Genomic DNA, 72,089 nt, shown 5'->3' on the forward strand with positions numbered 1-72,089 from the left:
AGAACTTAGAAAATGGATTCCCTGCCCGACGAGGACAAGATGGCAGGTGCCACATGCAGAAAACCCCCTCTTGCCCTCCCCCCGTTTTTTCATCCCAAAAACCCCTTCTCTCAAGTCCCAACCCCTTTCGTCATGACCCCTCCCAGTACCCTAACTCCTCCCACACCCCAAGCTGGGTCCACCCCTGTTGCCCCCCACACTTGTCATCAGTGCACGCCCCCGTGCTCCGCCCCTAGAAGTTGTTGTAGGTCCGTGTCTGGTGCCACCCGCTTCCTGCTTCCGGTTCCCTTGGCCTTCCGGTTCCCACGGTGAGTGGCCGGAAGGGGAGGGCCTGAGGACCGGAACCCGGAACTGGACCCCATTCCTTCAGCCTCCGGTTTTTTATCAAGGTCCAGGAGAATGACCCACACCAACTGGGAACCCCTCTCCCATCAAACAATAAAGGAGCTTTGCAAGGCGCAGAAGAGTTCGGGAGAGAAAGCGAATATTTTGCGGTCTTTTAAGGGCAAATCTCTCCGGAGCAGTAATGACGCCTTTTGATTTGCGTCAGCTTTTCTCGTGCTTGCTTTCCTCAGTAGAGTTTCTGCTCTGGAAATCAGCATGGGAAAAGGAGCTCCGTCGACTCCTTCCGGTGCTTCTGCAAAGTTCGGATATGGCCGTTGATGCCGACAATCAGGAAATAATGATGGACCATCTGAGGGGCGAGGGAGAATGGGTGTTGGCGCCGAAGCAGGCCCAAGGTCTGCCTTTAGAGCTGCTGCAACAGGTCAAGGAAGCGGCCGGAAAGGCATTCCTTGGCCTGAGGCCGACGCACCTGTGCTAACGTACTCGCAGGTCCGTCAGCAACCCACTGAATCGTTCCTAAGGTTTGTGGAGCGATTAACCCGAGCCGTAGAGTTGCAGGTTAAGCAGCTAGTGGCCAGAGAGGAGGTCATCACAGAGATGGCAATGGTCAACGCCAACCCGCAGTGCAAGGCGGCCATCCTGAGCCTCCCCCTGGACCCTCCACCGACGATACAGGCGATGTTAGAGGTTTGCGCTGTGAAGGCGCCACACCTACAACCTGCCGGCTCGGATAAGCAGCGATCCCGGGGAACGATTTCGGTGGGAACAGCAACACACCATACTGCTGCGGACCAGAAGAGGACCGCGGCCGAAGCAACAGACCACCTCCGGCAAAGAACAGCCAGAAGCGGCCTCAACAGCAGACCAAGAACACCTGCTTCCTCTGCGACCAGCCCGGGCATTGGACCAAAGATTGTCCACTCAAGAGACAGTTTTATCAATTTAAAAGAGAACAAGGGTCGGGGGGCTTGAGGGCCGGGAACAAAAAAAACTGAATGAGGAGCGTGCGCCCGCCCCGCGTGAAGACAAAAAAGGGACGGGACGCGAGGGGGAGGAGGGACAGGGGAGGGCAGATAGCGATGACACAAAATCACCGGATATGATTCAGCCTGACTTCACTTCTCCGACGGTTCTTTCAGGTTGCAGCTGTTGACACCGCTCTCCTGAAAAAGTGGCACGCCGCACCGGTGAGCGGTGGTGAGCTGGGGACGTGGGACCCAGAGCCCTGCAGGTATGTCATTGTCGGAGATGTTAACTGCACACCACCAGAGATCGAAGTCGCTCCGGGACTAATGACATCTAGTCCCGAAGGACCCGTTCTCTGGCTGCGCTGTGTCCGTCCACCTCTGTTTCTGCCCAGAGGGCAGATGGTCGCCCAGGCTATCCCTGCAGGAGGGCCACACCCAATGGTGTGTGCCACCATGTAATAGGAAGAGGGAAGCCGAGGGTAGACTGTAAAATCAACAGAGGGGAAGAAGTCCTTCACCTCAAGGGACTTCCGGACACAGGGGCAGATGTGACGATCATTCCCACACAGGAATGGCCGGCACATTGGGAACTGCAAAACGTGGCAGGGCACGTACAAGGTGTTGGGGGCATCCAATTGGCAAAACAGTCTAAAAGTCGTACAAATTAAGGGGCCGAGCGGACAATTGGCCAATATACGTCCGTTCGTATTGGATTACAAGGAACCCCTCTTGGGGAGAGACCTCATGCAGCAGTGGGGAGTCACCATTGACATTCCTGTCCCCCCGCAGAATTTTGGCGCAGCAGTCACTGAGGAGCGCCCTACCCAGAAATTGACATGGAAAACGGACTGGCCAGTGTGGGTAGAACAGTGGCCGCTCTACGGTGAGAAATTAGAGGCGCTCGAGAAGCTCGTGGAGGAGCAGCTTAAGAAGGGGAATATCGTGGAGACCAACAGCCCTGGAATTCCCCGTCTTTGTATTAAAAAACCTAACAAAGACAAATGGCGGCTCCTCCAGGACCTTCGCCAAATTAATGATGAATTGAGGACATGGGCTCTCTCCAACCAGGGATGCCGTCCCCACGATGCTTCCCCAAAATTGGAATTTGGCCGTGATTGATTAAAGATTGTTTTTTCCAAATTCCTCTACACCCTGACGATGCCCACGTTTCGCCTTCTCGGTTCCGGTCATCAACCGAGGCCCCAAGAAAGAGATACCATTGGAAGGTGCTGCCACAGGGCATGAAGAACAGCCCGACCATCTGCCAATGGTATGTCTCTTCCTTGCTTGCCCCAGTACGCGCAGCGCAAGAGGCCATCATATTCTCACATGGATGATGTCCTCGTGTGTGCCCCGACAATGACATGCTTGCGAGTGTGCTTGACCTGACAATCGGAGCATTGGTTGCTGCAGGGTTCGAGCTCCAAAGTAAAATTCAAAGGATGCCACCTTGGAAATACCTGGGCCTTGAAATTACAAAGCGGACCATTGTGCGCAAAAATTGGCAATCAAACAAATATTAAGACATTGGCGGATGTCCACAAACTGTGTGGGTCCTTAAACTGGGTAAGGCCGTGGCTGGGTCTGTCTAATGAAGACCTAGCCCCCTTTTCGATTTGTTGAAAGGGGGAGAGGAGCTTAGTTCTCCCCGGACGCTTACCCCAGAGGCCACGGACAGCCTTGGAGAAGGTGCAACACCTGATGTCCACCAGGCAGGCAAGCAGGTACAGGCCTGACTTGCCATTCAGGTTTATCATCCTGGGTAATCTGCCGCACCTACATGGGGTTGTCTTCCAATGGGAAGACAAAAGGAAGAGCAAGGAGGACCAGGACTGGAGGGACCCTCTCTTGATCATAGAGTGGGTCTTTCTCAGTCATAATAGGTCCAAAAGGATGACACGGCCACAGGAGCTGATGGCTGAACTGATCCGGAAAGCTAGAGCCCGGATCAGGGAACTATCGGGACGTGACTTTGACTGCATCCACGTACCAATTAGGATGCGAACGGGCCAAATCAACAAAGCAATGTTGGAGAGCCTGCTTCAGGATTGTGAAGCTTTGCAATTTGCTCTGGAAGGCTACACAGGCCAAATTTCTCTACATAGGCCGGCCCACAAAATTTTTAATTCGGAAGTTCAATTCGAATTAAGCACAAAGAGTGTTCGGAGCAAGGAACCTTTAAAGGTCTTGACCGTTTTTACTGACGCGTCTGGGGCGTCTCACAAGTCAGTCATGACTTGGAAAAACCCCCAAACTCAGCGGTGGGAGGCTGATATTAAAGAGGTGGAAGGATCACCTCAAGTCGCTGAGTTAGACGCAGTCGTCAGGGCTTTTGAAAGGTTTCCTGAACCTCTAAGTTTAGTAACCGACTCTGCATATGTTGCAGGAGTCTCCAGAGCAGAACATGCCATCTTACAAGAGGTCTCCAACACGGCTTTATATGAGTTGCTCTCGAAATTGGTTAACCTAGTCTCCCACCGAGAGCAACCATATTACGTGATGCACGTCAGGTCACACACGGACCTGCTCGGGTTCATCGCAGAAGGCAACAGGAAGGCAGATGCCCTTGCTGCGCCAGCCGCGATGGCCCCGATCCCAGATGTATTTGGGCAGGCCAAAATTAGCCATCAGCTATTCCATCAAAACGCGCCTGCCCCGGTCCGGCAGTTCAATCTGAAGCATGACCAGGCCAGAACGATCGTGGCCGCATGTCCCGAATATCATCAATTAGCTCTTCCCGCCATTGGCACCAGCATTAACCCCCGTGGACTCAGTAGTTGCGAGGTGTGGCAGATGGACATGACACATGTCGCTTCATTCGGCAGAATGAAGTATGTACATGTCTCAGTGGACACCTTCTCCGGAGCCGTCTTTGCTTCTGCCCACACAGGGGAAAGGGCTAGCGATGTCGGAAGGCACTTAGTGCAGGCATTCGCTACCCTGGGCATCCCCAAAGTTATTAAAACCGATAACAGCCTAGCCTACACCTCCAAGGAGTTCCGGAGCTTCCTACAGCAATGGGGAATAGAGCACAAGACAGGCATCCCCTATTCCCCGACAGGTCAAGCGATAGTCGAGAGGGTTCACCAAAGTATCAAGAGGATGCTACAAAGGCAAAGGTCCTCAAAGAAATTAGAATCCCCAGCTGTCAGGCTCTCAAGGGCACTGTTCACACTAAACTTGCTCAACTGTGCCTTTGAGAACCTGAATCCACCGATCGTGCGGCACTTCGGGCGGTCTCAGCAGCTGCAAATGAAAGAAAGGCCTCCGGTGTTGGTTAAAGACCCGGAGACTCGGGAAATACAGAGCCCTCCTGAACTAGTTACGTGGGGGAAGGGATATGCATGCATATCCACCCCTGAGGGCCCCAGGTGGATCCCATCAAAATGGGTGAAACCGTCTATTTCCCAGCCCACCGGAGGAAGGAGTCAAGCACCCCCTAAAACCGGGGTGGGTTAATCCTACGCCCCTTTGGACCCTAAGTTCACCCCCAGGTATTCTTCCCAATTTTAATATTCTTCCTTTTGAGTTTCTTTCTAGTTTAGAGACTACAGAAATGGATCCTGCACCGTCCATCCGAGCTGTCGCCAGAAGCCTGCAGCTTGTTGTTATCCTGCAGCTGCTCCCATGGCCTGCATCGCCGTGGATAGTTCCCCAACAGGCAGCAAATGTGTGGTCAGTCCTGGCACAAACCATGGGCCAAGACCACATATGTTTACATCAAGGGCGGAGAACATCCACAGACAAGATGCAGGCCATGGTGATGCAAATTCAGAAAGAAACTGGTGACTGGCTCGGCGACATCTTCAGCAAATGGGGACTATCCAGATGGGCAAGATCTATTTTCCAACCTGGACTGATTTTTCTTTTTGTTTTGTTGGTTGCCCTAATTTTGTTTAGACTCCTCAAGAGAATGTTAGTAAAGTTGATTACAAGCTCCCCCTCCCCTACAGATATTGACCGAGCCGAGGTACTCCCGGATGCAGAGACCCTGCAGGAACCGGAGCTCGAACCTACGGCTCCTGAGTTGCAAGAGTTCGAGGTCTTATATCCGGACTCTGAATATTACCCCCAGCCGAACTTTAAACCATCTTAAAAAACAAAAAAGGGGGAGATGTGGGAGTGTGTCTTGTTTGGTTCAGTCTGGGTCTCCCCTTTGGGTTTCGTGTTATTGTACCATCCCAGTTTATACCCTCCTGGTTTCGTGTTCATAACCCTGCTTTCTCTATTTGTCTCCTCCCAGACCCCTGCCAATCGCCCTGGCACCCCTCCCAAGCTTCTAGAAAGTTCTGGCAGGGGCGTCGAGTGATTGGTCTTGGGGGGAGGATCCCTCCCTTCCTTTCCCGAGATAGGTTCCCTTGTGTGTCCCTCATCCCGCAGACCCGTCCTCCTCCTTCCCTGATTCAATGCTGTTGTCATCCCTCCCCTGTCACCACTCCCCCATAAAACCCCTGGCAGGGGCGTTCAGAGTTGCTCATTGCTGGACACCCCCGGGGGGCGAGGTCCCCTGTTCAGAGACACAATAAACCTTCCAGATTTCATCCACAATTGAGCCTGCCTCCTTCTTTCACCACCTGCCTCTATTGCTGCGGTCCTGTGGAAGGACCCACGAGCCAGACCTCTGGTCTCCCCGATTCCAGAGGCTGGCCCCCACAGCCTGCTGCGTCCAGAGCTGACCGGGCAAAGTGGGAACTGCTCCAAAAAGGACGCAGAGGCACCCCAGGAAGAGTTTCAATGACTCAGAAAATTCCACTAAGAGCTATTAAGTTCTTATCAGCTATCCTGCCAAACCTTAACAGCAGTATTCACACTTTGTACTAAACTATTGATTCCTCTGCATTGAAAGGCTGGTAATGGCTGCTATAATTATGACTAATAGTCATATTATATTATATTATATTATATTATTTTATATTAGACTATCCTAGTATTTTTGTCCAAAGAAAATATGAAAATAGGCTTTCAGAGAACAACCTGACTTCTGAAAAAATCACCATTATATTTGCATGTATTTAGAATATTTAATTTCTGAGAGTATAAAGAATGATGCTTAGATTGAAAGAATGGGTCAACTTTGAGCATCACAAATTGTATGTATAATTTTTATTATCTTCCTCATTTGAAGATAATGGTGCTCTGACAACACTCAAGAACTGAAAGTATCTTAGATTTGTTCAGTTGGTATGACTGGAGGATTCTTGTTGGGGATTTCAAATTTTTTTGGGATAGCAGGATACAGTGTACTATGCCATGGGTAGAAAAACAAAGGAATCTCAACAGCTCAATTTGATGACTCTTCTGTTCTAGATACTGTTGATAGAGAACATAGATACTGTTGCCTTGAACAACTATCGTGAAGACCCAGTTCCAAGTGATAATCAGTGGAAAAAAAAATAGATGTTGATTTTGGTCAAGAACCAACCATAGTAGATGTGTTTCTGGAACAGGAAGTTTTAACACTTTGGGGAAAGAAAAAAAAAAAGAGACCTGGAAATTAATATTAATTTAGTTTCCTTTTAATCTGTAGGATTCCTACCCTAGTAGGGAATTAGGTGAAACATGTTTTAAATTCCAGCACAGCATACAGATCATTCCTGGGGAAAAGAAAAAACAAAACAAACAATCTCGCAACAAAACTCAACTTCACCAAAAGCATCTCTTGTCACTCAACTTGAAAGAGGGCTGAGCAGGTGGGTGCTTCGCTCTCATGCAGTCATAGGGCGGGGTTTCCTCTGGCCAGTGGCAGTGTGATTAAAAAAGGGCTCTAGGGAGCGTAGCGACCCAGAGCAGGCAAACAGGGGCGTGGCATGTCTCTGAGGGCGTGGCACTGCAGTTTGTGTGGCAGTTTGCACAGGCAGGGCAAGCAGGTAGGGTTGCAGCATCCTCCTGCTAGTGGGGTTTTTAGTTTGTTTTTGTGTTGAGATTTGGTTGGTTGGGTTTTTTTCAGCAATGGTCTTTACACGATCAAAAGCTACAGCTAGTAAAAGTGCACCTAGCCAAACAGAACCCTCCAAGAAGGACACGTCTGTCCAGACCCCATCCTGTGAGGAGTGTTTGAGACTGTCAGTAGTACCACGGGATGTTGTAAAAGATGCCTGCCTGAGGTGTGAACAGGTGAACGATCTCCTTTCTCTAGTGGCCGAGCTTAAGGAGGAAGTAGGAAGACTAAGGAACATTAGAGAAAGTGAAAGGGAAATAGACTGGTGGAGTTTCAGCCTTCCATGAGTTTCACCCTTGAGAGAAGCCCACCAGGAGTCAGAGGACTCCCATGCCTCCTACCGTCAGGCAATAGGAGGACACCTTGTGGATGAAGGGGAGTGGAAATGGGTTCCTACTTGGGGAGGTAATAAAAATTCCTCCTGACCCCCATCACCTACCCAGGTGCCACTTCAGAATAGGTATGAGGCCCTGGATCCAGAGGGCCAGCCAGATGACATAGAAGAAAATAATCTGCCCAGTGAGCCTCCCAATTATACTTCGTCTGTCAGACGGATCACTACCTCCAGCAATATAAAGAAAAGAAGAGTATTTCTGGTAGGTGACTCTCTTCTGAGGGGAATAGAGGACCCTGTGGGTCGACCAGACCCATCCCACAGGAAGGTCTGTTGCCTCCCTGGGGCCCGGGTACAGGATATTACCAAGAAACTCCCTGGGCTGATTCAGCCCTCTGATTATTACCCATTGTTGATAGACCAGGGTGGCAGTGACGAGATTGAAAAGAAGAGCACCAGGGCAGTTAAAAGGGACTTAGAGGCACTGGGTTGAGTGGCTGATAGGGCAAGAGCACAGATGGTGTTTTGCTCAGTCCCTTCAGTGGCAGGGACAAATGATGAAAGGAACAGGCGAGCCCACATTATCAACAAGTGGCTCAAGGGTTGGTGTCATTGGTAGAATTTTGGGTTCTTTGATCATGGGGCAATTTTCACGGCACCTGGCCTGCTGGAGCCAGACAGGCTCCATCTATCTGTTAAGGGCAAAAAGATTTTAGCACATCAACTGGTGGAACTCATTGAGAGGACTTTTAAACCAGGTTTGAAGGGGGAAGAGGATGCAACTGGGCCCTCCAGAAACAAGCCCAAGGGTGGTAAGCCAGAGTCAGGGGTGAAATCAGCAGCCCAGCTGAAGTGCATGTACACTAATGCACGCAGCATGGGTAACAAACCAGAAGAGCTGGAAGCCGTGCTACAGCAGCAAAGCTACGATGTAGTCACCGCCACGGAAATGTGGTGGGATGACTCACATAACTGGAGCGCTGCAGTGGATGGCTACAAGCTCTTCAGAAGAGACAGCAGAGGGGGAAGAGTGGAGGTGTGGCCCTTTATATTAGGGAGGCTTTTAATGCCATGGAAATTGAAACTAATGACAATGAAGTTGAATGCCTATGGGTAAGAATCAGGGGGAAGACCAACAAGGCTGACATCCTGCTGGGAGTCTGTTATCGACCATCCAACCAGGAAGAAGAGGTGGATAACTTATTCTACAAACAGCTGGAGGATGTTTCAGGATCACTAGCTCTTGCTCTTGTAGGTAACCTGCCAGATATCTTCTGGGAACTTAGCACAGCAGAGAAGAGGCAGTCCAGGAGGTTCTTAGAGTGTGTGGAGGACAACTTCTTGTCACTGGTGAGTGAACCCACCAGGGGAGGGACTACGCTAGACCTGCTGTTTGCAAATAGAGATGGGCTGGTGGGAGATGTGGTGATTGAAGGCCATCTGGGGCATAGTGATCATGAAATTACAGAGTTTTCAATATTTGGTGAAATAAGGAGGGACATCAATAAAACTTTCACACTAGACTTCTGGAGGGCAGACTTTGGCCTATTCAGGAGACCTATTTGGAGTTCCTCGGGAAGCAGCCCTTAAAAACAAAGGAGTCCAGGCAGGATGGGCGTGCTTCAAAACATAGATCTTGAGGGCACAGGAACAGACTGTCCCTGTGTGCTGAAAGATGAGTCGACGAGGCAAATGTCCAGCCTGGATGGGCAAGGAGCTTATGAAGGAACTAAGGAAGAAAAAGAGGATGTATCATCTTTGGAAGGAGGGTCAGATATCTCAGGAAATACTTAAGGGGGTTGTTAGGGCATGTAGGAAAAAAAATTAAAGAGGCCAAATCTCAGTTAGAGCTTAATTTGGCAACTAATGTGAAGGATAATAAAAAATGCTTTTAAAAACACATTAATGGCAAAAGGAAGGATAAGAACAACCTCTGTTCTCTACTGGATGCGGGAGGGAATTTAGTGACCACAGATGGGGAGAAGGCAGAGGTGTTTAACGCCTTCTTTGCCTCAGCCTTTATCGGAAAGACGGTTTGTCCTCAGGACAACTGTCCTGCTGGGCTGGTACATGGTGTCAGGGAACAGGAGTCCCTCTGTTATCCAGGTGGAAGCAGCCAGAGAACTGCTGAGCCGTTTGGATGTTCATAAATCTATGGGACCAGATGGGATCCATCCCAGGGTGATGAGGGAGCTGGCAGATGAGCTTGCGAAGCTACTCTCCATCGTTTACCAACAGTTCTGGCTCACTGGTGAGGTTCCAGATGACTGGAAGCTGGCCAATGCAACACCCATTCACAAGAAGGGCAGGAAGGAGGGTCCTGGAAGTTATAGGCCAGTCAGTCTAACCTCGGTACCCAGTAAGGTAACAGAACAGGTTATTTTGAGTGCCATCACACAGCACCTGCAGGATGGCTGGGGGATCACACCCAGCCAGCATGGGTTTAGGAGGGGTAGGTCGTGTTTGACCAACATGATCTCCTTTTATGACCAGGTGACCTGCCTGGTGGATGCAGGAAAGGCTGTGGATGTTGTCTATTTGGACTTCAGCAAGGCCTTTGACACTGTCTCCCACAGCATACTCCTGGAAAAACTGGCAGCCCACAGCTTGGACCGGTGCACTCTTCGCTGGGTTAAGAACTGGCTGGATGGCCAGGCCCAGAAAGTGCTGGTGAATGGTGCTGCATCCAGTTGGCAGCCAGACACTGGTGGTGTTCCTCAGGGATCTGTGCTGGGGCCAGTTTTGTTTAATATTTGTATTGATGACATGGATGAGGGTATTGAGTCTACTATTAGTAAATTTGCAGATTACACTAAGATAGGAACGTGTGTTGATCTGATGGAAGGTAGGAGGGCTCTGCAGAGAGACTTGGAACGGTTGGATAGATGGGCAGAGTCCAATAAGATGAAGTCTAACTAGTCCAAGTGCCAGGTTAACACAATTGGAGGCTTGTTATCACAAGCCTCGGCGTGCCCTCGGGCAGAGGGGACGCAGTGTTAGCCTCCACAACGTCCTTGCTGGACGACTCAGTGGAATGGGTGCGAGATGGACGCATACGCTGGCTCCTCTTCGGAGGAAGCACATCGGGTGGCCACTGGATTAGGCCTGCGTCAGCCCGGAAGAAAAGAAGGTGAGAGGGGATTCTGGTGTGTGTTCCAGCAGGTTTATTTGCCAGAGGGGCTTCTGGTGTGTGTTCCAGCAGGTTTATTTGCCAGAGGGTCCAGGGACCATAAAAAGCCCCGAGGAGAACAGTACACAACCTTTTATGGGGGGGCGGAGCAAGGTGGGGAAAAGGGAAGCAACCAATGGGGTACAAGCATAGGGGAGGATACAATTTTCCAGAGGTAATGGGGAAAACAGGGAGGCAGGAATAACAACAGGGAACCAATCAAGAGAGGGAGAACTTTCTGGAACAGGGGGAGGTAACTTGGGATTAGGAGCCACGCAGGGGGAGGTGACCTAGACCTCAGTGATCTCCTCTGGTCCGCCTTCCAACCCACTGTTCTGGGCAGGGAAATCCACTCAGTGGATGGCCCTGGTTTGACTGACATTTGCTGGTCTCAGCATAAGAGTAGACTGAGCTACTCCAACACCGGGTACTGCATTTTGGCCACAATAATCCGCTGCAACGTTATAGGCTGGGGACAGTGTGGCTGGACAGTGCCCAGGCGGAAAGGGACCCAAGGGTACTAGTCGACAGCCACCTGACCATGAGCCAGCAGTGTGCACTGGTGGCCAAGAAGGCCAAAGGCATCCTGGCCTGTATCAGGAATAGTGTGGCCAGCAGGACCAGGGAAGTCATTCTTCCCCTGTACTCAGCACAGGTGAGGCTGCACCTCGAGTACTGTGTCCAGTTCTGGGCCCCTCAGTTTAGGAACGACACTGAGATTCTCAAACGTGTACAAAGGAGGGCAACAAGGCTGGTGAAGGGCTTGGAACACAAGCCCTATGAGGAACAGCTGAGGGAGCTGGGGGTGTTTAGCCTGGAAACCCTGGCGTGTGGTCTGGAGTGAGGGGACCCTGGAGTAGAGGCATGGCCTACGGGGTCTCCCTGCTCCCTGGTCACATGTGCCCTAATCCTGTTCCCCACTGGTTGTTTTGTATTCCCCTGATGGGAGAGGACCCTGGTTGTCCCGTGATTGCTCAGTCTTTGGCAGTCCCCCAGCCATGTGGCTGGAGAAGATCTCTGAAACGTCTATCAAGAATCAGTCCCTATTTCTTTCCACGAGCCTCGCTGTCTATACATGTTGCAGAAATCCCTGCTGCAGCAACTCAGAGGTGACCTTATCACTCTCTACAACTACCTTAAAGGTGGTTGTAGTCAGATGGATGTTGGTCTCGTGTTCCAGGCAACAACTGACAGAACAAGAGGACACAGTCTTAAGCAGTGCCAAGGGAAATTCAGGTTGGATGTTAGGAAAAAGTTTTTTACTGAAAGAGTGATAAAATTCTGGAATTGTCTGCCCAGGAAGGTGGTGGAGTCACCATCCCTGGATGTGTTTAAAAAAAGATTGGATGTCACATTCAGTGCCACGGTTTAGTTGAGGTGATGTTAGGGCATGGGTTGGACTTGGTGGTCTTGAACGTCTCTTCCAACTTGGTGATTCTGTGATTCTTTGATTCTGTGATTCTGTAACTTCAATTCTTTTGCTGATTGCCAAAGTCAAATTCCATTTATGCATATTCCCTTTAATAAAATAAATAGTTAAACCAGAATATACTGAAACCAAAAGACAGGTATCCATCAGCCTCAATAACTTTGAGTAAGATCTGTACACAATGAGTTCTCCATTTGCTATTTAACAGCATTTCCAATAGAATAAAGGTTGTTGTTTGCTTTTATCTGTCTTTTCCAGAAAAATAAATAATACTTTTATGAAGAGAAGATATATGAGAGAGAGAGAAAAACAATCATAACAATATATTGTCAAAGGTTTTTTGCTGTTGCTGACCAAAAAGTTCACAATTATGGGATATAGTAAACAGAATCTCAGGTACTAAATTGTCTTATATATTATCTCTGATGAAAATACTTTATACATTTTGTTACTCTATGAGTATATTTGTGCAATTCTTTTCTCTCTGATAATGTGTTTAAGAACATTCTGTAAATATTGTTTCAATAATATTTGGCTCAATGAAAACCCTGAGAGATGAAAATGTGTATAAAACATTAACTTATCTAATGCTTAAGAAAAGACCAGAAGGTCCTTTGCAAAAGCCACTACAATTTTTAGATTAGGGAAAGCTTATAGAGGTTGTTCATTATGAATCCCCTGCATTTCAAGAGAAAAATATTTCTTCAGCATTTCAACAAACAAAAATCTTTATGCAAATTTTCTGCTAATAGCAATTAATAATCTTATAATTATTTGAAACTCACTGTTGCTCTTACAAGAAAAGTAACAATCAGCATTGGACAGACTGGCAAGGAAGGAAAGGAACATATAAACATACTAACTGTGTGTCAAATAGATGAGAAGAGTGCTAATTAAAGTGAGGAGTACTTACAAACCACTTCTACTATTTAATATTTTACTTTATTTTATTTTATTAACAAAAAAGAAGTTGAAATCATTAAACAGCATTATGGGTCTGAATTTCTGGTGGGGATCAGAGAAGGTCCCCATGATAAGGTGAAAAATTGAGTGAAGCAGTTAGAACACTGACATTTCACATAGAATACTTCCATAAAGCTGATATTTTCTTTCTTTTGTAGCAAAGCTATCAACATTTGAAAAAAAAATATTTAAATACAATTTAAGATGTCCGAAATGCCTATTGGGAGTTACAAAGTGCTATAGATTTCATTAATGGTCATTGAGCAATAGCTATTGTGGAGACTGAGTTATTCTGTGACTTTGTTATAAATAAAGACAAGAAAGACATTGAGGGGCTGGAGCAAGCCCAGAGAAGGGCAACAGAGCTGGGGAAGGGTTTGGAGCACAAGTCTGATGAGGAGCAGCTGAGGGAGCTGAGCATGTTCAGCCTGGAGAAAAGGAGGTTCAGAGGCAGTCTAGTCACTTTCTAAAACTTCCTGACTGGAGGGTGTAGCCAGGTGGGGGTTGGGCTCTTCTCCCAAGCGGCAAGGGACAGGTCAGGCAAAAATGGCCTCAAGTTGCACCAGAGGAGATTTAGATTGTATATTAGGACCAAATTTTTCACTGGAAGGACTGTCAAGCCCTGGAGCAGGCTGCCCAGAGAATGGTATAGTCATCATTCCTGGAGGTATTTAAAAGATGTGTAGATGTGGCACTTGGGGACATGATTTAGTGGTAGCCTTGGCTACCACTAAACCATTCCCCACTGCTGGGGGAATGGTTACCCTTGAAGGTCTTAAGGGTCTTTTCCAAACTAAATGATTCTATGATAAGAAACAGGACTAGATCATCTTCTTTATCAATATATCTGTGTATCTATAGCTCTGTAAGATATCAAAGAAATTTAAGAGAGAGAGAGAGATGGAAGCAATTATGAACAAAGCAGAATTCCAAGGAAAATATGGCGTTTCACATGGTATAGAAATTCCTGGTGCTGGAGTTTGTAAATCATATAGCAAAAAGAAAACCCACCATAGCACAAGAAAGAATTCCAGATAATGGCAGCACAAACACAGACAAAAAATTGTCAGTAAATATGGACAGAGTTTGCTTTAGCAGTGCCCCAGTGGAGATTTTACTTCAAGCAGCAGTTTCACAATAGCAGTTTAAGGATTTAATAACCCAGAGACAGAAGGAAGGATATTAACCTTTCCTCAGCAACAAAAACTGGACTAAAAGAATGTGCAGGTGCAACTTATTTGTAGATTTAACTTTTGGTTGTTTTGGTTTTGGGGTTTTTCTGATATGAAATATCAATATCTAGTGCCCAAAGCAAAAAGATGTGAGTTCTAGTATTCTATTTCAAATTATCAACATGGATGCTTTGATATTTTTCTAATATTTTAGGTCTGAAAATCATGTTCATTCTTTTCTACCACCAAAACAGTGCAACAAACCCTTACAGATAGTTATTACACCCTATTTCACAAAACCCAAAAAGCTGATTTACAGTCTCTTTAGTGGACAGTATCAAATCATAACTGACAGCAACAGAACAGAGTTAGAGATCTCCTTCAGACACAGCTGGTTAGTGTAAAGTATCAAGATGATCTTGACAAAAATGCACAACATACTTTTCATTTTAGTTGTTAACTACCCTGAAATATTGCTAATAAATAAATCCAGATATAAATAGCTGAAATTAAAATAAGCCTGTTTCGTGTTGTTCACAGGCTGACACACAACATGGATGAAATCAAAGAGAATTTTTTTCATCAAGGACAGGATAATAGAATATACAGCTAACAACACCAGTCATAAATTCCAGCTCTTTACATTACAGTTTGCTCATCTACATACTCTTCAACACAGTATGTATAAAAGTCAACATCATGATGGCTGCTTGAAATTTTTAACCAATGAGTCCTCCATAGCTTGTGCACATTTTTTAGAAGTGGAAAAATATAGTACAGTGATTACTTTTATAAAGCATCAGCCTGGTTTGTAATGGAGCAGAACTGACCCACATGGATCCAGATTTCATTTTGGAACACACTGCAGGTCACCTTAACATTTAATTGATTCAGTTAAAGGGATCCATGAGCTAAAATAATTATGACTGTATCCATATTTTTCAAATTAGTTTTACATATATACATTTGGGATTATCATTTCCTGCAGACTTCCTTACTGTTCGTGGTGGACTTCACCTAAATAACAATTAATTTTATACAACAAGAATGGATAAACAATACTTAGTTTGGAAAATAATTACAAGAATCAAAAAAAATAGTAATTTGAAAGAATAAAAGACATTATCTTTAAGGGGTTTTTTTCCTCATTGTTCTCATTCTGCATCTGTCAGAAAATGTATTCCAGATCTAGCCTTTGGAAGGTTGAGAGGAATCCCTAATAGTCTTGGACAAAGGTCAAAGAGGAAAAAAATGTTTTGCAAATGGCATATTCATACTGATCTCTATCAGTCAGATTTCTATAAATTGCTGTTGTCAGATGCAGCAGAAAATACCCATATCTGCTTCACATTTATTTTAAGTGATTACCTAAAATCTTGACAACAGAATGAAATACTTCCCCCACACCAAAATTTCCCCCACATTAAAATCAACTCCATAACTCTAAGAACATTAGGAAATCTTCAGTCATTCAAGGAGCTATTGTATTACTATTTCAAAAATTAATATCCTGGCCAGATTAAATAATTTATTTCAAGTGCTACTTGTCACTGTACTAATTACTTCCTTTAAATCATAGAGAGCAAAAACAATACAGCTATAAATGTATCTGCATTACAAAATGCAAAGAATTTAATAAAAATCATATAAACTTTAAAAGGAAGAAGAAAATGCCTGACCTTCCAGCTAAAATTTTTGGATAATGTAATTCAATTTATTATCATAAGCACAACTTGGTTTCAGTTACAGCAAGGATTTAAATACCATGTAACATCTTCAATTTAACTATAAGACAGGAAACAGTAATTTTGCACATACTTTCTTTTTAAGTAAGTTTCTTAAAAAGTCATGAATTTAGGAGGCAGAGAAAATAGAAGTTAAAGGGATAAAGTTGAAAGCACACAGTGCCCTAGTTTTGAAGCTTGTTTAGAAATCTTCACAAAATGTTGTCGTCAAAGAAAAGGCATTACCTGTTTTGCATATAATTTTTTTTTAATTTCTCCATTATCAGTTTCAATCATTTGAAAATAAAAATATTATATTTCAAAAAGGTTTCAAGAAACACAAACTAGTATATTAGTCCATAATAGATTTATCTTTTCTGTTAAAAACTAACACCCACCCACAAACACTTCCTTGGAAAGCAACTGGTTCCTCTTTGTCTTGAAATTAGGGTACACAGGTCACCCTGAAATCTTATTGAAAACCAGCCTAATTATGTGCTCATGGATATAGCATCCTGCCAGAGATTGCCTTCAAAAAGATGTATCAGGAGGGCAGTAAAAAATGGCAATTGAAGGCAATCCCTGGCTCATTAAAACACCCATTTCCAGCTTCTCACAGGAGTGAGGTGACATAATTTGTTGTTGAAACTGCAGCCAGTTCAAGATTTTTCTCATATACTTATGAAAAGCAGAAGTCAGTACTGTGATATATAAGCACACTTTATGTCATTGGCAAAAAAAAAAAAAAAAAATTAAATTAAAATATTTATCTCAGTACTGGGCATATTTCTAATATTTCCCCCAGCAAAGAAGCATTAAAATTTCTGTTGTGCTTTGAATAACAATTTAACTTTACTGTTTGTGATTAAACTACATTTTCTGCTTTCCAAGGGGTGTCTGCTGGTTACTTAAACAAGTACTTTCAAATTGCTTTGTGATTTTTGTAGGAGAAGTGCAATTTTTGAGTAATGCAATTAAGTGATAACATTAAGTTTATCCCTGTTCACACCTCCAGCAAAAAAAAAAAATCTGAAAACGCAATTTTCTTTGCCTTTCATCATGGATTTCAGAGGTAAAGTTTTCAGGATTATGAGTATCAGGTAAACATACAGCAACTGCACAACAGAACACAAAAGCAATGTATCTTTTCAGTTGCTGTCTATTAAAATAGGGTTTATTTAGCTCCATATGCATACCTGTATCCATACAGTATTTTTGCCTCAATATTCACTACAAAGTATCTCTACAGCATTTTCTTCCATGTTCATTTAATGATTATTGCTTATTATTTATGTGTGTAGCAAATGAATGGAAAAGGTAGAATTCCAAGCTTTCTATACTCTAGAGTTAACAAACATGATAGGCCTATCCTTACAATTTTGCCATTCAACCCGTGTTTAAACTCCGAATTTATCTTAGGAAAGACAAATTTGCAATGTGTTAAATAATAAATAGCATTTTTAATTACTCAATATTCAACTTTGTTCCAAATTTTAGCCTCATTTCATTCTATTTACCATAGATTATTTGGACAGATTATTTTACAGTTTTATTTGTGAACATAAAAATTCTTCAAGTTAGATTATTTTCATATATAGAAGCAAAGCTAAAATCAGCTGGGATATCAGTCCCAAAAAGCCAAGAATTTTTATCAAGGAACTTATGGAGAAAGAAAATAACAACTACAAAAGAAAGTAACAACTTTGTAGCTTCATTTTAAGATAACAAATGCAGAAGATTGGTAAAACAGTACTTTCCCATTTTATCTGCACATGAATTAAGCTGTATGAATCCAAAGAAGCCAAGTAATATAAAGAGAAACGGTAAAAACCAAACAAGCATAATGGATGTACAATCAATGCAGTAAACTGCTATAAAACCAAAGGCCTTATAACTAAGAAAAAGAACACTTTTATTCCCCAAAAGAACACTTTTATTCCCCAAAGTATTCAGAAGTGATAACCTGCAGGAAGAGTGTATCTCATTTCATACTTGATCTTGTGTATCTTTTGGCCTGGTGCCATATCAAATATCAGTGTTTTAGAATTTTATTCCAAATATAATTAATTATATTTAAAAATGCTTCATTTTATCAGTTTGCGTATTATCTCCTTCTATAACTTCGACAAGCATCTCTATAAGTAAGAATGCTGACATTTGCAGGATAAGTATTAATCAGAAAAATTCAAGCAACCTATATCTCACAGAAATTTTGTATTAGGATACATAGGCTTAACGGAAAAGAGTTTTGCTGTGCAGTCTTGCTATGAAGAGTCATTTCACACCTATGAACATCTAAAAGGTAACAGCAGTAGAAGATATTGGACCATTTTAAGAACACAGAGGCCAATCTCTCTCTTCACTGCTGCTGCCACAGCCCCAAAAACCCCACCAGGCTTTAGGAAAGGCTTGCTTGGGCAATTGGCAGTAGGATGTGGAGTTTCTCACTTCAGGTCATTGCTTCCCAAGGCATTCAAGTTATTGTTACATAAAATTCATGTTCCACAAAACGTAAGGACTTTTCTGGTAGCTCACATGTACAGGCTTGATAGATTGTCTCCTGCTGCAGCTTACACCTTGTATTTCTGTGAGCAACAGAGTAAGCAAAAGCTGAATACTACGGCAGGATTTTTTCATGCAGTTGGAGCAGACTCTTATACCACCACTTTCTATGCTACTGCTTTTCCAGGAAAGTGTCTGGATTGCAGAACTACTTTCCCGAACCACTGAATTTAATAAATTTTTTTTGAGAACTAGGCAGAGAAGAAAAGGAAACAGACTTATAAAACAAAAGCAAGAAAAGAGAAATAACTTCTAAATGCCTTTTTCTTCCTCAACTCCTTTCGATTGTTTTCATTAATAAGTTGTTTAATTAAACTTTCACTTTGTTCTCTGCACAGCCATTTTGTTCCTAGGACTCTTTTAGAATTAAGATTTACTTTGGACAAGAGGCTAATGAGGCTGGCAGCAATATTGTAATTCTGTGTGGAAATGAGAGAAGATATTGCTTCCACCCTTGAACAGACCAAATTTCAATACTTGTTTACATAATCACTTTCATTACACATTGGAGAAATTTGGTTCCCTATGTCCATATGAACAGACCTCATTTTCTTGGATATGGAGAAATTCAGTACACCCCAAAGAGTAGCTATCAGGTTCATTGATCCTCTGTTGAATTAAAGTGCTCAGAGACAAGAACAGTGTTAATATAGGGAAGAAAGAGCTTTAGGAAAGGTTTTGACAGGAAGAAGGAGGAAAGGGAGAAACCTGTCCCTGTAATATTATTTTGGGCAGAAATAAATAAAACCACTCAAAATATGTCAATAAGGTAGGCCCAGACTTGGCAAATATCATTATCCTAGAAGGCCAACAAAACAAGTAATTAGTTTGAAACCAGCCAGCACTTAGGCAGAGTTTTTAAAGTAAAAGACTTACTTAATTTTCTTATTCAATTAATAAACTGAGATCGTATTTTTTTAGTTTTCCTGCTCTATAAGAAATGACACTACAGAACCATGGACATCTCCTGACACGTAAGATTATCCCTACTGATTCATGTGAGTTACTGGAAAGCTATTTTTTTTAATGCTAATATCCTTAATACATTCTGAAAAGCAGTAGTATTAGTCTCAATTTTTAATCATTTTACCATTTTCAACCTAAGATGTTGTTTCATAGATTTCATCTTTGGACACAAAAATCAATCATCTATGTAGTATGTTAAAGGTTACATGCTGTTGCTTAGGTCAGTACAATTCTGACAACAATTAAGTAACCATAATGTTGGATTTTTCATTGCCTGTTATTTTTACTAAGTAGCATATTCAGAGGGCATTTATTACATTTAAATTCATTGGCTCAAAATACTCTCTAGAGACTGATTTTTTAAAATAATATGCATATTTCCCATGTAAAATGGTAGAGAAACACTGCCCTCTTCTGTCAAACCAGGATGAATTGCCACAGAGACTCACTTTAATTTGGAAAACCGGACTGGATTAGAACAGATTAAAAATGCTATTTTTTATAGAAATAAGACTGCGTGCTATGTTCAAATAACATGTTTGAAAATTTTCTACCTTTTTTTTGTTCTTTCTACTCAATCAGTAAAATTTCTCTTTTCCCCAGTTCAAAGAGACATTTCAGAACCCGTAAAAAATTGGAGATCTATTTCAACAGTTTTGTTTCATAAACAAGCACATCAAATTCTACAGTTACTTTCTTGTGTGAATAGATCTACTTATGACAGAAATTTCACAAATCCAAGTTCTAATTTTTCTTTCTTTAGAGATTTATGTGCTGTGGTCTCTGATTATTATTGTCATGTTATTTTGGCACCTTTATCAATTTATCGACCTTTCTAATATTTTGTTTCTTCACAGCAGAAGAAGAGTACTTAATATATTTTGCAAAATTAATAGCTTTACCAACATTTGAAAATGGAGCAATATTAACTTTTCAATAAAAAGCAATATTTAATTTTTAAAACAGTACCCTTCACCCAGCCTGCCTGGAATATTCACTGTCTAAAGTGTGCTTCTGACATCAAAACAGAAAACCTACTCTGTGGGCCTATTAGGTTATTTACTAACATAGTTATCATCGAAGTGATCAACTCACAGAGCAAAAACATCTTCACTGCTTTTTCCAAAGAAAAGAAATTTAAATAATAGCTTTACACATAAAATTCTGTACATAAGTTACCTCTTAAAAAACATGCAAAAGACAAGTCAATAAGGAAATGAAAGTGAGATTTCACAAGCATTTATAAACTAAAATCCAAACCATTTTAATGTATTTTGACATATAATGTTTTCCTCTAAAGCAATTTTGCCACATTATTGAATTAAGATATTTTTGATGGCATCATCAAAAGATGATGCCATCAAAAGACTTCAAAGACTTTGAATTTAACTTTACTTAGTAAAACCTTTGAGACATACCCCTTTGGTTTAAGATATTCTAACAAAGCATCTCATTGCCTCCAAAAGAGTTATTTTCCATCGAATGGACATTTCTGCAGATGTGCACAAATATTGCCAACTTCAGGATCAAATTTTTTAAATTCAAATAAAACATTGTGACAAACACCAAGTTCATGCCCAAAAATATTTTAGAATTATATAAAGGCACCATAATTAAAATTTCAAAATAAAGCCCCAACATTAGAGCATCTTTTCACTAATGGTAATTAAGAATTTTAACTCCTTTTTAAACAATGATAAGCAAATTATATTAACTGAATGTCCATTTAAGTACATAGTTTCAAACTGGTCTAATATGAACCCAGAGAAAATCCATTTCAAATGTGTTTGACTTTTAGTCTCATGTTTACTTCCAGAAGTTTTTAGGAAAGTAATTTCAGCCTACCCAAAGTATATGAAAAAAGTGACAGAATTTTCCTGCTATATTTTTGTTTCCATATAACAGTAAAAAGCTCTATCTTTGACTGCCTCCAATCCCTCTGCAAATTGTAGATTACAGACTCTCAGAGAACTCTACAGAGAATAAATATAGGACAAAGGGTATCTTATTTTTCTGGTCTTTCCCTTGCTGTTCTCAGCAGGTAGTGGGACTGTATTTTACCTCTTGTAGTTTCACACTGGCATTCAATGCTGGATCTAAACATTCCTTCACTCCCACTGCATCATAGGATTATAGTGTTACAGAGCATCATAAGGCTTTGGAAAATAATGCTGAAAATAATTGCATTTAATGTTTCAAGGTTTCTGAAGTAGAAAACCAAGAGTATTCCAATCAATATTCCTGGGGAACAAGTGCCATCTTTCACATAGTGCATGTCAGTATTTTAAGTTTTAAAAAATTCTAGAATGGTAATTTTATGAAAAGCTATTCTTTTAAACATACTCCTTAAGGAATACATTTGGACCCAGTAGAAATAGGGGAGAAAAACAAAATAATAAAGATTGAGAAGTCATATCAGAGAAAGGACAAATATACATATTTTGACAATGCAAAATTTTTTAGACAAACCTGTATGAATAATGTGGAATTTTAATACTTGCTAATAATAAGTAATAGAAGAAATGGATTTGAAACAACCAGAAGAAATAAGTATATGGTCAGAGAAACAGGGAAAACTAATATTGAAACAGTGAGACAAGACAGCTGCAAGTAAATTCATAAAGCCTTAGACTCCAAGATGAAAAATTATTTAGATATTTGAGAGGTTAGAGAGCTATAACACTGTCATTGGGGATTTTAAAAGAAACAACACCCAAAACAAAACCAAACCACCTGAATTATGCTTCCAGGTTAAAAACCAAGCAAACAAGTATGTGTCCAACTTCCATTATTTGACCAAATCCTACCCATTGTAGCAAAGGCCAACAGGGTAAAAAAAGTGCATGAGAGTTAGGCAACAAAAAAAAAAAAAAAAAAAAAAAAATCAGAACAAGAAATCATGCCCTTGTCAGATTTAATAAAATGCCTGCTACAACTTTCAGTAAAGGTGCTCTTCAGTGTGATAAGACTTGAGGTGTGATTGAAGTTTTTGTTGTTTGCCTCCTCTTAAATGTCAGACTAAGGCAACAGAGAGGCCCACTTCTGACAAATAGGCAAACTGGAAGGTAGGCAGTTAGGCAGACAATGTAACAAGGAAAAGTTTGCAATTGCAGTCCTTTCTCATCAATTACAAGCCTTTGCAAAACACAGTATTCAGCATAATGGCAGCACACAAATGTAAAGTCACTATTTTTAATAGGTCTCATTAAATTATTACATCACAACGATCATCCTTTTGGTGCTTAATAAATATTGACTTGCAAAATTAATTGAAATATTTATGTAAGTTTTCTTAATAACTTGAAGATATTGAATCTTTTACAATTATGGATGATTTTCAACTACATCATTGTCTTCTAGGTTGCCACAGGGCTGCATATTTCTTTCCTCCATTAGAATTTCTAATCCAGAACTACATTATGGCAAATGCATACAGCATTTTGCTCAGGAAGGCTCCTAACCATGGAGAGTAACTAGAATACAAACAGCAAGGCATTTCTTGGTCAATAACATGTTAAAAAAATCTATTAAAATAGTTCTTGGTCTGAAGGTTGTACATAGAATTTAGTAAGTTTAAAATGTCAATTTATCTTGATTTGATCAGTGTATGTTTCCGTTGCTTAAACGGTAGAGGTTTCTTCTATTTAATTTTCCACTTATAACTTGTCATAGTTTGAAAGACTGGTGTCTGCTGAGGAAGGTGGGAAATCTCCCTTGGAATGGCAAATGTGACTTCTTTCCCTCCAAATTATTATAATTTTGAAATTATGGGGCTTTCAGGCAAAGATACAGGAAAAGGAATACCAGTCCTTCACTAGTATATACATATATGTACATCTATATAACAAGACAAATAACAATGGCAACAACAACAAACAAAACCAGAGACCCAAGCACAGCCTCTCTCGGCTGTCGGGCCCTTTCTCCTTTGGTGCAGTTACGCTCACAGCCAGCAAGCTCGGCCGCCTCTCTCCATGTGGTAATGGCGACTCAGCCGGCAGTAGAGATGGAAAAGGGACTTCCCGTACAAACCCACGGGGGCAGCTGATCCTGGTGTCCCTCTGGAGGGCGAAATGGGCTGTAGCTGGAACCTTGGAGCAGTGGCTGGAACGGCAGAGGTGGACACACCCGGTGTGACAAACAAAATATAGCAGAAACGCCGCAGGAGCTGTGGGATGTCCAGGCAGGCACAGGGTGCTGGGTTAAAGTGTAGCGAAAAACCTGATGCAGCGTCAGAAAAACAGTGGGGCTGGACAGCAGCAGCCAGGCTCCCGCAAACAGCCAGGACACGCTCCCTCAGGACAGGACTAGGGGATTGGGGTCCTGGGTTTTCCCTTGAGGCATCCGAGTAGATGGTGAGAGTCCTTTCCGGTGAAATCTGGTGTTCAATAAAGTCCCAGTTCAACAGCTGCTCTTGCGAGCAAAGCCTCATTCAAGGCAGAAGCTGTAAAAGATGGAATTCCATGGTGTCAGCAAATTCTTCCCACATCAACTGCAGACTGGCCATCTCCCCTTTGATCCGAGAGCAAGAGAGAGCAAGGAGTTAAGCCCAGCTCCTCACCTGCTGGCCAAAATCTCGCAGTATCTCTGCCCTTTCCAAGAGAAAGTCCACCAGCTTAGAGAGTAGCCAGCTGCACCCTTCCCCCTCCTCCTCCCCCAGCAACCTCTTTTACATATTGGTCTTTGCCATCTCTTAGGCAATAATTGGGACAAAATTCCCTGAGAGAAAGAAAAAAAAAAAAAAGGATAAAGCCTAACCTCCAACACAACTCTTCAAAGTTATTGATTATCAATATTTTCTCAGAAAAAAAATCAGGTAAAGGAAAGCCTCTGTATAGACTACATCAAACGTGATCAAAGTATTCATCATTAAATAACTTGCATATCCCATTCAGACTAGTTATACAGTATTGGACATATAATACCAAATCTTCTTAAAGAAATTGTTTTTATTTCAGAGCATTTCCTTGATTTTGCTAGCTTACTTCACTACCCTCTCTTCCCCCACTGCGACTTTCAAAATGAATTTTTTACTAATAGCATAGCTAAAGAGAATGCAACATATGTGTTCCTTGATTTTTTGTTCAGTCAAAAGTAATTCTTCTTGTTTTCTTCACAGTTTCCTGAGACTGTGGTATACAACCCTTACCCTCAAGGAAAGGTGATCAAAAAGTTAATAATTGCAAAAAGTAACCAGTGCATGCACTGCAAATACATATGCAAAATCGCTGAATTTTTTCCATAAGATAAAAGCAATTATCACTCATAATCAATAGCTAAAATTTTCAACTTAAGAATCTAAACTTCAACCTCTCATTGAGATGGAAAAGTAGGAGGAAAGTATGTTTCTGATTACACTGTTTTAAGTAAGTTGTTGCAATTTTCTTAATCTATACTTCATAGATTACAATTAATTTTATGGCTTTTAGAAGCAGAGACAATCTGAATATGATGTCTTACAATACATATCATCAATAAATAGGAGATGGGTTTTGCAACATTTGCTTGCTTAAAATGTGTTTTTGCAATAGTTCCACAGAGTGAAAAAAACCAAACAGGCTTACAGAGACAAAATGTAGGATTTGGGATCTGCTTTGTTTGTTACTCAAGTACCTTAAAAGAATATATGTCCAGTGCTCTATGAGATTAGAGTATTGCCTATGCTGAGGCTTGCTAGAGTGAGGCCTAAATTTTAATTTGAAATGTTCCTGACCAAGAGCTTTAATGTGAAATGTTAGCTGAACAGTCACAGCTAAAGTCAATGCTCATTAAATACTTTCTAAGTATTTTCTATGGGAAAACTTTATAACTTCATAAGTCTGTCTCTGTCTTTGATGATTAGGTCTTTTCTCCTCAGATAACTTGCACAGTTCCTCATAGGATACTGGACCACAGGAGCAGATCACAGTATCCTTGAGGCTCCCATCTGGAAGTAGACTTTTCTTGGTGACCTCAAGCAGCAAAAATTTTCTGGACTAAAATTTCATAAGTAAATACACAGAGAATAAGTAGAGCCTCTTTCCTCTTCTTATGCTGCAAAGGGTTGGCTGAAAAGCTTTCTACTGTATTCAAAGCATTTTCTTGTCAAAGATGATGAACGATGCTAAAAAGAAAAAAGCGACACATGCCTTTGGTATGACTGTGTCCTCCAGTTCCCTTGTCAAGGGGGCTTTATTCTCACCAAGATGCCTTTTAGACTAGGTTTGAAAGAAATTTGTATACATATGTTGGAAATACTAATTCACATTAACTTCGAGAGGCACCACGGTGTGATCGACAGGGTACTAGATTGGGACACAGGGACCAGTTCAATTCTGACTTTGCTATTGGCCTGATGGGTAACAAGAACAAGATGCTTCACATCTGTGTTTTCCTGTTAATATTTTAATCTATTTATACTGTGGACTTGAGGAGGGCATTGTCCCTTGTTTTGTGTTTGTGTGGTGTTTAGCACAGTAGGACCTGCTGTAATCTGCTCCTGATGTAATTCATAAAACTAAACAGCTAATACAAAAAGCAAATAGGTCTAAGAGACTATACAGAGTTTCACAATTGCTAAGGACAGACCCAAAGGATTATCAGGTTTTATTATGCCATGAGATTCAAACCATAGGCAAAGTTAAACCCATCTGCAAATTAATTTACAAACATTCAATCTCCCAATGACCATACTATTAAGCAAATAAAAAATAAAATCATAGAAAGCAGTATGTTACCTGTCTACTCCCCTTTTGTGTTCTGATCTAACAAACCAAGAGATTTGCTATTCCTCCTGGCTCAGCCATCAACCTTGAAAAATAAAAGTGGAACCTGAAGATCAATTTAGATTCCTTGTGTTTTAAAGAGGATCAATACAGTTAACGACTGCATTTTCATCACACTCGCATGAAGTCTACCACTGGTAATCATGCAAGAGCTAGAAAATAAATTGGGGATCCTACTATAACAACCATGTGCTGCTGATAGAGAGGACCCAATTATTCCTTTGCATGCACACACTGCATCTCTGCAAGGGTATGCAAGGAAAGCTGTTGGCCCACATGACAGAAATATATTGGTGGTGACAGGCTGCCAATTTTTATATATAGGCAAGTCACTTTTCTTATATATCCACAGATAAAATTAGTATGCTCAACACCATATAGCACAGGATGAAAGTCAATGATTGCAGAGAAGTCCCTCAGGTTAGGCTTGCTTCAAGTGGAAAGCACACGAATCATTCCCAACATATCTTCATAATCTGACTGCCTAATTGCAAGTATGAAGCAACACTGTAAAACAGAGCAGCCAATAAAATTATATGTAAAACTATAACAATGTGTTCATTAACAACAGATTTTCTATTTTGATATTTTTTATCAGGGTACTGAAATGATGCCAATTTGTTCAATGCTGCAGTCTTCTCTGAAATATCTGGTTTTGCCCAAGACAACCAGTAGTTCCACACCGTTTGTAACAAAACCAAAGATGAGCTTATCTGAATAAACCGAATGGCCCTGCTAAATGAAAAATTACTTACTGAAAAACAAAATAACAAAAAGGATAAAAATTAGCATATTCCAGGATTACAAAATCCATTTGTGGCAATCTCAGTTTTAAACTGTAACAAAAGTTTCATGTATATTCTTTGTGAACAGATGCCATAAATTCACAAATTAAATGGGTTGGACCCTGACACTGTTTATTAAAAATAAAAGGTGGAGGTTTTTTAATGCAGAGGAAGTTGGAGGTCTATTTAATGATAAAGAATATGTTTCTCATACTCTTCTGAATGTCTTCTTGGGAATAGAGTTTTTTTACTTTCTAGGGACAGTCATATGAAAATAGTACTCAAATAGGCAGCATCTACATACTACCACAACATCCACCAGCTCAGTTTTGCTTTGTGCTAGTCTGATGCCCTGACTCCTTACTTGGGTGAATCAAGTTTTGTGAAAAGGGGAGAGGCAAGGAATTAAAATTGATCAACAAAATAACACAGAGAAATACTTTGACATACAAACACTAAGTATGAAGGCAAGCTCCTATTTTTCTGAGAATCTGTAGGACTATCCTGTTGTCCTTGATTCTGTCAGAATTTGTTCCTTACATGGCTGTAAGAGTTTGAATTTAGCTTTCCTAAGGTTCAAATATTTCATTTTGTTTTCAGGGGCCACTTTGATTTTTGTGATGGATAAGTACATTTCAATAGATGGTTACCTTATTTCATATGATGTAATAAACTTTTTTCCACATTTGAGTATTTTATTTGAATTTTTATTAATTTCTCTGCTTTGACTATTCTCTTTTCCAAATGCCACTGTGAAAATAACCCTAAAGGTACAGGAAAACTGAACTAAATTTTATGAATAGCTATGTTCCATAATATTCACCACTTTATTACCCACCTATTAAAGCCTATTAGATGGCTCAGCATAAAATCTTAAGTTATGTCACATTTTCTCTCTAGTTGGACATAGAATACACATAGAATGGTTAAGGTTGAAAGGGATGCCAGGCGACTGTGTGGTCAAGCACCCTGGTCAAGCAAGGCCACCCAGTGCTTGAAGGTTACCACGAAAACATTCAGACATCTTTTGGATAACTCCAATGATTGAGACTCCACAACCTATCTGGGCAACCTGTGTCAGTTCTCAGTCACTCTCACAGCAAAAAAAGTGTTTTCCTGCTTCCATTTGTGCCCATTGCCTCTTGTCCTGTCAGTAGGCACCACTGAAAAGAGCATGTCTCTGTCCTCTTTGCACTGTCCCTTCAGATATTTATACATATTGACAAGAGATCCCCACCCAGCATTCCCTTCTCTAAGCTAAGAAGATCCAGGTCTCTCAGCCTTTCCTCATAGGAGAGATGCTTGAGTCCCTTAATCATCTCCATAGCCCTTCATTGGACTCTTTCCAGTATATCCATGTCTCCCTTGTACTGGAGAGTTCAGAACTGGGCACAACACTTCAGGTGTGGCCTCACCAGGGCTATGCAGAGGGGAAGGATTCCCTCCCTGCCCTGCTGGCAGCACAACTCTTTGTGCAGCCCAGGACACCACTGGCTCTCTCTGCACATTATGGCTCTTTTTCACCAGGAATTCCAGCTCCTTTTCTGCAAAGCCACTTTTCAGTCAGTTGGCCCCAGCATATACATGGAGCTGTTCTTTGTTGTAGAGGAAATTAAGCACATTAAGACTTTTGTCATACATGGAATTAGTGCTCTAAATTTCTAATATATCTGATCTTAAGCCAGTTAAGTTCTCTCTTTTAAATGTAGCAAAATTACAGAATCCCAGAATATACTGAGTTGGAAGGGACCCTCAAGGATCATCGAGTCTGACTCCTGGCCCTGCACAGCACCATCCCCAAGGATCCCCCACTGTGCCTGAGAGCATTGTCCAAAAATTTGTTGAATTCCATCAGGCTGGTGCTGTGACCACCACCCTGGGGAGCCTGTTCCAGTGCCCACCCACCCTCTGGGTAAAGAACCTTTTTCTAATATCTAACCTAAACCTCAAATTTTCATTAATAGTGTAAAAAACGTTGCTGGCATCTACCTGGTGACAAATATGAGCAAACTTTGACAGCCAGAAGTAGAAAATCTCATAGTAATCAAACCTCTATGAGATCCAAAGTGTCATTTTTTTCAGGACAGAAAAATTATTATCTTCACTGTGTTGGATACTTTGGGGGTTGACAGCTATTACAGTTTTTTAATCCTTTTAGGGTTTCTTAAATGAATACCTACTATTCCATTATTGCCACTAGATAACAGATTCTAAGTGTTGTTTTTACACAGCTCTAATTGTTTAAAATGGCAAGTTTCTTTATTTCTTTCCTCTGGAGTTTCACATTTATCCACAGAGAGCTTCTTTCAGCTTCCCCATCATCATGACAGCAATATGTAATCACTTAATAAAGACAAGATTTGTTTTTCAGCCAAACAAATTATTTGTGGAAGTTCTTCCCCAAAGGAACAAAAATTAAATACAGTTTTTACTTGTTTGCATGGCTAGTTTTGTGATTTTATCCACTCTCAAACAGTAACTGAAGGAATAAATGCTATTCTGCTAAACTTTCTCAAGTAATCCTCCTTTCTCACTGCAGGCATCTTGCAAGTTAAGACTGGGATATGTTTTCTAAGTTTTATTTTAGTTTTGGACTCCAAAGCTCTATGTAAGTTCTATACTCTTCCTTACAGGAAGAGTATTAAAACATATTTTTCAACAAAGAAACAACAAGATCACCTCCATGTAGAAGCACTACAACAGATTTTATATTTCTATGCTGTAATTTTGTTAAATATAAGTACACTAAGGTCTGGCAAAAATCCTTTTGGATGAAATTCTGATCTTTAATTAGAGTTTACTTTTTTTTTCTCTGTGAAACTCAGATTTCATACATTGACTGCATGGACTTTATTTATTACAGTAGATTTATGCATATACAAAATATTTTGAAGATCAGGCCATTAAGCAAGGGTATACCACCACCTGTTCAATTATTCAAGCTAGAAATTGATTCTGGTGCAATACTCTCAGCTTGTCTCTATTTTATGTCAGGTAATTCAACTCATGCAGGATCAGTATGCAAGTGAAAGGGAAAAAACTTTCTGTTTAAACTTCAGTGATTCCAGATGTTCTAAGATCAGGGAGCACAGTTTGAGCTATTAGAAGTGCTATTATTGTATAGCATATGAGCAGAACCCTAAAGAAAAAAGTCACCAAAAAAGAATATTCATGGTAAAAAAATATTTGTTTATCCATACTAAATTTTATATTTTTGAACTCAGACTGGAATTTGAACTGAAAGCATTATAATAACACTATAAGTACTGTACTTCCTGATAAGTAAATAATGAGTACATCTTCAAATAAAAACCTAAAAAAAAAAAAAGCTACTCTTTATGGTAATAAAACAATTTTGCAATCCCAGAAAGATTCCAAAAAGTCATGGGTAAACTTCAGACTAGCATCTGAGCAGTTGGATGCCTATACCCTGTAAGTATTTGACCCTTTGCCTGTCATTAGTTTATTCCATCTTCCCCCACCATGGGAAACAGCAAGATGCCTATAAAAAATTTCCATCAGCAGCACTGAAGTAATTCCCTTCCCCCCATCTCCCCATGACTGCTCTGATTTAATAGCCATGGAAAGTTCCATAAGATCATTCAACCCCTGTAGTTCATAGCATCCTTCAAATGCCATAGAAACCAAGATTCTATGGACCAGTAAAATAGTTACCCATTATCCTCAACTTCTCTTCTAGTCATGTCTTGCTTTTGACATCGTTAGGGTGATGGAAAATATTTTTCCTGCCCCAAATCACCTTTTTGTACCTGTCACTGAAAGTTTTATGAAGCCATCCATTGCCATCAGCTCATGGCAGAGAAGGAGAACTGACTCAAATAATGTGATTTGGGTCATGAAACATCTGCAAAATGGTCACATTATTCCCACTTCATGTTCAGAATTACGGCTGCTTAATTTTCTAACAAGAAATGGCAGGGAATATTATTTGGTTGTTTTTACTACTATTGCCTATTTTGTGGAGACTATATAAACTTCAAACTGAACAACTATGCTATAAAATAGCAAGTCCAGTTCTTTTTACAGGCAGACCTGTGAAGAAGAACTTTGTTCAGACTAAACTAGATGGAGAATAATTCCAGTTGTATAGGAACAACGTTTAACATCTAAAACTGTACAACGTCTTCCCACCATCTCTGATCACTTCCCATGACTCTTCCTATAAGGAGAATATTGTAGAGTTAATGTGAAATATTTTGCAAGGCATTTAGATCTGGAAATTCTCTAGTACTAACAGAATCCCTTAGCCATATCACTTTTACTTTCTTTTAAGTGAGATGGAAGAAATCTAGAAATCATAAGATGGAGCTCTATAAGAACACTCAGAAATATATAATCATATAGATGAAAAATATATATATTTCCATACATATATATGTGTGTGTTTGTGTGTGCAGATGCAAAAATTGTCACTTTCAATAGGCTTGAAAATGCATACACGTGTGGGCAGTTGCTTTTAAAACCGCTCTTGACATAAGAGTATCAGACAAATTTAGACGCTGACACAATAGGAACCTCCAAAACCATTTTGCTCAGCATCATAGTGCTGAATGTTATTTATAAGAGTACATACAGAGAAAACATCAGAACTGTCAAATATTGATTATCATTCTTCCTTTTAAAAGTGGACTTGAGCTGCAAAACCTGAATGTAAATCATCTAATAAATTTCAAAATATTAGACCTGAAAAGGCAAGGATGTCACTTCATTCGTATGAATGTTTTCATAGGTGGGAAGATGAGACAGGCCTTGTAAAACAGTACTTTGTCAGTCATCCCTTTGATAACATTATTAAAGAATGCATGTGGGTTTCCTTTAGTAAAAGCCAACAGCAATAAATTATCACTCTTTTATCAATAAAACTTCAAGTGGTTGTCTTATTTCAGGAAAGAACAAAAATTTAAGACCCGATCAAAGTATTTTAAAAGATAGTAACTAGAAATTAAGAAAAAATATGTGTTCCTGCTGCAACCTTGTACTGGAGACTTTCTTCCTCTCTTTTACAGGACCCTCACCCTTGCTTCATCTTTCAGAAAATCAAAGAGGCAACATGCACAAACATATAAGAATGGTTAAGCAAACTAGATAAAGTTATTCAAGTATCTTTAACATGGTAGAAAAATTTAGATAAAACTCTGTCTTCTCATTCCTTCATTATGCCACATCAGGGTCCAATTCCCCTTTGACCAGGTTCTTTGACATATTCTATGCAGGGAGGGTGTAACATTTAAAATAAATTCACTAATTTGAAGGTATTTGGTATTCTATGAGATTTCTGATTTAGCAGATATTAAAAATAAAAATGAAAACACAATACAAGTGTAAGTTACACAGAATAAAATACAGCAATTCCAGTATATAATTCAACCACAATACCAACATGATTCCCAGTAACTTGCTCATTTGCCATGACACTGGGTGTTTCCAATCTCCAGGAAGGAATAAGGGGGTTGAAGCCAGCAACATCTGTTAACACTCTTCAAAATTATTTTGCTAGTTATCTAGTTTTGGAGAGATTTTCTTGTCTCAAAACATAAAAAGCCCCCATCACAAACTTCATGGAGCTCTTTAGACTAGTAACAGGAAACACAAGCCTACATCCGAAAGCCTGATTTCCCTACAGTTTATGAAGGACTGTAGAAGCATAAGCCCATATATTAAGAGAAGCAATACCTACACAGAGAAAGGTAAGAGTCTCAATACTAATGTCCTAAAATAAGTTGGGTTTTGCTGTGGATACATGTTACAAATACATCCTCTTACACAGTTGATTGTAAGGTTTGTCTATGATTTTTCTTCTCATAGACAAACCTCAACTCCCCATTTATTTTTCCTGCATTTAGTTTCTGTCACTATTACATGTTCTGACAAAAATCACATTAAAAATTAATATTAAGCAGCATAACATTAAGAAACTCTGTGAATGACCTGGGGGTCCTGGTGGACAACAAGCTGTTCCTGAGCCAGCAGTGCCCCTGTGGCCAAGAAAGCCAATGGGATCCTGGGGTGCACTGGGAAGAGGATTGCCAGCAGGTGGAAGGAGGTGGGGTGCTGTGTTCAGCTTTGGGCTCCACAGGACAAGAGCTCCTGGAGTGGCTCCAGTGGAGGTTGCAGAGATGATGAAGGGATGGAGCATCTCTCTTATGAGGAAAGGCTGAGGGAGCTGAGCCTGTTCAGCCTCAAGAAGAGATGACTGAGAGGGGACCTCATCAACGTCTGTCAGTGTCTGCAGGGAGGGGTCAGAGCACACCAGGCTCTGCTCAGTGGTGCCCAGCACTAGGACAAGAGGGAAGGGGCAAAAACAGATGCACAGGAAGTTCCTCCTGAACATGAGGAAGAACTTCTTTCCTGTGCAGTGATCGGGCACTGGAACAGATCACCCAGAGAGGGTGTGGAATCTCACTGGAGATACTGAACTGTCTGGACACAATCCTGTGCCACATGCTCTGGGATGACCCTGTTTGAGCAGGGGAGTTGGACCAGATGACCCACTGTGGTCCCTTCCAACTTGACCCATTCCAGGACCCTGTGATTGAAGTTTCCTATTAGTACCTATTTGAATTTATCTGATGGTCAGTACATTGGTAGAGGGATTTTTTTCAGCATATATGAAACCATCAAAATTTTCTGATAATAGATTGTGAACACTTTGTTAAATAGAATAAATGCTCAGGGCTGACTGGCTGTTAACAGCACCTGAGATACTGATGTCTTCAGAGGACAAAATGCAGAGCTAAATATTAAAATCAGTAGGAAAAACCAACCCAAACCCAACCAAATAAACCTCACAAACGGTATAATAATCTTATGTAAAAGTTGCTTATAAAAATAGGTAATCCTATGAAACCAGCTGCCAAATTGGAAATACAAATTTATTAAAAAGAAAATTAACCTTTTTCATTAATTCCTAGGAGTAACAGAGTATATTTAAGACCCTCAGCATTAACAGACTGACAGAAAAATTTCATGTTATAGAGAAGTATCCATGTGTAAATGACCTAGTGAAAAGTAAGAGACTGTATCCTGTACTCTCTTCTTTCATTTCCATAAAGGTCTTGACATGCACACAGATTTGCAACACTGGTATAGTGACATGACGGCATATTTCTCATTAGAGCACTAGTTCACCACTTGGCTTTTGTAAGTCTCCAAAGATGTTTTGCACAGTACACATAATAAGCTTTAAAGTGTTCATAATATCCATAATTTTTATTTTACATGATACAATGATGGTAGAAGAGTACTGTTACACATATTAGAGATTCAATATCATACTTGATGTCTTTAATGTTAAAAGAAAGAGAGGCAAAGGCTACTTTACTGCAGCTTGGATAAAACTTTTTATTTCAAGTACTTAAATTTGTCATCCTTATTTGAACACACATACCAGTTTTTCTCCCAGTGGTGTAAACTTTAGTTTAAGTAGATCCAAACTACAACACAGATTATATTTTACATTTGAGAAGCAAAAATCTGGCAGAGTTAAACTCAAATAATACCTCAGCCCCATTTTTCCTATGCAAAATCTATCTCCATGATACTATTAAAAAGCTATGCTTTTCTGTGATATCACCAAATCCAGAAGTAGATATCATTTTGACAAGATCTTGGTCCTAATCCTCAAGAATCTAAACCTAACTGCAGCAGGAAAACAGATGGTGAAGGTGTGTATCTTACTGCATCAGCCCACCAGTTATTTAACAGTGGATAAATTGTTAGTCACACTCTTCTGTATGTTACTCCTTGGAGCACTAAATACACATTGGCTTTTTACAAAGGAAGAAAAGATACAAAAAAATCATACAAAATTTCAAAATACCCATTACACATCACTGTCTTCATATATCAAAATGCTGTTTATAGGAGAGCACTTTTAACTTATTCCTTTGGTGTTCTTCAGTCTTTGTAATTCTTCTCTTTAAGCATCTTTACCTTTCTGCTCTTTAAGCATCATACACCCACTTTCTATTTTCAAAAACATGGAAGTATCCCTTATTTGTTCTCTCTATGGTAAACAAGGTAAGTGTCAAAGCATTCTTAGTAAAGGAAATATGTAAGTTCATCTTGGATTTTTTTCCTCTCTTTCACATTATTCCTGCTGTAGGGCAGCAGTTACTGAAAGGCCTAAGTGACAGCAGCCTGTATGGTTAAAATCAAAGTTCAAGGTGGCAAAGGTCCTTGTACTGATCAATTGAAGTTAATCCACCTCATGTCCATAGTGTTCACAAAACATGCTGTAACCAGCAAATATCTTTGTTGACATTCACTCAGCAATGCATTAAGATTACTGAACTGTTAGCTTTGAAGTTCAAACAAAAGATAGCACATATCTGTCATGACCACGTTACCTCCCCATCCACTAAGAATTCCTTAACAGGCAGCTACAAAACTACAGAATATATCAGTTAATATAGAAAACAAACATCTTGTTTGAACAGAAGCCAGTTCACCAAGTGCAAGATGATGATGATGATGATGATGATGATGATGATGATGATGCATGTTGCACTCCTCAGCTTCTGGCAAAAATCACACCCCCTCCTAGCAGCTTCAAGGGCCATTTGTCCTAGAGGAGACACCCTTACTTCCAGTGACATGATCTGGCATGGTTTGGCTGACAAGACCATTTACCCCCTCCAGTTTACTCAGAAGTACATCAGGCCAAGACAACCCTTCCTCTACGAGTTTTTTGTCTGTCCTTTCATGGAAGGGTCCACCATTTTATGTCCAAATGGTGTCAGTGTATTAATCATCATTCTGCTCCTTTGGCTCACAGCTTTCTTGATGCCATCATAGTCTTGTGCTTTCAGGCAGCCCTGTGCTGGACAGCAGGAAATGCTGCTGGTCCCAGTGTCCCTAGAAGCACATCAGAAAGGGAAGGTGCCTGTCATTACAAGCACAGAGGACCCTCCTTTTGAAAGAGCCATTCCTTTCAAGTTTTCATGCTGTGTTGTGACTGACTGACACAAATTTCTTGACACTGACATACCCACATGTTCTCACAGGCAGTCTTGGAATTTACTGCCCCTTCCTTTGGACCAAGAAATATTCAAATATGAAAATAGAATCATACAGTGAATCACAGAATTATTTGGGTGGAAGGGACCTTAAAGCTCATCTCATTCCATTCCCCTGCCTTGGGCAGGGACACCTTCCACTAGACCAAGCCCTGTCCAACCTGGCCTTGAACACTTCCACGGATGCTGTCAGAGACTGAAATGTTATGGTTCATGCCTTAAACATTGTTATGAAGGAGTTTTGCCCATTATGGCAAAACTGCATAAAGAAGCTGTAACCACAGAAGCCCACCCCTCCCTGAAGATGCCTGATTGGAACTTTGGACTGTGAGTTAAGCTGCCTAAGGGAACTTGAGATAAGATAAATGTGACACTACTGTTCAAGCATCTCAGGTCTAGGGAGATGTAAACAAGGCTAAGGGAGAAGAATACATTCACTAGAAAGCCAAACCCAGCAGCTATCCTAAAAATCATCCCTGGCTGGGTTTGGGGTGGGGGTAGGCCATAGCCCACAGGCTCATCTGCTGAGGGCAGGTTTCCACAAACTCCGCCACAACCAATGCTGGGGGAGGAGAGTTTTGCATGTGTGATGTAACCTCTGGTCAGAGACAGTGAACACCCATCCTCCCTTATACAAACTGGCTCAGCTGTGAAACCCCCCCCCCCTCCCGCCCCAGGAAGGCCACATCCACAGGACATTCACATGAGAAGCAGTTGAAGAGGTGTCATAATCCATCAAAGACCTCTGAAGCTCCCCATAGACTTCTTTCTGAGGCCTTGCACCAGAGCATTGCATGTGATGCGAAGTAATGCAACAAACAGATTCAGAGTCTGTTACAAGACACAGTGTCAATCTTGCCCTCCCTCCAGGGGAGGCACCTGACCCAAATGTATATTAATCCATGGGACTCTGTGTTTTTTGGGGGACCCTCAAAGAAGGGTCCAGAAGACCACATGGAGAGGATCAATGGGATGCCATTGGGATCCATGGAGGGGTGATATTTTCTCTTCCCCCACCTCTTTTCTATTTATTTTTCTCTTTCTCTCTCATTTATTATTAAGTAAAATCCATACTATTGACTTTGGCATATGGTCTCATTTGTACCTTAGCTTGGGCAGAGGCATTGCTCTAAAAATTTTAATAACCTGATCATAACAGATGGGGCAACCACAACTTCTCTGGGCAACCCATTACAGTGCCTCAGCACCCTCACAGTAAAGAATTTCTTCCATATATCTAACCTTCATTTCCTGATAAAGAACCTGTCTCTGGCTTCCCTGTAACTCCACTTCAGATACTGGAAGGTTGCTGTGAGGTCTCCACATAGCCTTCTCTTCTGCAGACTGAAGAACCCCAACTTTCTCTGCCTGGCCCCAATTTTTTTGTCCTCTATATATACACTTTATATACAGACACACACACACACACACACACACACACAGAGATCTGTATGAAGGATTATAAAAATATGTATAAATACGTATTTTTCTCTTTTACACATAGATACATAACTTTATCTATTAACATAACACTATATAATATATACTTTTTACATTTTATATGATGATTAATGCGTATAATTCATATAATACATAAACCCTTTAATCAGCACTATCCTGCCTGCTCCACCTCAAGGGCAGTCACGACTTTTGAATATGAAACTCATTTGCCTAATGTTGCAACCCTCAAGAAAGTTTCTTAGCTGTAATAATTAATGACCTTGTTTGTAAGCGTGTGGTAGCTCCATTCCCTGTGAATGGCCACAGCCTTCCCAGCACAGTCAGCACGTCTCTTACCACCCTCACAAGACTTTGTCATAACACGACTGTCAGCCTTTTCATCACTGGCCTCCTGCTGACTATTCCTCTCCACCAGATAATAATCATGGTCTTTCAAGAGCAATGCCCCATTGCTTTTACTGATGTTGTTGTTCCTTATGCACTAGCTGTGATCTCTAAGAGTACAAGACACATGCAGCCTGTGCTCCAAAACCTGGGTCTTGCAGCATCTGTAGCAATCAGGACAGTCTAACAGGACAGTCTTGATTTCAGACTCTGCTGCTTATTTTCACCATTGACCTAAGGACAAGGAAACATATAGCACCTGTGCCAACAGGCTTAGAGGTAGCTCTAAGATCCTCTAAAAACATCAGGAAATGAAGCTCCCAGCCCTGAGCTCCCATTCAGAAAAAAAGAAAAATATTCATTCTGATGAGAAGCTATATTCTCCACAGGTCAGTTCCCACAACCTACTGTAGGTAAACATCTTTCATCAGATATTTATATGATTAGCTTTCATGAGAGTGCAGATACACTAATCAAAACTTAAACCTGAGCAGCGCTCAACTGCTCTACAGGACTATCGAAAAACAATAGACTTTCTGAATATTTACAATAATCATCCTGAATATTTCCAATTAGCATTAAAGGATCTTGAGGTCTTCAAACAAACAAAACCCTCCAAATATTGAAATGATCTACACATTTTTTAACTTCCCAGATGCTTTAATGTCACATTTCAAAGCCTTATACAAAAGCCTTAAGGACATACGCAAAATAGGCCTAAAGAAATAAAAGGTAAACCTAAAGTTCTTGTGCAGCTAGAAAAGCATGGACAACTTTCCCCTAGCAGAAATGATGAAACTACAGGACCTTGAAGCAGTTTCTTGATAGAGATGTATGCACAGGCTTTTGATTTTATATGTCACTTGTACTCTTAAAAAAAAAATGAAAGGAAAAAATAGACTGAGGGCCCATAATACTGTTGAAGTAGAGTATGTAATCAGGTTGTCAGTTCTTTCCTCAAAAAACTGTTCCACAGCTCCAAAGTAGCTGCAATCAGATGTAAACTCTGGAATGTTGCAAAAGCTCTTTCAAAGCCAGCAGACCTGTTGTATGATTCTTTTGAATTTCACAAGAACTCCCTCCTCCAACAAACATCCCTCATATTTTGCAGACAGAAAATCATAACTTAAGAAAAGAGACGACATATTTTTTAAAAATCTGATTTAGTAAACTGAGGTCTCAAAAAGCAAGAGACAAGTCTTTCCTCTGTCTTTTTTAATGACTGTTATTTGAGCGGGTTTCTTTCAACACTTTTGCAGTTTCACAAGAAATGTGAAATTCTTCCCAAGTGTTTTTTAACAGATAAATGCATAGCATGCTTTCTTTGAAAAGCTACTTATTTCTAGGGCACTACAGCTATCACCTTTTGTCAGGACTTTTCAAAGCATCCAATGCTAACAGAGATAGCAATATCTAAGTCCTTATAGATACTATACTGATGTTCCAGGTCACAGTGGCAATCAAACGAAGTCCATGTGAAGTTGCTGAACTTAACCTTTTGACTTCCTTGCATAGCATTTTTTGAACTCTGCAATTTTGGGGTAACTTCGGGGTTTTTTGAGTTTTCTTCCTCTCCCATCACTAACATGTGGAGTTTTTCATACTACCTTCACAAGACTGTTCTGTATGACTGCAGCAATTTTACAGAGTGACATTCAGGATGAAAGCACTAGGTTCAAAAAAAGTCAGTTTCTAATCACACAGTTTATTCTATGTATTCTCTTCGTTTATCAGAATACTTCTAATAACTGTGGAACAGTAATAGCATCTCTTTAATTAAACATCTATTGGAAAAGCTGACAAGAGACTTGGGTCCGAGCTTTGTGAGTGAGAAGGGAAGCAGAGGGAGGAGGAGATGAGTTACATTCTTATAAAGACAGATCACACCTGGGAATTAATTTCCTATACCAATAAGTTTTGAAACATAACTTGCCTGCAGAATTCATCAGAACAAAAGCAGATTTGTTGTAACTAAGTGCTATAAAATTGTTTTTCAATAAGTTATTTCAATTCCTTCTTGAATACCTTGCATTACAAAAGTAAAAGTTTAACCAAAAGTACTTTCACTTTAGTCTTATGCAAGTCCAAAATAGGAAATGCTTATTTCCACAGAGAAATAAAGTTATTACTGCCCACAAAGCCATATTTTTGTGAGCATTCAGATACAAGTAGGTTAACATTTGAAAACACAAAGGGTTTTTTCTGTATTTTTTTACTCTGTACCTTCAAATTTTACATGGAGATTTTGTTAAAAGGTTTTTTATTGACATAATTACACAGTGATATTTTTCCAATGAAAACATGTTTTTCTAGTCTTCAGTTAAACACTACAGTGTTTAATATTAACAGTATTTTTAATAACATCCTTGCTTTTTTTATTTTCTTCCAGTCAGGATCCTAGAATGCCAGAATTTGCCTACACTTAAATTGTAATAATTACTGGGCAGCACGGGTTGCAATTCTTGGCCAAAAGCCTCTGTATTTGATGAGGTTGAAGGTGATTCTCATGTCATAGTTACATAATCTATTTACAATTGTACTTAATTGTTTTTTCCCTGCTAGGAAACTTCAGAGAAATCACCACCCAAACTATGGTGGGCTGACATTGGCCAGCTGGCTCCCACCCAGCCACCCTCTCATTCCCCCTCCTCAAACGGAGGGAGAAAATAAGATGCAAAAGCCTGTGGGTTGAGATAGACAGGGCAATCATTTAACAATTAACCATTACAAGAAAAACAGGTTTGACCTAGGGAAATTTAATTTGTTGCAAATTAAAAATAAAGTTGGCTGGTGAGAAAGAACATTCTTCACTCTTCCTCTTCCCAGACTCAATTTTACTTGTTCATTCCTGACTCCTTTACCTCCTCTACTCCAAGCCCTGAAGGGGCATGAGAAATGGGGTCAGTCCATGACAGCTGCAATAACAGATTATGTGGTGATTGTATTTAATAGGGAGGACAATTCCTGTGTGCGGGGATTATGTTTGGGGGTTTAAAATTTAATTTTTAAAATTTGAAATCAATATAGTTGGACAATATTTTTCTTGAAGTAGCTTATTTTGCAGCTGTGGTTGGAACAGACTATCTAACGCATTGTGTCAAAACGGTGAATTATAACTAAACCGAGAGAAAGAAAACATTTAAAATATACACTTTCCCCTCACCCCAGTTCCCACACTTCTCCAAAAGGAACGACTATGTTAATATTTGTTTTCTTTAAAGAAACTTGGTACCTCCTATGTAACTTGCCTAAAAAGGATGCCAGAGGAAATGGCATGGTGTCTTCCCACCCCCAGGCCCTGTGAGCTTTAGGAAGTTACCTGAGATTAGTAGAATCCTTTCCTGTCTTTTCTCAATCCATTGCAAGCATCTGAATCTGTATCTTTCATGCCTAAAGAAAATACAGCTAAAGATCCCTTTTTAATCTTCAATAATCCCACAACTTTTTAAGATTTTAAGGAAGTACCTTTAAAATCAAAACATCTAGAAAAAACCCAGGTATTTAACTCCCACTTACTTCCCCAACCCCAAAGATTCCAGTTACTGGAAAACACAAAATGAATCCTTATTCTCACATGACTTCATGTTCTGTTAGAGTTTTGGGGGTTTTATTTATGGTCAAAACCTCTTGGGTGTCTGAATCTCTCAACAAAAATTTGTAGTTTTATATTAGATTCTGAGGATACACCAAACAAATAAAAACTTCAAGGTTGTTTCAGGAAACATGCACCTTACCACAATTAAATATCAGTTTCAATCCACAAACGCCTCCTCCAAAAATCAGTTTAAATCCATATGAACGGGTGCTCTTTGCACCGAAATATTGACATTGACTTCTTTCAAACAGGTTAAAATCATACTTATTTTAACCTCTTTTTTTATTCCCCAAAAAACATAGCACAACACTTCTCATACACTTCTTGCTGGATATTGGAGTCACTTCTTTATAATGCCATATTCCAGCAAGCTTCTGCCATCAGAAAGAGATTTTTTCGAACATATTTTAGGCTTTGTTACTTTGAGGGGGTTAGGGTTGATTTGAATATTCAGAAGCCCTGGTAACTTTGTTAATTAGGAGATGTCCACCACTGGCCAGCTTCTTCTCCAGCACCTGTTTTTCCTCATCATTCACTACTTTCACACCGGCATCATTGGCGAGTTACAGACCTGGTTGCAGGCAATTTATCATTTGCATATGATCCCCTGAAGGGCAGCAACAAAAACACAAGTCAGTTTTCACCTTGCCTCAAGCTGTCAGCCTCAAAACCTAAGCAAAAATACTGGATCTGGCATATTCAAGAAGTAAAATCATTGCAGTAATTGCTATCAATTCAAGCCACCTCACATTCAGAATACTAGGCAGAAGTATTTATATACAAAAATATGCATTCTGTACCAGACAGATTGGTTGACACTGGAAGGTTTTTATTTAGCATGAATAAGAGAAGCTTTAAAGAATTGCATTAAAAATCAGACGGGGTCTACTAGACTGCCACATTTAGTTTTAATAATGCATCTCTTCTGCTTGCATATTCAGGACAATCTTCATGGTCATAAGTATTTTCTCTGTATAAAAATTTTGTTTCAACACTATTTCTACAGATGTGGATACTTCTGATGTCCCTGTTCAGGAAGAAATGTTTAGAACCTGAAATTAATATTAGTGTTTAGTATTTTCTGCCACAATAACATAAGAGAGTCACAAGGTTTGAGGCTGTGAACTTCCAGGTAACCATTTCCTCTCCTGGGGCTGAAATTTCTTCAGTGGTCATTAAAACAATCAAGGTATTACAATTGTATTCCATAAATCCAGTGTAATTGCACTGTAATGGAGCAATATGAGATCTAAACAAAAGTAACATTTTCATCCAAGTTATTCTTTAGGTTTCTATGTCTCTCCAACATAGTGCCACTCACCCCTTAAACTGGGAGTGGGAAAAATCTTTGGAGGGAAGACAACCAGGACAGCTGACCCAAAACTGACCAAAGGAATTTCTCACACTATGCAACATTTGCTCAGGTATAAAATCTAAATGAAAAGAGGAGTGGTGGCATTTGTTACTATGACATTTGTCTTCCAGGGCAATCACTACACATACTGAAGCCCTGCTTCCCAGGAAGAGGCCAGACATTGCCTGTTGATGGGAAGCAGAGAATAAGTCCTTTGTTTTCCTTTGCTTTCATGTGCAGTCTTTCCTTTTGCTTTATTAAACTTCCCTTTTCTTGACACACAAATGGGTTTTTTTCCATCTTATTTTCTTCACCCCATGTCCTGATGAAGAGAAGAGAGATAGAGTGTCTTGGTGGCCAACTGGCATCCGTCAAGGTCAACCCACCACACTACCTCTCCTCCATTTTCTCAATACCTAGGTTTGATTACAAAGACAGGGTGAGAAAGAACTATTTTGTCAGAGGAGAACTAGTTCATTAACTTGAGGATTTCACTGTTAATGGAAGATCTGGTGGATTAGTGAACATTTGAATGCATAGTTCAATAAAGAAAACAAAACAAAGTATAAACAAATAAACTATATGTTATCATATCTATGCTAAGACTTGAATAAAAAAGAGTGTAAAGTTTGTTACTCATCAACAGTCTCTACTTGTTGATCACTGTGCCATAATGCAAAGTTCATCTGTAAGAAATGCTATCAGACAGTGAGAACTTGCTTAAGAGATGTAGAAGCATCTCACTGCAACTCTATTGATTCATAATTGTCCAAGTAAAACCAAACACATCCACAAACCCTAAACCCCAAAGTCACCCAAAGCAAAGCACAACAAAAAAGTCCCTCCAGTTCTTCCCTCATCCAAACTCCCCAGCCACCCAAACCCCTGAAATAACCACTGGATATGAAGATATTGTTAACTATTTCCTGAATTTGTCTTGACAACTGTGCAAACTAAATTAATTTCTGCTGATACTTTGTCATCATCAAGTAAGTCTTGATTTCATGCCCAAAGGCTGGGATTTATTTTCTAAACAGAAACTTTGACACTAAAATCTTTCACACATAAGCCCCAAAAGACATTTAATTAATGATTCTGATAACTGATGAGGCACACGATGAGCTCTGAAGCTAACTATCTTCTTCAGAATTTATGTAAGTGATTAGAAAAAAAACCCCTATGGGCAGAGGTGTTGCCAGTATGACTGGTGATAGGCTATTTATCATAAGCCTGAACACATGCAGACTGTAACACATGGGGTTTTTAAAAACATATTGTGCAGAGATAAAGCCAATACAGTTTCAGCATGAATTCAAAAAAATGAAAAATTTCCAAAATGAAAGAAATAACCAGCATCATTCATGTTGGAAAAAAACATGAGAAAGAATTTAATGTATTAAAAATGAGATTTTTGATGAGAATTTGCTATAAAATACATATTATTGTATTGTTATGATGTGAAAGATAACATAAATTATAATAAGCCAAAAAAGGGAAAAAATGTTAGAAGGGACGACAAGAACTTCTATTTCAGATGTATGGACAGAATTTCCAGTACAGGTTGGTTTATTTCTTTGAGCAATAAAAGCAGATTTTTGAGAGTACTTAGAATAAGGTAACCAAAAATTTTGGCTCTTCAGGTAAAATTAATACAAAGCTGTAAGCATATTCTGAAATTGCAGAGAATCATCCTATCAAAACACCTATCAAAACAAGCTCCTTGATGGTTGAAAATAATGGAAGTTTTTACAAAGCAAATCAGACCAAGTAACTAGATGCACATACAAAATATACCTTTATATATTTCTTTAGAGAACTTTTTTCCTTATCGGAAATTTATAATGATCACACAAGTGAACATGCATATATGAAAAGAAAAATGTCTAACTCATCACAGTCTTTGCTTGCTATATGCACTCTCTCTGGTAAAAGTAGAGGCATTCCCTGGAGGCAAACAAGACACACAATTACTGTTAGTTCTGCAAAGGATTCAAAGGAAAAAGAAAATCTTAGTTCTACTAAGAGTTTGGTCCCTCACTCCAAGCAAGACATTGATGTGCTGGAGTGTGTCCAGTGAAGGGCAGCACAGCTGGGGAAGGGTCTGGAGTACCAGTCTGATGAGGAGCATCTGAGTGTAATGCCCCAGCCCACTCAGCGGATTTTTAGAGGATTTACTGTGGGTGGTGCATGGCAGAAACAACAAAATTCCCAGGAGGTTCAATAACAAACAACTTTTACTTGCACACTTTAGAACACCCAGATATAATAAGGCAGTCTGCAAACTTTCACTTGTCAAAATTTAAAAGATCCAATTAGAACAAGGCATTTAGCAAGGTGTTGACTGGATTTTTTGGTCTGGATTACAGTGTATTTATAGAAGAAGAAGGTAGGAGAAGAAAGACTCCCTCCTACACTGAGGAAGCTGGAAGTGTTCAGCTTGGAGATAAGGACACTCAGGGAGGATCTTAATGCTCTCTATGACTCCCTGAAGAGAGGATGTAGCCAGTTGAGAGTCGGTCTCTTCTTCCATCTAGCAAGTGATAGAAAAAGAGGAAGTGGTGTCAAGTTGTGCCAGGGGAGATTTAGATTTGATATTAGGAAAAATGTCTTTGCTGGAAGGGTTGTCAAGCCCTGGAACAGATTTCTTATGGCAGTGACGGAGTCACCATTTCTGGAGGCATTTAAAAGATGTGTAGATATGGCACTTGGGGACATGGTTTAGTGGTGGCCTTGGCAGGGGTGGGTTAGTGGTTGAACTTGATCTAAGGGATATTTTTCAACCTGAATGATTCTACAATTCTAATAAGAAATCAAAAAGCAGTTCCATGACACAGCACTGTAGTCAAGCTATAAAATTTAATTTATGATTAAATACCCAGTAGCTTGTTTCTTGTTGGTGGACAAAATGGACCAAAAAGTGGTCATCAAAAACTTGCAGATTTTACAACTATCAGTAATGATTCCCTCCACACATACCTTCAACACAAACAATTAGATTTCAAGTGAAAGCTGAGGAATACTTGGACTTTTCTAGAAATTAGCCATTTACAATTAATAAACAGATTTGTAACTTATTAGGACTACAAGGACATTGAAAGTCTTCCATGATTTCATATATGTGTATTGCAAAACAGCTTTCTATACTCCCTATGTGAATACAAAATTTTAGCTGGAGCATATTTTAGCAAGGATTATTTTACTGGACGTTTCTGAAGCGATAAGCTGAGTTACAACCAGTACCTGTTGAAACCAAGGTAATGTGAAAGAGGTAGACTTGTAACCATCGGCTTACAAAGGCAGATCTTAACAGCTCACCTAGCATTTTCTCCAGCCTTTACAGTTTCTGGTGTTCATAATTTATAAAGTGGCCTTACTATAGCAGGTAATGAAGATTCAGAGCTTGAAAAACAATTTGGGAATTAATTATAATGCTCTAAATTCCACATACATCTTTCGAAAATGTAAACATATCTAGCTAAATCTACTGCTCATTCCTCAATGCTGCATTGAGAGAATATTCACGCATCAAATATTGGCACAAATAACACCATACTACTTAGTGCTGGAGATGCATATCTACATAGGTCAATTATACTGATATGTATACCCATGTGTTTCCCTCTCCAGAATCAACCGGCATTTCACAAGCATGCTGAAGGAAGGGTTTATATTCACAAATTTAAATTCATTTCCACCAGCAAAACCCACATGAATAAAGATATTGATCACAATTACACTGATAAGACCACTCACAGTGCATTTATTTTTCCCAGCAGAGAAAGAATTATTGATTCACTGTAAAGATAGTTGGCTTGGAATTTTTAAAATGTAGTGGAGTTTTCAAAGAATAATACAAAACTAAAAGTAATGTGCATATTTATTAACTACTACACTGAACATTAAACACTATTTTTACTGGGACTGAATGCTTCCTGTGAGGAGTCAGTTCTGGCTTCTGACAATAAGAAATGGGAAAATGATGATAGTATAAAACAAAATAGTAATTTAACACTTCACTTTAGCGAGTTAAGGTTATACAACTTCTCCCTGACCCCCATTCAGTCATTGTACAGGTACTTTGACACAAACACAGGATCTAATGAAAGTTCAAACTGAAAGAGCCACACTGTGTGAAGATCTGAATAATAAGAATTTTAAACATAGCTACCCTATGATCTGTAAAGAGGTTCCCAATCACTGAAGTGTTCTAATTAAATAAAATGTTTTTATAAAGGGAGACTTGATACATATTTTATCTCTCCATTGGCTAATACATTCCTGTGAAAATAGAACAAAACTCATTGTTAGGATACTTGGATTACATGGCAAACAAAGATGAAGTCCAACACAGTGATGTATGCAAAAATTAGCCTCATGGCTATTTAAGGGGATTGGAAATTGTATTTTAATTGGTGACATTTTATTCTTGTTCTGGGTATTCAAGAATACTTTCCTGGTATTTCAAAGGTAAGTCATACTCAAGAAACAAACTGTGAAAACTAATATAGTCAGGCTCATGTAATTGATGCAATAATTTTTAATTAATAATTAAAACCACTGTGTTATGAAACAAACTAAAAGCCTTCACAAATCTTTTCCTAGACAAATAGTTTTTTAACCTGTATTGATATAAAAGTAAGTTCCTCATATTGTAAAACTTTTTTTGTTACTTATCACAGAATTGTACATTGGGAAGGAACAGACAGAGAATTGACAGTAACGGGTTAAGTTCTCTAGAGATCCCTGGTATGATGTCTCTACCATCGACCTAAAGAACAGAGCAACAAGTTCAGTCTCCTCTGCTCTCTTTTTGCTCTGGTAGCACGAGCTTTCTACCAGGCTTCACATGACATGGCAATTAGCTGAGAAATACAGATTTAATTTTATTGCTGCTGCTGAAAAATGGGTATTTTGAGAGTGGGCTTACCCTAGACAATTATACTGTAATATTTAGAGCCTTAGCAGTCATTTGGAGATTCAGCTGTTTTGTTTAGCAGATACCAAAGCCAAAGTGCTGTCCGTTTGCCCTTCTGTCACAAAGCAGCAAGCTAGGAAAAGAACAGCCACTGAAGAAGTTGACATATCAATGAAAATATCAGCAAGTGAACAGAGAAAACAATTTATGACAATGACCCACACTCAGAAGAATTCTACTATGAGGAAATATGCTCTGTGTAAAAGGTCTACTAAACTTTTTCTGCTACAGTAAGGGACCACTTGCTAAATATATAAACCAATGATAAAAGAGTTTTCACAATCTAAAGGAGAAAGACATGTCCTGAAACAGCAGCAATTTAAGTAAAAGATACTCTTCTATTTAGTTTAGACAACTGCAGTATTTTATCTTCATGAATAATTAGCTACATTTTAATTGAAATAGAAAAGTTAGTATGCACTAAATATTGCACAGAAAATCCCAAACTGTGAAAGTTCACAATGTTTATTACCACTACTTTCAATACTTTGCTTTTAACCAAAGTTTTCAGCTTCCAAAGTATGACAACAAAAAATCTATTCTGAAGTTATTATATTTATCTTTCAGTCTTAAATTACAGTAGATGTGTCCAACATTATTAATTTTCTTTTCAGAAGTGCATGTAAAATTTTATGATATACATCAGCTTCTGAGCCTTTCTAGCTATAACATTGATTTTAATCTATTGTAATATCTCCACGAAAATGGCACAATATGGAAACAGACTAGTTGGCACTTTTTTCAGGCCAAGGAAGAGATACAATTTCTTTAACAAGTGTTGAACTCATACAATTTTTGTTTCCCTTGCTTATATAGGGGGAATTTCTTATGTTTTTTGGCGGGGGCAGGGGTTGTTTGGTTTGGTTGGTTTTTTTGGTTTGGAAACTCACTCAGGATTCTCTTGAGATAATGAACTGAATGTTTAGCCAAGCATAACATTTACTTGCTGAACTAAAATTTCTACCTTTACTGATACAGAAACAAGAAAATTTGGATTTTAACCTGGGAAAAAAGGCTTTATACCTGCAAGACAGTTAAGCTGAAATTTTCTTTCTGCAGAGAAGGAAGAAACTTCCAAAGAAATGCTTTTTAGTTACATACTTTCAAAAATGCTAATATTTTTTGCCCATAAAGCAACAATAAAGTCCAGATATAATATATTTTAATATATTTTAATTTTTACAAGCCTATAGCAACCTTGTACAGTCTTAAATTAAATTGCTGAATATTTTCAGTATCTTGGATAAGATAGTTCTTTTTTACCCAAAATAACATTAAAACATACAAAACTTGAGAACAGACAGTCCCTTGTATCTCCTGACAATACAAAAACCTAATTAGCATGTGACTTTCCTTGACAATATCATAGCTCAAAATGCAACTTGACTTTATTCTATTTTGAATCTTTGTTCAATTCATCTCTTGGAAGACTGTCTTACAAGAGTTATTTTCTAATTGTATATTTACATGATTTAACATTACTGCAAGATTTTAAGTGTTACTAGAAAAAAAAAGTCCTTTCCTTCTCTGCTGCTATTGTTGTATGGGAATAAAAGTAAGAGGCAGTAACAGACAAAAGCAAGTTTATGCTATGAAATACAGTTAACAATCCAAAGCATCCTGAGCTTGCCTAGCCCATTAAACATGATGTAATTTAAGTCTGCTTGAGTTTGCTTGGCTTTTAAAAAAGTTTAATCAATCAAAACTAAGTCTTTCTCAAAGATAAAATGATTGACTCTTGTTTATGAGTCAGAAGAGAAAGTTTTTATTCTAGGTTTCCAGAAATTAGTACATCAGTCATGACAGTAAAGGAATTACAAGAATTCTGATTAAAGACTTTAAAAATAAACTTATTTTATCTAAAGAAGCCTAACAAGCACAAAATGCTTTGCGAATCTTACCACTAACCTATTCCATGTCTAGGCTTTGAGGTCATATTTCAAAGATTCAAAAAACAGTATAAAATAAATAATTGATGTCTCTCTAATCAGTGTATCTCTAGACCATCATTTTAACATAAGACATTATATATTGCTTACAATTTTGTATCATACTTTATCATGTAATGTAATTTCTGTCAAATTAAAAGTAAACAATACAGAGTAGGTGGACACATTTCTTGACACTTTCAGCAACTGCTGTATTTTTTCCAAGTACACAATCACTCCTCCAAAGTTCCCAGAAATGTTTTAAATTCCAAAATAATAAAAAGACATAATGGGACTTATGGTACTTTCAGTAATTTATTGACATTTACAGAGCAATGTACAATTATACTCTTCAAGCATAATTTACCTAAAAATTCTCTAAAAGCAGAAATTTCAGTTTCACCGTGATAAAATTGATATGCCATTGTGTTTTGATAGAAAGGCTCTTAGAGAAAAAGATCATTTATTTTTCTGTTTATCTCATGCATATTTTTGATATCAGTTCATGGTCTACATAATAATAAAAAATTCAGTCACACTGGAAAAGGTGTAAAGGATAAAATTTATTCTAATGAATTGCAAAGAGTGAGAAGGCGAACCATGGAAAAGGTTAGTTATGTAGAAATCACAGGCTCTGCCTAGAAGCTAAGAAGAGTAACCCAGTGTATTTACAGGTACCTATACTGATGCCATTGAGTTAATCTTTCCCACAGGGTCCACACCTGGATTTGTAGAGATAGGTACACATAATAAATACCAGATTGAAACTGTCAATATGCCATTTGACACTTCTATTAGTATCCCAAAGACTAAAACTGACAAGGTGTGCAGAAAGAACCATCACTGCCCTGCATGTGCTCTGAGAGGTAATCCCCACAACACTGCCAATACTTTCAAAGGATGTGATGCCACACCAAAAGCGAGCATCTTCACAAGATTTGTTTTCCCAGAAATCTCTATGGTTGAAGATATTTGAATAGATCAGGTCATCTTAATACACATTTAATAAGCAAAGCATCCGTTTAAAGACAGGAAGATCATGTCTCAGCTAGTCTTTTATTACATAATTTATTCCACATTGAGTGGTTCTACTCAGTTGCTGTAGAGTCTTACGGGCTTTTGTTGAAGATAAAAGCAAGTACTCATCTAAAAAAAACATACACATCAACCACTCTCAATGTAAATTGAAAGTGATGAAAAACTAATCTATACAAATTATTTGAGCTACTGTTTGAGCATTAAAGAGAAAAATAATTATGGTTGAGAAGCCATGTTCACTTGTTTCAAAAATTACAGAAGATTCATATAAAAAGTGAGGAAAAATGACCCATTTTTATTTAGTTTATAATGCACAAAACCTTTTCTGTAAGTCTAGATGTTAAAGATATGAGTATGAATAACAGGAAAAAAACTGGAATATATCATACTTCAAATAGCAAACCTTTAAATGACTGATGTAGTACTTAGTATTAGAGAAACAAGTACTTGATTTTTTTTTTTTGTGCAGAAAATTAGGAAATATTGAGTAATTGCATTCATTTACTATGGAAGTGAATAATTTATGACATTGTTACTCAAATGTAAGATGCCAAGAAATTTTTATAGTCTGCTTTTAGATGTGGTAACATATGCCCCTCTTTTCTTTCATTAGCAGGAGAAAACCTCCCATCAAACACACATTTTTGCACTAATAAAATATTAATTTTCACAGTCTATCACATGCAGAATGAAATCCCCAATATAGTGATGGGCATCATATCATCATCACAATCACACTTAATGTTTAAGCTGAAATCAACCTTGAATTACCTCATCACCCACACCAATGATGTCTGCTTTTTTCTCTCTTTGCTTCTCGTCACAGGCAGAGGTCTGCAGGTATGGACACTCAGACATTCAGAAGGAACCTGACCTGTAATTCAGTTTTATTTTCAGGGATCATTTTGGCTCACAGGGATAATCTGGTTTGGTTGTGCCTTTGACTCAAGCATAGCTGCAAGGAACAGTCATCCCAGACGATAGAAGAGTAACCTTAAGACCCCGAGCTGCTTGACTTCTCTTTTGGCTTTGGTGAGAAGTCCTAAAAGAAGTCCTAAAGCTGAGGAAAAAGCATGAGAAGCATCTGTCACAGAAGTGCACTTGCCTGATGTGGAAAAAGAACTAGAGTTATCCCCTCATTCAAAGCAAGTTCTCAAAGGAAAACACCACCACTCATGGGAAATTATGCTCATACTGCAGCTTCACTGCAGGAACCAAATGGTAAATTCTTACGTAAATCAAACCCCAAAGGCTTGACATATTTTTCTGTTGAAGTTATTTACTTAGTTATTTATTTAGGTCCTCAGTCCATCATTAAAATTCTAAAAGGCCCAAAGATTTTTGTTTTAAGTATATTCAGGTGTTTAAATGTTCTATTTTCAGTTTTTAAAGGAATTAAATATATGGGCACTGAGTATACCAGGAAACAATCATGTCTTCATATGTTTGGTAAGACTGAAAAATTATTTTAATTTTTCACCACACAGCTGTCTTTACTTAACTGATTGCAATAGCAGCTTTAAATGTTTATTTCTGTCTTTACTGTAAAGGCATGTGCATTGTAGTTTTGAGCTGAATGTGCATCTGAAATGCAATAAACTGATTCTGACAGGATATGTAAGAGTTCTATGGATCAGACCTTCAAGAGAAACAGACAAAGTAAGAAAGGAATACAGAGCAATAAAAACAAAATTAGCAAATGTAATCCTCTGGAGAAACTTTAGCCTCCTTCCATGAGCATACTGAAATTGGTTTCCTTAAAACTGCAGTACAAAAAAGCGCTCCATGTTGATTTTCCTTCACCCAGCTAATCATTTCCACTCCAAGATCAAGGGAGGTGGAGAGAGGCTGAAGACAAAGGCTTTCAAAGAATGAACAACACAACTGGATGACAAATATAGAAGACAAAACCCCCAAAATTTTCCATAATTTCTGTCCTGTTTTTCAAATGTATGTAACAGACAAAAATGCAAGAGACCCCAATAAGGTTTCCTTCCACCTACAGCCAGTTACCCAGGACCATGTCTCGGCAGCTTTTGAATATGTCCAAGGTGGCAGATCTTCTAATATTTTTGCCTTGGAATGTAACCCCAGCCATCTTCAAATGCATGTTATCATTTTTTGCAGTGGGCATAAACTCCCCCGTCCATAGGTGCTGATGATTTTGGTGGTGTTTAGATTTTTATTCTCATGAAATCAATTCCTATATATGTTACACTCTGTAACAAGACTAAGCTAGAATATCAAAGCAGTGACATAGACATACAGTGAATAGCCACCAAACTGTCATGCTTTTTTTGCTCATGTTTTGCAACACAAGAATCCATTTCTAATTGCTTTGTGCAATTTTCACCAAGAATTCTGTATTTCTGAAACAAGAAGTCAGAAGAAACACTGGATAATAAAAATCTGAAAGCTGTATTATATGTAACTTCTCAATGATTATTGCAGAAAGTCAAAGGGTAGAATTAAATTGGCTTACCTATCTTGAAATTGTTCACTAGACAAGCTGTTTATATGTGAGAAGTTCTTGGTTTTTTGTTATACTCCTTTGCCATTTGCATTACAATGGTTTTATATGTAACTGCAGGTATTAATTTCAAAAATTTGCAAAAATATAAGAATTACTATATTATTGTCTACACACAATCATTTTTCTCCATCTTATTTTTTTTTCTTATCTTCTCTTGAAATAATTTTTCATGACATTTTTGTATATGCATTATAAATTTTTTTGGATTGTTCTGCTCTCTTTCTGAAAAATAAATCTTAAATAGTTATTAAAAGTTTTACCATACACATATCAGACAATGGAGGTACTCAGAAAAGATAGGTCAGAATTACTTCCTTGACTATGAAAAATTGCCAGAAAACAACGTTTGATTTTTATACCTGTATCAGACACTAGTAGGAAAGAAAATTCATTGTCCTACGTGTAACTCTAGGAATAATATTTACATATCACTGCCACAACTTATGTAATTTTCAGTATTGTATAGGCTCCCCATAAAGTAATTTAATAACTTTTGTTTAATAAATTTTTCCTTTTTAAAAAAAAGATCTGCATTGGAAAACATGCAACTACTTTTTCCTCCCTCAAAAGGGAAAGTTTTACAGTAATAGTATATTAATTTAATGTGTAAAGGATCAACAGAATTAATAGGAAATAGTGACTAGCCTTGGATTCTTTTTGAAAGATTTTAAGTAGATGTTTAAAATTAAGTTACTAAGCAGCTACATGATTTAAAGAGGTTTTCTGAACAGCCCTGCGCTAGGGAAATATTAATCTCAGTTTTGCGATCAGCTTGAAGTTTCACAGAGATGAAACCAGGCCATTTCTTATTCCTTCATCTCCCCTCCTCCCCAACAGAAAACATGGGCCTAATTTGTAGACCTTCATGTCCTAAAGCTCATCAGGCTATGTGTAAAACAGTCAATATGAAGTACTATGAAAAATACTTTAAAAATTAGTATGCTAATACCAGCTTTTATACATGGAAACACAGGAGACAATGTGCTAATTTGCAAGTAAGTAAAGCCTCTGCACTCAAAACTCACCCAAACAGTACTGTTTAGGGATCTGTCCTCAGAATGTTTCAGTTTAAGTGAAATAAATGAAACACAAATTAGAAACACCATAGAAGAAGTTATACAACAATAGAAGCAACAGCATAAAAATTACAGCTATGTAGTTTGTAAACTGGGCAGAAACACCAATTAAGTGTAGTGGTTTGGTTCAAAATATCTATTACTTACTTATTTTCCTTCTGTGAGATAAGAATTAGGAGAAAGCAAAGCAGGCACAAACCTTAAACAGTTGCAGTACAAAGAAAGAGTTTTATTACTAATAGAATTAAAAGTAAAGAGAAATAACAAGAAATTAAAACAAACCCTTTCCCCCTTTCCAGCACTTTCCTCCTTTTACCCAACTCACACAAAGGGTAACAGAACATGGGATTTTAGTCAGTGTTGCAGTTCTTGATAAGTCTCTTTCATGTGCTTAAGGAAAAAAGGGTTTTCTTCAGCTGCACATGGCTCCCAAACTGCCACCAACAGCAGACCCGCCCAGAAAGAAACAATCTGCTGTGGTGTAAAACTAGTCTCTTCCATGAAAATCTCACAGTTCCTTTGATTCACCAAAATATGAATATTGATCTAATATCAATATCCAACTGAGACAGACAAAAACTCTCTAACAGTTTAGAGTTAGAAAGTGTATGTTTTATTTGGCACCAGGCACTGCGTGGGATAGCTCCCTAAGATGCAGGGCGCCGATCCAAGCAAACACAAAGCTTTTTATTTAAAAAAAATTATGACTATCCAAAATACAAATGCATATTCATAACATTAACACCTCCCATTCTGCGCTTCGTATGGAAATGAGCTTAAATGTCATTAAGCATGCATAGTGTGTGTTCTGAATTGAATCGGTGGTCTCGAATTGGGTCAGTGGTCTTAAAAAGATGAAGTATGCTCATCTTCCTCATTTTGACCTTTTTGCCTTTCTGAGCTTTAACAATCCTAATTACTTTAGTGACCTCTAAGTTTCTTCTTGTCTGACTTTTGAATGGGTTCCCACAAAGGGAGGAAATTGGTAATTGTCCTTGTTCCCCACACCAACTTATCAATGCTTCTATTCCTCATTCCAAGCACAGCTAAGCAAACATACAAATGACAGATCATCAGTTATTTGGCAATCAGTTACTAACATCTTAAAACCCATTTCAGGTCCAGCTCTCCTAACTATTTTAATTAACTCTAGCTGGGCCCGAATTCCTTCTTATTCTAACTAATTTCAACACAGCTAGCCTAGAACTAAAACCTTTATGTTTCTTCTAAATCTATGTTTCACCTTCACACTGCCAAACATAGGCTATCACATGGGGTTATTAGTCTTTTTAAGGATGAGTTATTTTGGCCTGAACACAAAGGCTTTCTTCGCCACAAGTCTCTAAAAAGCCTCTCAATACTTCTATGTAGCCTGGCATAGGCACTCTTCACAATTTTCACGGGCCACACGTGAGTTCTCCATCCCCCCATATACTTCAAATGGATTAAAACAGTTTGTGATATTACAGTTTCTTACCACGGCATGCAAGAAGCTTTTTCAAGCTACGTGTGAGAAACGCGGCACCGCCCTTTTCTGTCTCGTCGCCATGTTCAGCTTCATCTCACGTGACTCACTTTCTCTCTGACTCTGAAGCCGCCATGTTGAAGAGTGTTCTTGTTCAGGCTTTATGGTGGAGAAAGCCTCGCTCCCTTTGTGCTGCTGGCTGCATGGTGTCTTCTTCAATTCAGCGCGAAGGGTGCTGGCTGCAGACAGGAGGCTATACCAGCTCCCATAGGCTCTGCCAGCTCCGTGAGGAGAGGAGAGGATAAGGACCAGCCGGTCCCAGGAAGCCGCGCCGGATGGGTTTAGCTGTGTGGCAGTCCATGGCTGGTTTTAGCTGCCTGTGGCTCTGGGACAGTTCCCCGCCCAGAGACCCAGGGTCCGTGGCTGTGGTGTTGGGAAAGGGGAAGGGGGTAGGGGCCCCAGCCCAGCCCGGTGGGTCCCAGAGGCTCAGAGCCCCCCCACCTTCCGGCAGGCGAGCTCGGACCAAAGGCAATTCCCGCCTTTCCGTGCAGTTTAAAATGTAAATTGTGAGAAGCGTCACTAGTCTAAAAGACTGTCCATCAACTCAAGTTCAACCCACTACAAGCTAACAAATTAATTTAATTTTTACTAATAAAGGGAAAGTTATTTTGTCATATACATATATAATGATTTTTAGGTTTTTTAACTAACATTCACAAAAAAATAGAGACTACGAGAAATCAGCTTAACTTTCTTATCAAATTTTTAAGGAACATAAATTTCAGATTATAAAAGCTGCTGTTTTTTCCTTCTCATATATCATACTTAGTTTCAAAAAAATCTTTAGTAAATTACACACAGAATAAGAACTACCTCAATTTCTTCCCCCATCCATTTAAAAGTTGGGTACATCTCTAATATATCTTTTCAGACTTTTCAGTGTAGTTTTAAATGTTTTGCAGTAACATGAAATGAACCCATTTAAAAATGTCAGTTTCATTTAAAAAGCATTAAAAAATTGTTCAACGTTATCAGAACATTTTTGCTTCCCTCAGAGTCACATTCTGAATAAAATACTCAGAATTTGTAAAGCATTTTGATTTCTTTTAAAGAGGGAAGCATGTGTCTGCTTCCTCTGACAAATCTAGTCTAATCTTTCATTCCTTCAGCCAGGTCTTATCAAGGGGGTAAGAACTGAGGCTATCAGTAGTAAACCAGTTCAATTTGTCATGTTCAATGACAAAACTGACAGGATTAATTTCCTATTCAGCAGTTTTGACTCCTGTTTTGATGTCATTAGGGTGTAAAGATTTTGAGGATTGAGGTATACAAACTTCAGCATTTCCAAAACCCTAAGCTTTTGGAAAAATATGCTGTAATCTTTCCTTACCCCATTGCAGGAACTGAGGGCTCAGCAGAACATACACCCATGATTCTGTTGTCCATGGTGGCTCAAAGAGATCTTTTCAATCAGCAAGGGTGGGTGATTGCTGACTACACCTCACCAAAGTCCTCATTCCAGCAAAAAAGGTGAGTTGACAGCCAGAGCTGTGCTAAACAGGGACTTGCTGCCCAGCGCTCCTGCTAGTTATCCAGACAGAGAGGAAGGCCATTGTACTGTTCATGCCCATTACGAATTGATTGAAATTTGCATTTTGACTTCTATCCATGGTCAATAGGAGATGCTCTTGGAACATATATGCTCATGCATAACTTTGTATTTTTGAAGGAAGAATACCTCAGTAGAGAGGAAAAAAATTTTCTAGAGCCCCTTTCTATCTGAGCCATTGGTTGCATTTCAACCCAGAAATGAAGCAGCTTTGCCAATATTCTTCATCTGGTTTGCAAACTAGAGTTCCTTATTCTGTTGTATATTCCTGCCAAATATATATGCCACATATAGATATAGATGTGTTTGCTATCTGAAATTTTATTACATTCACAAGACCTAGAATTTCCACCGGAATTAAAGCTACATGCCACAGTACATTACCTCTTTCAACAATATTTAACAGATAATTTTAAGTTACTTCAAACAGACAGAAAACCTAAAGCATGTCTTTGAATTAGTGTGTCATTCAATCAAGTACTGCCATTTCATACAATAATGTGACTGTGAGTCCCCATCTACCTTGTTTTTTGTGCAAATTTTTTTCTCTAATACTCTAAATTTTTTTCATCTCCCCCTTATTTCCTTTATATGAAACACTTCTCCCCCTCTGCCATATAGAAATCTGAATCCTTCCCCCAGTTCTATTTCTTTATGGCATGAACACTTTAAGAGTTTCTTGTGGGCAAAAATCTAGTTTGGTTTCCCTTGTGTCAAGTTATCCCTGCCTGAAGTTTATTTGAGGCCATGACTGTTTTGGTTGCCTGCTGGGTTCTTTAACTGTCTAACAGTTCAATACATTCTATCCCCCAGCATCTTAGTGAGGTCATGCATTCCAGAGACTTCCATTTTAATTCCAAGTCAAACACCATTTCACTGTATAAAAAGAGATAGAAAACATATTTTATTCCCTATTTTCCTAGCTATTAGATATTCTTTTACATATCTCAATATTGAGAGATAAAAATTTAAAATTTGGGATTCAAATTGCAAATTTTAAGTCTAAAAATTGTGTTTAAGTGTGGAATTTTAATTTTAACAGCTTACATATTTCTATTAAATGATTCTCTTAAGGCTGCAGTTACTTTAACTGTGTCAGCTCTGTTTTTCCTCTTAGTTTGTTCTGAATTAATTCTATTGTTGACATGTACCAGTGAATTGTTGTGTGATTAAAGGTTGTCCAGGAGCAATTCATAGAGTGCTTTCACACATCCAAGTGAATTTCTTTTTAAAATTATGTGGGGTTTTTTGATCCTCAGTGATCTAAATTTATGTCCTTAAGCACAGACTATTGCTGACTTAACTCTCCTTAGTGTGGTATTTAATTTCTCTAAAACATTCTTTCCAAAATGTTTAGAGTTTTGCAGACAAACATCAACCTGATGTGCTGAAGTCTTCAGTTACTGGGAACAAACTGGCTCCAGCCTTTTAACCTTAATGCATTAATGCAAACTTAATGTAACGTTTAACATTAATGCATCACATTAATCTAACACAACATGATTTTTAGGAATCTACATAGACACAGCGTTATACAACATGAAAGCAGCTGAAAGGGTGGGCACTAAACTACTTGTAATAAGAGGATTATGCATGACTGCTCATCTTTGAAGGGATCATATAAATACTTTGCTTAAGACATCCTGTTTGGAAGAATGTCCGAAATATGTCTTTTAAACCATGAATTGTTTCCTGTTTTCCTTTCCTATCCTCTTTGCTTTCCTACATTGGCGACTAGCTATAAAGACAATTTTGATGATGGAATGACTTCAGCAACAGAATGACTCCCACATAATTAATTTCAATATTTAATTATATTTCATTTTTAACTCTAAGTAAGTTAAACAGTTACCAAAGTGAACTATTACTCTATAATTGGCCTGCTTAGTGTCTTCTACAATATTTCAAACTTTTCTTGTTTCCTGTTCAGACATTTAGCTGATAACTTCTGCCATCTTTTGGAACTTTTAAAGGCCTGCATGGAATAAGTGCAAGAATTAATTTCTACCTGGAACATCATCGTATGATCTTTTAAAGCACTTTACACACATATTTATCTGAATTAGGTATCCAAAGCATTCGGAAGTAAATGCCAGAAAAACTAATGATGATCAACAGGCTATAACCAGTGTAAAACTTCAAGTAGCAAAGAGACAAGGTTTGGTATAAAGCAGTCTATGGACTGACCAGGTAAAAGAGAAAGAAAAGTCCAAGAAATATACTACAATGGAAAAGGAAAGCATTCATTCTAAGTGAAGAAACAACCAGCTTATATTTTTAAAACTTTCTATTTTTAAATCATATATTCAAGTTAAAACCAGGAAAATTTATATGTGCTGTATAAAAAGGTCAACATAATTTTCTTCACAAGGTAGAAAAATTTCTGTATGTCACCAACAGCTAGAAAAATATGATCAAAATACACACTTTGCTTTTGAATATTTCCAAACCTTCTTGAGCTCAAAGTAGAAAGTACAAGATTTTAAATATTCATAGCCTTCACTAAGTACTGCAGCTCTTAATAAGGTTTGAAAACAAATGGCATTGAAACCTCAGAATCTATTTCACACTTACACGAATGCAAATTAACATATATATTTCACAGGAAATACTTAGTAGGAGCAACATGTAAGGATCAAGAAAAGCCAGTTCCTAAAGACTTCGGTTAATCTAATGGAAGATCTGTAAAAGCTCAGAAAAGTGGATGTCTCTTTGCCTTCTGAGTAAATTCATTACCATACATTTAGTGATCATTAACAGTTCAACTGCTCAGACACTGCTAGTATAAAACTTTAGTAAATAAAAGATTGCAGAAATAGTGGTAGTTTAATTTACAGTGAAGAATCAGATTTTAAAAATAGCATAGTTTATCAGTGTCAGTACTACAAGGCTCTGATTTTATTTATTCCAGGTAGCAAAGTGTACTGGCTCCATTAAAAATAGAAAGACAGGTCATTTAGTATCTCCATGGAATGCAAATCAAGAAATGAGTAAATGAGTTGGTTATAAGAATGCAATTAGTCTTTCAGTAGGAAATCTTGTGGAGCAAAAGATGGCTGAGCAAATACTGTTTGCAGAAAGCAGCACCAAAATAAATCGTAATATTCAAAATTATGTTCTGTTTAAATTAGTGCTACACACTTTGCCTCTACTCACATCCTCTAAGTAACCATTAACAGCTCAGATCAGTCAGACATGGAAAAACCTTTTTTCTTTCTTTAAATCAAAGAGACAAACACTGAATATGCAGGGATGCAAAAAAATTTTAAAAAAGCTCCATAGGTTAAACATTTATTTTATTTTTACTTAATCTAATTTCTATTTTCATTCATTGCTATGAATGTCATACTGTTTTCACTGTCACAGTAAACTTTTCTAAAAGATACCACACCTCCACATGGAAGAAAAAAATTCCTTTATGAGGAAGTGGTTTAGTAAATTAATGAAACTACGATCCACCTGAACTATAAAATACTGTTCTCAAGAGCAGGAAGATTCATAGGTCAGAGTTTGCATAGATCCACATGGGGCTTAACAGCAAATGTATACAAGCTCTGTTTCTGAAACAAAGGAGAATGAAACTAGGAAGTGAAGACTTCATGACAACATAGAGCCTTTTTAACCATTCATCAGTCATTAGTCAGTTTTGAAAGGGGTACTTTGAATATTTGGTTGCTCAAATGACATGATTGCTTGCTGCCAATATCTTCGTTCTGGGTGTTTGTAGTTGGTGTATACATATACATATATAAAGTTATGCATGTTATAGATATGTGTGTGTATATACACACACATAGAGAGGGAAAATATGTTTATACTTCAAGAATTACCAATCTTTAAAAAAAACAAGCAAAAGCCGTCAGATTCACACAGACAAATGCTATCAAAATAAGTAGAGCTTTGGTTTTTCATGATTTTAAGCCACCGTAACTTCTGAAAACATATGGCACAAACGTAAGGCCAAATTTTAAACTGGTTTACACAATGGAGTGCCACTTCAACTATCAAAGTTTCAAAGAGGTGTGGAATTTAGCCTGTTTGATGTCTAATTTTAGGACAGGAATATAGAATGGGGGTAAGTGCATTTCTGGGGTAACAAACAAGTACAGATTTTTAGTCCATGCTCATGATAATCCCAAATTACTTTAAAAATAATTCTTGGGAATTTTAAGCTGAGCATCATAATCCACCCACCATTCATTTTCTCCCCTCACATTTTCCAAGTCTCTCTCTGTTATCCATGGCCTAATTAGAGGCAGAACGCACTGGATTGTGAACAAGTACAGATGGGAAATCAAGTACAACAAAAACTTGAAAGACTGCCCATGCAAAGCAAGCCGTATTAGCTCATGTTTATAAACTGTAAAAAAAACCTAGATAAATAGTACTTGTCCCCCTACTCATATCTCCATAACTAACTCAGTAAAATGAAGTTTTATAAATATTCTAGATTATAAGTGAGAAAAGTTGAAGCTTGTAAAAGAGGAGGCTACAAGACTTATAAGGCAAGTTCTTTCTCTACAAGAGAATTCTTCAAGAAGTCCTGGAGAATACTGGGAAGTAACAGGGGCCAAAAATTATTTAATATTTGCTTTAGGAATCTATGGTTCAGTTCCAGTACAGACCAATGTAGCATATGAAATGCAGGTGGTTTTCTATGGAATTAGAGGAAAGCAAAAAAACTTTCACTAGGATATTATTTGCCAAAGTAGAAAGTTGTTTAAGAAAGGATACAGCAGGAAGCATTGAAAAGGACAGTTTTGGCTCAAAGGCCAGCCTTCAACTCTAAGAATCTAGAGAAAAGTAGGCCTGTATTTTTCAGTAATGTTTAATTTTAATTAAGGTCAGAGATGCTGCAAGGAGAGCACAGGTGTTTTTGCAGCAATATCACTGGTTTCCACAAGTGGTCTTTGTGCTAGGTAAGGTCTTAGTTATGAATGTCAGGAATGATGCCTAGACCTGAAATATTTGAGATTTCTCTCAGTTAAAAAAGAGAGTAGGCAAGCCCTTAGGTCCCTTTGAGAAAACAGAGAACTGCATCGGTGTATCCAAATCTGAGATGATGAAGAAGCAGGATTTTAATTAAACGTCCTTTTATAACCTACTGTCAACTCAGTTTCTAATTCAGATTGCTATAGTTGAACTGAGTTTGCAAAGGTAAAAACTGACAAAATTATAGAGGTGGAAAAATGATCTTAGGAATACCTGGTTCCTGGGAAGTTCTTCCACAGTGGTCTCTGTATACTGTAGGCTGTCACACAGACTTCAGCAGTTCATGGAAAGCAGAACTGTAAAGAAATCTTGAAAAAGCTCAAAAGTGAGCACATCCCTGTTGTTTTCTGTTCCTACCCTTAAACAATGCATCTGTTTAGACTAATGGTCTTTGGAAGCAAAGCTAAACTGGATGTTCCACATCCACATGGTGTATAGGATGCAAAAATCTAAGAAAGTTATGACCTCCAGGACCTACAGTAAACAAACAAAAATAAGACATCCCACAAAAATAATGTTAATGTGGTTTCCCTTATGAATACATCCTAGTACTTGTTGAGATGGTATAAAAACACATATAAACATGACAGAAACTGCCTAGATAATTAATGATTTCATATTTAATTATTATAACATTGTCTCGGTTTTGAAAGACAGGTGTCTGCTAAGGAAGGCAGAGGCCCCCCCTTGAAGTGGCAGATATAACCCCTTTTCCCTCCAAGTTATTATATTTTGAAATCAAGGGCCTTTAGGCAAAGATGTGGGAAATAGGAATAACAGTTCTTTACTCTCTCTCTCTATATATATGTATATAACCAGTCAAACAAAACAACAACAACTATGGCAGTAACAGCAATCACAGACCCAGTGCCAGCCTTCTCGGCTGTCAGGCCCTTTCCCCTCGGGTGCAGTTCTGCTCGCAGCCGGCAGGGGCGCTGGCGGCTCCCGGTGAGCAGGGCAGGTGCGATGGTTCCCCCGCGGCTGCAGGGGGCGCTCCGGAGCGAGCTCGGGAAACATGCGGCACCGGTGGCCTGGGATCCCGGGAAGGGATGGAACAAAGGCTTCACAAACCCCTGGGCAGCTGATCCCGGGCTCTCAGGAACAGCAGGCTGGAACGGCAGGCTGGAACGGCAGGCTGGAGTGGCAGGGACTAACGCAAATCCCGGGTGGCAGACGAGATGTATCCAGATGGGAAAAACCCACGGAGGCCCAGGCAGGCAGGGCGAGCAGGGCTACAGCGTGGCGAAAGCTCGAAGCAGCAGCGGAGCAGGGCAGCCACAGCTCGGTCTCCAGCAGGGCAGGGAAAGCGGCTTTTGGGGTCCCGGCGTTGTTTCCAGCGGGAAGAAAGAACGGCCAAAAAGAAAGAAGCAGCAGCTCCTTTCTCTGCAGCTTCTCTCTCTGGACGCTCAGAGCGAACTGCCCCCACACCCAGGTGTAGACAAAGGAGTAGCCAGGCCCGCCCCACTCCCCTTTTTGTCTTTCTTAAGTACAGCTATTTGTCCCCTAGCAACATGCATATGGGAGAAAATTCCTTTAACAGGAAAACCTAAGACTAAACTAAACCCCAACAAACATAAAAATTACTCTTACACAAGGTCTTGCATATCCAATTCTCATGGCATAGGACAAGTTCAGTAGCCCCTCTATTTTTTTAAGGATGACAAATGATGAACTTGCATTAAATAATGTGAGTAATAGACACTTCTGCAACTTCTTTTTTTTCATGCCCCTGAAGTGCCACATTCCTTCCTTGTTCAATGCATAGATTAGGCACTGATATTCATGTTATTTCTAAACATAGCCTTCAAACAGACTACAAACTTTCATGGCCTAAATGTCACTGATTGTATTTAGTAGCTGCAGTGTCAGGCTTCTTCCTCAGACAGATTTCAATGAATAAAGAATACTACCTGTCTCTCATGAAATTACGTTCATATTGTCAATACCTCTGCCTAACTGAAATGCAGCTATTGCCATCAGCATCCCTGTCATGCATAAAGTGGACTTGATTGGCTTTTGCATGGTTGGTTGTTTAGGATTTACATGATAAAGTAATTAAAATAATTAAGCACAGTTATTTTAGTTACTAAAAGGTGGTTGGTTAGTGTTAAATTCTAATGTTCCGTGTTAAAAATAGGTTACCTGTCCCAGTGATGGCTTTAACAGTAATGATTGTTTACACCCCTCAAGTAATAGTTAAAATAATTATATCAAAGGTTATCAGTGATAGATACAATTATCATGTTTACATAAACCACTTGTTATTAAACTAGTTAATATTCTAATGTTTCATTTAAAAGTTAATAATCTTTTTGTAAGTGTCTCCCTTCCAGAAGCTGCAGCAGTTAAGTCCTGGTATTAACACCTCACAAACAGACTATTTTTAAACCCCCTCTGAGGGACTGCGACCCCACACCGTGGCAACTATGAATATAAATGAGGGACTTTTCCTGCCACTGTAACCAGTGACATCACCCCAAGGACTGAACCCTGGAGCCACTGGATACAGAGTATTACCTCATGAACCAATGTACCCAATCAAATAAAACCTCATGGGTTGGACTGTGGGCTGGACTGTGGGCAGATCTGGGAGGGAACAAAGCCTATAAAAAAATCAAACTCCTCCAGAGGGAGTGTCCTTTCTGCTTGGATTAGCCACAGGAGGGATCCCACAGTCTGACCTTAGAGAGCCTAATAAATATTCCTGGCTTTAGAATAGCTAAAGCCAACACAGTGCTGTTGGATTGCTGCCCTAGGGCTTGTAGCCAGTACAGCTCCAAAGGCCTTTTATCTCCATGCCCGGGGTTTTCATTTTTATTTTAAATATTTTCCCTTCTGTAATAATTTCTGAATTTCCTCTAATTCAATAAATTACCTTTTTTTTTGAGGAAATTCAAGAGTTGTTTCTTTTTTTTATAACAATCCCTTTAGCCTGTACCAGGTCCCTCATATCCCAACACAGAATGATCAAAAAATCCCTTCAGGAGTCATTTTCATACATTGTATTTAATATAAGTTTTAATGGTTAGCTCCATTCAAGATAATATTGTGCTTTAGAATACTCATTGCATGAAGTTTATATAAAAGAAAAGTAAGTTAAGTCAGACCCTATGAAGGAGATCATGTACTTGTTAATATAAATTTTATCTAACCTATAGAAAACAATTGTGTAGTCATAAAGTACATGCAAAATATCAAGAAAATTAGTAACATCTTATCCAATTTAAATACTACGAAGTCAAAAGGATTGATAGCATATACATGTTAAGTACCATAACCGAGACTGCAGAACCTCATAGTTCTGTGACCAGAAAAGTCGTAACACCACAGAAGATAGCAAATTTTACTTAATCAATAAAGATTATATAAGCATATTATAAGCTTAATTCATCTAAATAATTTTTAAAAAATATGAGTTTACACTCAAACATCAGCAGGAAGTGCTGGGAGAATGGAAGGGGAACAAGCTGCCCAGGAGGCAGCAGGGACGGGGCCAGAACTAACGCGGGGCATGTGGGTTCCATGAAGGGTTAGTTGCGTTTCCCTGAAACGTCCCTGGCCAGGGATCGCTCTGGGGGTGCAGTATAGCACTCTAGCGAGCTTACTCCTTCACTCGCGCGGCTGTAGGCGCAGACTCACACGCACACTCAAGCTGAATAGCTCACGTGTTACCAGAGACAAGGAGTCAGGAGGGGTCTCCCGTATGGCATTCCACGGACGAACGTTTACTGCACCCTGCCGCGAAGGAGACCACAAATGAAAGAGAGTCGGACCACACAGTGTCCAGGGTTTTGTACGGGAGGGGAGGAAGCATCAGAGACCAATGATCTGAGGGCACGGGGGCAGTACAAAGGTGGGACTAGGGGAAGGGAGACAGTGGGGAAGCTCTGGGGGCATGTAGGGTAACAAGCCAATCAGACAGACCAAATCTGCATAGCACCACAAAGCCTGATGGGAGAGGCTTTTCCTTTCTCACTGTAACTTGAGGGGTGTTTTTAAACAAGGGAATTGGTCCACCAAGAGACCTTTGCTGTTTTGGGGCTCCCTGGCCCCTCAGCCATCATAGCTGCTGGCTCCGTGACCTCAACACAGAATCATAACAGCAATTTATGTAAATACAACTTATAAAGTTATTCACATATCTACTCTACAGTATTAAGGACACACAATTTGAACATTGTATTAATAATGTTTTATGAACATTATGACAATATTCAAAATTATCATCTCATCCCCAATTAAAAAAAATGGTTGAAAATCTGTACAGATTAAAATCAAAAGTTAAAGTAGAGTAATTAGATATTTTCTAATCCAACTCTCTGGCTTCATAATATTTAAGTAACTGCAGGGGCAGAGAGAAGTATTGTTCAAAATTTCCGTTCCTGTGTTTAAATCCTCATAAGAACACCCACATGCAGTTTAGAAGTATGCTGGTAAAAGTAGCAACCATTTATATGGCAGCTTAAGAGAGGAAAATTGTCCATACTTCTCCCCCAAATTGACACAGAAAAAAGCCATTCAAAAATTGCAGGCCGTCTTGCTAATCTTTCAATCTCTCAATACAAACTTGTAGATCTTTTAAAAACTTTTATTTTCTTCTTGGTCTATAAATAAATGCATTTTCTATCTACATTTCTCCTGTCATTTTCTTCTCTGAAGTAGCTAAACCCTGTATTACATAAAACAATAGTATAATTTGGGACTTTTTCAGTTTATTTGTTACTTATTTGTCACTTGTAACTCTTAGTGACTAGGGGATCCCAACTGCTGTCTGTGTTGAAAATGGGGAAAGCTCAAGAGTGGACAAATGGCAGAAGCATCCTGTCGTGGCCAGCTTGGAGGCACTGTGTCACCTGGGTTACAGATTACGCTATACTCACCACACAACTAGACTGAGAGTAGTTTGAAATTAAAGTTTTCGCTAAAAGACTTCTTTTGGGGAAAAAAAAAAGTATCCAATGAAACTAAAGGAACTGCTCTATGAAAAACAGTGTCAGAAATCTTATATAAACTGAGGTAGTTTATCCTTCATATGCAGAATCACGCTTTACCTGTAAAAAAGCAAACCTGTACATGCAAACACAGTCCCTTGAGCTGCTTTTTGAGGTGATTCACTGCAGTTTTGTTCTTGATGCTTACAACCGAGTTGTGAAATAAACTTGGTGGTTTTATCGATTTCCTAAACAAATGCTCCTAGGAAAGCACAATGTTTTTTCTACTACAAAACAGCTGTAGTGGGTTCGGTTTGTAACCGGGCAGAAACACCAATTTAGTGTAGTGGTTTGGCCCAAAATACTCATTACTCTTTACCTTCTGTGAGATAAGAATTAGGAGAAACGCAAAGCAGGCACAAAACTTGAAAGAATATAAAGAAATTTATTAACAGACCTAAAAGAGGGAAAAAGAAAAAAAATAAAATCATACCACACCTTCAGAACTCTTCTCCTCCCCCCACCTTCCTCCCTTCTCCCACTGACAATGTAAAACAACAGCCCTTGAGATGTTCAGTCTGTTTACCACTTCTGTAATAGCCCTGTTCAGTTCATTTAGGAAGAGGAGTCTCCCTTGTCCATGCTATGAAAACATTATCACAACGAGACAGCTGCCCAGGTTGGTTCTCTGCTCGCATGTGAGTTCCTACCCCCGACTCGCAGCTTTTCCCACAACTGCTTTCGAGGGTCCACTCTTGAAGTTTTTTGGGGTACAATTTTAAGGTTGAGCTGTTCAGAAACAAAAGTTCTCTTGACCCATCTCTGGGAGCATTTCATCTCTAAGAACAGAGGCCCTTCTCCTTCCCTGGGAGCAAAGGGTCCTCCTCATCCTCATCTCTAGGACTATCTCTGGGAGCATCTCTAGGAACTGAGGTTTTCTCCTTTTCCATTTGGAGCAAAAGTCCTCATTGCTTCCATCTCTCCCTGTTCAAACTTCTCATGAAATTACAGCTGCGTCAGCATCTGCCTATCTCAGCGCAGGTGCTTTTGCTCACAAGTACAAGTTGAATGCTCCACCCCCCATGCCTTCATGAAATTACAACGGGATACTCTGATATATCATAGCTTCACAACAGAACTTCAGCTTTAAGCATCTCCTGTTTCTTCTCCCTCAGGTTTTCAGCTCTTCACAGCACTAAAAGGGTTAATCTCACCCAGGCCTTGCAGCTGGAATGTGGCTTATCGCTGTTGGTCACATGATCTTTTGCCAGACAGCAGGGCAGCTTCAGCTCAATCTTGGCCGAACTGGAGAGGGGGAGCCGGGGGTGGGGGGGGGGGGGAGGGGGGGTGCGCGGCACGGGTGGAACAGGGCCCAGCGGCTCCCAGATGGCTGTGGCCCAGCCTGGCCTGAGCAGGGCCTGGGCCGGGCCCACCAACCCCAGCACAGGGCCCGCAGCCACCTGTCCCAGCACTGGAGACAAGAGAGGGCTCTGCTCAGGGTTTGTCTATTCTTAAGTGTGGATCACAGAGGCAGTCAGAATTTAAGTGGCTAAAAAACTTGTCCATATTCAAACTAGCCAGCTGATAGGTTCTGTTAGGTCACAGAGGAAGCTGTAAGCACCCCTTTGCAAGAACATCACTTCCGAGACTATGCTTTGCTAACCCGTGACAACAGCTTTTAAATACTGTTAGGCAGCTATATATTTTACATGGTGTTTTGTTCCTTTACCAGTCCCACAAACCAAGTTGAAATCCCAGTGTCAAACCTTTTCTATTTTAAATACTTGAGTGTTTAAAAGACTTTCAAAAGTGGGGTTTAACTTCAAAGGAAAGTATTTTTGTTTCATTGAAGGAAAACTAATGTTTCGTCTACAATCATCTCATTTACTGTATGTGTTACTATGCTCTTACTACATTATCTAGTAAAAACATTAAATAAATCCAGTGGAAATAAATAAATAAATACTCTCCATCAGTCTTTGATAGTACAAAGTGCCTTTGATAGTACATGTGCCAAACCAATAGAACATTCCTACTACAGAGGTATGATATTCCTAGATACTTTTGTTGTCAAACTCATCTTCCATAAAAGAGCATTGACAGAAAGACTTTCAGGAATGCACTGGTCCAAAAATCAAAGCCAAGAACAGCATTTCAGCACTTGTGTCTGACTTGAGAGGAACTTCCTTGACAGCTCCTTCACTCACACCATTGAAGGCATTTCAAGTTTTTCTTTTTCCTTAAACCTTCCAAGTTTGGAAGAGAAACTGTAAAGTGAAGCCAAAAAAGCCGTTCCAGCAATAACAAAATGAGGGATTGGCAGAGACCAGTAGGTTTTTCTTGTGTATCTGATTTTTTTCTGACCCCTTGTTTGCTCTCACCTTGCCTTTTTTATCTTCCCCTAGGCCTGGCAGTTTTTTGCTCTACAATGACTTTTTTTTTAAACTCACTGTCTTCCCTTCACAATAGTAGAAAGAAGAACTCTGCATATATTTTGTCCATGTTTCTTGGCAAAACAGCATTCTAATGTAAATCGATATTTTCTTTTCTTTAGTTGTAGAACACTTGGATTCAAAGGGCTGTTGGGTTGATCGAGATTACTTTTAGCACAATGGCTGTTCTCTCTTTTTCAGCAGCTTTCAACCCATCAGAGTTAATCAAGCTCTGCCTTCATTGTAGAATTTAAAGTTGCCTTCAAACTCTGAAATATCTGTCAAAAGAGTTGTTACGATCCGGTTTAAACCCAGAAAAGCAAAGAAAGCTAAGTCTCTGTGCATAAACCAGAAGGAACTTAGAAGGTTCAAAATATTCCCAGAAACGAGATTAAAACCAAACAAGGTTAGATGTTGATGCCAAAAAATGGATGTATTTTATTTAATAGTAAAAGAGGCAAAGATAAGGGAAGAGAAAATAAAGAAAGAAATGGAAAAAAGAAGTGTGCGTGGGGGGTGGGGGGACAGGGAGAGGTGACAGGGTTAGGTGGAAGCACATCACCCATCTGAGGGTCCCAACAATGTCTCGATGCTCCCCTCCATCTGGTCTGCTGGTGGTGAGGGTCCCCCGTCATGGCTGTGGCCACCACATGCCGCCACACACCACCACACGTCACCACACACCACGCTGCCACACGCCAGAGTACAGAATCTTGTGGATTAATATATGCTTTGGGCCAGGTGGGAACGCCCATGTGTCTCCCCTTGCAGGGGCTAGCTTGACACTGTTCCTTGCAACACTGAGGGTCTGTTGCATCATCTCTGGTGCAGGGTCTGGGGACTCCTTTGAGGGGGGCCCCTTTGATGGGCCATGTCACCCCCTTCTGCTGTGGATTAAGCTTCCCCCCCCCACCCCAGTGAGGACCCCTCAGCTGGGCTCCTCTGCACAGTGGAGGATGGGCAGTCACTGCACCTCTGACCAGAAGCTTTTCCAAGATACCCAAAGCTTCTCCTCCCTCCACCCTTTGGTGTGAGGGTCTGTTCGAGCCTGGCAGCTGATAGCCCTGGGGCTGTGGTCTCCACCTTGGAGGCGTTAAGCCTGTGCTTTGTGAATGTCCCCAGCCCTGAGTTGTTACTTTATCTTATCATAGAGCCTCACTCAGGGCCCCACTTAGCATGTGGTAGTCTTCTTTGCAGCTTTTGTAATACAGTTTCTAAAGTCCTTCAAGAAAATGTTTAAGTCATAAATTATAATATTTCAGTCTCTGACAAGAGTATATTGAAGATTGGACTCCAGATACATGTAACTTAGACCAAATCCTTCAATTACATTGTACAGATTTTATCTTTGCTACTGCTACAGACATTAATGCTATGAAGTTTGAAATACTAGAAGGGTTTTAAGCAAGCTTTTAGGAAGTCAAAAGGAAGTTCAGAACCTCATGAAGTCTACCTATTCAAAAATAAGCATATAAACCATTTTAAAACTAGATAATTTCTAAGTAATCCAAGGAAAGCCAGTAAAAACCTGAAGTAAAAGTATCTGCGCTACTAATTTTTTCCAACATGTCATAGTCTGTTCAAAGAGTTTTCATCAGACTTTTAGAAAATATTTACTTGAGCATACATTTTCAAAGCTCAGACAATGTATAGGCATTTTGAATTGACCAACATAACTTTAGCTGATTGAAGACTGTTTAGCGACGAAATCATATTTCAGTACCAGCAGAAGTTTCCTGGATGAAACGTACTTGAGATATGAAAAAGTTAGCCATTTAGAGTGCTTAAACCAGAACATTCTCTTCATTGTTTGATTTCTTGTTTTTCCCCTTTGCTAGTACTTTCAGGCATTTGAGCCATTGTCCCAGCTAGCTATTGCATGTAAGTTACTACTTACAGGGATAAAGCAGTTGACAGCTAGAGGAATTAATGAAATTCTGGTTTACTGGGAGAAGTAAATATGCAGAATCTTCACTGTCATTCAAAACACACCTAGATAACATTGATTAGTCTTCCCATAAATACAGCCACAAGTACCTTTAGATATAACAGTATAATTGCATGTTTCATGAGAGTGGAGGAAGCAAAAATATTGTGGTTTATGCTCCTGTCTATTTAAATTCATCAGCCATGTGCTCAGTCTCTGGGAACATTGAGCA

At 39.2% G+C, this 72,089-nt stretch overlaps 1 pseudogene; it reads left to right on the plus strand.

Moving 5' to 3' along the window:
- Nucleotides 1–7,262: 7,262 nt before the first annotated feature.
- LOC109143271 lies at nucleotides 7,263–35,710 on the plus strand (annotated as a pseudogene).
- Nucleotides 35,711–72,089: the final 36,379 nt, after the last annotated feature.

This window comes from Corvus cornix, chromosome 1, assembly GCF_000738735.6.
Source record: "Corvus cornix cornix isolate S_Up_H32 chromosome 1, ASM73873v5, whole genome shotgun sequence".
NCBI classification, from domain to species: domain Eukaryota; kingdom Metazoa; phylum Chordata; class Aves; order Passeriformes; family Corvidae; genus Corvus; species Corvus cornix.